The 72,089-nt window shown below is 40.8% G+C and overlaps 2 protein-coding genes across 2 annotated transcripts; one reads left to right on the top strand and one right to left on the bottom strand.

The window, feature by feature from the left end:
- Window positions 1-15,740: 15,740 nt before the first annotated feature.
- On the bottom strand, window positions 15,741-41,774 carry RDH10 (retinol dehydrogenase 10). The gene is made up of 6 exons (XM_058026466.1): window positions 41,388-41,774; window positions 40,677-40,915; window positions 20,972-21,070; window positions 19,539-19,684; window positions 19,096-19,227; window positions 15,741-17,145 (listed from the first exon to the last, which is right to left on the bottom strand). The coding sequence occupies exons 1-6, from the start codon at window positions 41,677-41,679 to the stop codon at window positions 17,022-17,024; spliced, it is 1,032 nt and encodes a 343-aa protein (XP_057882449.1). The 5' UTR covers window positions 41,680-41,774; the 3' UTR covers window positions 15,741-17,021.
- Window positions 41,775-43,929: 2,155 nt separating this feature from the next.
- Window positions 43,930-51,602, top strand: RPL7 (ribosomal protein L7). The gene is made up of 7 exons (XM_058033320.1): window positions 43,930-44,030; window positions 45,149-45,251; window positions 45,975-46,141; window positions 46,784-46,921; window positions 47,284-47,393; window positions 48,475-48,685; window positions 51,538-51,602. Exons 1-6 carry the CDS (start codon window positions 44,017-44,019, stop codon window positions 48,681-48,683), a joined length of 741 nt encoding a protein of 246 aa, XP_057889303.1. The 5' UTR covers window positions 43,930-44,016; the 3' UTR covers window positions 48,684-48,685; window positions 51,538-51,602.
- Window positions 51,603-72,089: the final 20,487 nt, after the last annotated feature.

Raw genomic sequence — 72,089 nt, 5'->3', positions numbered from 1 at the left:
GTCCAGTGCTTTACAGCCTGTCCTACATCTTCCTGACCTGCTACAAAATCTCTTTCCAAAAGCTATCATTCATCAGTTTGTTCCTGATGAGAGTTGCTGATCAAAGCAAAAATGTGGCTCGTTGTGCTTGCCACTATCAGAGAATCCCACAAGGCATATCTGATGTGAACACCCATGTTCCCAGCAGCCAGGGAAACTGTAATCATGATTAGATGATCACACACTGCCCCCAGAAGAGGGCTTGGCTGAGGCTAGGCAGTTATCTGAGGCCTCTATGGGGTGAAAACACTGGCTGTGCATGGAGAGAGAAGGAACACAGAGCTCGCCATGACATTTCTGGACCCGCTGCAAAGGGCCCAGAGCAGAGAGCTCATGTGGGCACTCAGAGCTCCCTCCCATCCATTACAGTGTGCAGGAGCGTGGCCTGACTGACACAGAAAAGTTTCTGTGTTTATGGAAAAATGACCAAAAACAAGGCCAGAGTGGATTCTTTCATAATCAAGATCATTTTCTCTCCCACAAGCAGGAAAGCAGAGGGGCATTGCAAGAGAGGGAGATTTTGCTAAGCGGATTAACATATTAACTAAAAATAAAGATTGGACATATTTGGAATTCTAAGATAATCTTGCTTTTCTGGTGACAATAGAAAAAACTCAAGCCTCTCTTCTTTGCTTTTTGTGGTGCTCCAATTCATTCTAGCCTGTTAATTCATGAGTTTATCTATACTGTACATAAAAAAGATATATCTGTGCCTAGAGCACATACTGACATTTGGGTACAGATGATCTAGTGATTGGCATATTTTGATTCATCAACCCAATGCTGAATACATTACCAGAAGATTTGTTTTGAAATGAGAAATTGTTCTTTTTTGATTTATTTACTTCAAATGTTTTCCCCATATAGCATCTCCCTTTCATTTTGTCCATCCAACCTCACAAACCTGATCAAGGAGTGGATTTTTTAAAACTCCTTATAGCCTCCACTGAGCCTGAAGTGCCAAACCTCCCTACCCTTCTAACAGCAGTCTTGAGTCCATAGCAATCTGAGCAGGGGAGATATCCCTTGGGGATAATGGTGTGAGGCTATGCCTTGGGGATAATGGTGTGAATCTCCTCCAGCCCCGGAGGAGATCCATTGCAGCTGTCTGGGGTACCTGCTGATGCTGTGTCCTCCATGGTGTTCACCACACAATGTGCAGGCACACACAGGCTTTTGCCCTACACAGTCATAGCCCTCCTTGGCTTTTTTTGCTGCAAATACTAAGGAGGGAAGCAGATATATGGACCTCCAGTTTCTCCATGCTTCTTAGGGTGTCCCCTCCCTGAGATCAAGGCAGAACAGTCTCACAGGTGGCTGGAGGATCACCCCAGGATGTTGGCCTGGGGATTATCTATGGCATCCTTTAGGAGAGTGCCCAGAAAGCCAACAGCTCCACGGGGTGGAGGAGACTCGGTTCCTGCACTGCTGGTGTTATCTCCAGCCTGTGTAAATGAAGGTAACTGGTTTGTTTTCCAATCTGTCAGCCCCAAGGGGAGCCTTATGGTGCACACACCCAGTGCAGGCTTGGTGACCAATTTCACCACTGCAGTTCAAAGTTGTGGGGTTTCAGACCCTCCTCCCCCAGTGTAGTAGAAAGCACAAGATGCCCCGTGGGGAGTTATTCTGGGGAATTACCCACCAGAGGCACAGCCTGGCTGCAGTGTGCCTGCTGGCCAGCAAGCACTTACCTCCCTGTTAGGGTGGGTCTATCCTAGGACTCCAATCAACCCTACTCTCCTAGAGCTTAAAATATTTTATTCTTTCAATCTGCAAAGACAGTTGAAATCTCTCAAGAATTAATGAAAAATAAATGCCATAGCAATCTTCCCTAGGAACCTTCCAGTGGGTTTATATGCATATGTGTGTGTGTTTATGTGTACACACATGCACACACACAGATTTCACCATTTCAGCAGGGGACTTTCTATTTTACATTCTTCTTGGGCTAACACTTGCACTTTAATACCAGATATCACTGTGAGACATAATGAGGGTCATTAAATGTATTTATTAGCTTATTAAAGTGAACTGCCTTCACTGTTGCAGCTGGCCTGTGTTTTATAGAAACCCCAGCAAATCCCCAAAGTCACACAACAGGAGCCCAACACACTTTAGCTGATGACAGAGTAAATATCAAATTTACTAGGGCTAGCAAGTGGCAAACACAGTTCTGGTATGTTATTTGAAAACCTGCCATGAGGCATAATACGTAATTCTCAGCTCATAAGGGTAGAGTTGATTTGGAAGGAAATATGAGAAGAATTTGATAGAATTTAGTAATATTTTCAGGGATACAGTTTAATTATAAACAGTCAAGAAGCTCTTAGATACTAGCTGTGGTCTCAAATAACCATTAAGGGCAGAGGAAAAACTTCAGCTGGCTATATGAGCTGATCTAATGTGGATTTTAGTCATTACACATGAGATAGATACACCTGAAGAGCCCATATCTTCAACAAAGTCTATGTGGAAAATAAGTTTATATTTTGAGTACAGTTCAGGAAGAACAGAAAGACCCAGTGGGCGCTGATTGTCTAAACAAGGTGTACCTGGGAGTGCCCAGGTAAATGCATTTATGTTTTTTCACTAGGCAACCTTCATTTCTCACAGGCTGTAGTCTGTGAAGCAACTTTTTTTTCTGATTTTTAAGACATGAATATTTCTTCTTTCACACTGGGGTTCCTCAACCCTCATTTCAAACACTCCAGGGACTGCAACAGCAGGGTGTTCTCAGTGCCCCAAGCACAGATGGAGGCAAGAATGATGCCGGTGCAGGATTGGGTTCTGCTGCTCCTCCCAGGAGCCTGTTTGGGGGAAAACACTGCTGAGGAGCCCAGCTGCAGTGAAGTCCCTCACTGAGAGGATGGGCAGAAGCTCTGCCCCAGCAAAGCCCCAGGAGAGCTGGGTTCAGTCTCCCAGCCCCACAGATTCAGCCAACGTTGGGATCCTGAAATTGTACCAGAACAGTGCTGCCCTTTAACCCTCACTTTCAGGTAGTCCTGCATAGGTGAAGGTGATGGGAAAGGCTGCAACTCTCTCAGACATTTCTTGAGCTGTTCCTTGAGGGCAAAGATAAATCAGCAAGATAGTAGATAGATAGATAGATAGATAGATAGATAGATAGATAGATAGATAGATAGATAGATAGATAGATAGATAGATAGATAGATGGATGCAGTATCAGTAGAAGCAAAACCAGCCACATTTCTGGCTGGAGATGGCTGCAGAAATCAGAAATCAGAAAGGGATTAATCACAAGGAAGCAGACTTTGTTTTTAAAAGCTCCTCTCATCCAAACAGCCCTCTCAAATCTGGTGGGGAATAGTCTCCCAGGACACTGGATGAGCAATGAAGCCAGGTGAAGACAGAAGAGCTGCTCAGCCTCTGTGAGATAGCTGTGACTAAGAATGATGACCACTGTCTGCCTTAATCAAAGAAAAAATAATCCTGTGTCCCTTTTCACTCCCATTACAAGGAACCCACAAATGGGTTTGCATCATTTTCCATAAAGCAGAAGGAAAACCCCTGCTGAGGTATTTTTACTCACTCTATCTCACTGTCCTGCTCTAACACCCACAGTTCTCCTGGAGATACAGTCCCTGCTTATTCAAAGTTCAAGTGTAGGGGGACCCTGAGCTGTTCTGCCAAAAGCTTTCCCCCTCCCCCTCCACCCCCGCCTGAATCACTGGCAGCAAACATAATGGCAGAGGGTGTCACATTCTTCTTACCGTAATTCTGAAAAGCAGACTGGGATATTTTCCGAGATTTCCTCTACAGCTGGATGCAAGCAACGCTGTGTGTGTGTACATGTGAGCGCACCCAAGTGCCAGTAAATCATCTTAAACTCACATGTTTGGAAAATTACTGGTTGATTTGGCTGTTTTCTCATAACTAAGTGTGTGTATTCAAATTATAATTGAAGATTTACGTCTTCAGGCTTTATTCTTCCAAGTTCTTTGTTAAATTTCATATATGAATAACACGAAAGCGTATCCCAGATAGCCGAAAGGCATGAATTGTAAGTGCCCACACCTCTATACACACTTTTTTATAATGGCTTAGGCTGACATGAGCCAGGAAATTCAGAGTTTGGTCTCACATGGTCTTAATTCATACCTTTGAACACTCAAAATCTTCTCCCTATAGGGTTATATTTTAAAAATAGCCAGTGGGATTTAACCCCAAATTTCTGTGTAACTTTGATTACATTGGCTCTTTCTTTTTCAGCTTTATCTTTTACAGAGTTTCTTGCTCATTTTTCAGAAAGATAACAATTAGAAAGAGAGATTGGGAAAATATTAATTAGTTTTCTATAAGACCAATGTTATTTTTGAAGTGCTGGGGTATTTTTTTCATTTTAATATATTTTCAGCATGTTTATGTTTTATATGTTCTTATCAACACAGTGAAAGATGCTGTAATGAAATGATCCAAGGACTCAACAGTTAAGAAATGCCAGAATAAATTGCTTGCACAAGTCTGTTCACTTTTCTTACACTTAGGTCTGAGGAGATGGCTTGCACTTAGGGTCAATGCACTCTTCACATTGCACAATTCACTCTGGCATTCGCCCTTATCAGATCCCTCTGCCCTCTGTGTCCTCCTGGGTCACTGTCACCTTGGCCAGTCAAGGCCAGTCATCCAAAGTGATCATCACATCCCAGCCTCTCATCCCTCTTACCTTGTTTTCCTATGTGTCTCCTAAGCTCTTGGCCCACAAAAGCCAGAGCAATCTCCCAGCTCTCCTGTGAAAGGGTGGATCTCACTGAAAGCTGGCACATCACAGTGGAGAGAAATTGGCTGTAGATGAGGTGATCATTTTTCACACACACAAACACACCGTCTATCAACAATCTCCCACACACTTCACCTGCCACCTGCCCAAGTCAGTAGAGGATACAGCTAATTCCAGTTTGCTGATGAAGGCAAAGGAAGGATGTAGGGGCTAAAGACAGGAGATGAGAATTTAAAGTCAACCCACATTTGCTTGAGCTGAGCAGCCTGGACACAGGACAACCTATGACCACACAGACCTGACTGTTTATCTGCTGCTGCAGTCAGCAATTTGTCAGGGAGTTGTGCACATCTGGTTGCCTGAGCTGCTCTACATTTGGAAATTGAAAGATCTCTAGTCACACAAAAGAAAAGGCTTACAAGTCTGACTTTCGCAAAGAGCAAGAAATCAAAACTGCAAACCCTTCCATCCACCCACTTTTTTCCTTGGGCAGAAAGATGTCCCATCCCAGCTTGCTTTGAATGTTCATTTGGCCCTTAGGCTAAAAACAGAAAGAAGAAAACTGGGTTCCTGAAAAAGAGTAGGTCTTTCTTCTAGGAAACAAACCTGAAATGTTCTGACTGAAGAAGGAAGCATTAGCCAGAGCTGTGCCACCCCTGTCTGCAACAGGACCTTTCCCACCATGTAGCTCCTCAGAACCTCCCTTGGCTGAAGCTGAGCCAGAAGCAAATGAGGCAGCATGGACTGGACCATGGCCCCACAGCTGAATGTGCTGGGACTTGCCTGGAAAGCAGCTGAATTCTGGTGGCTTAGTCAATATTTTAATTTTTATCTCAGTGACAAGACAGATTAAAAAATGCATTTCCAAGACTCCTCAAATACAGGCTACAGTGTCATACCACTTCCTATGTTGCCTGGGTGGTTCCTGCATTGCTAAATTTGTCCAGACATGTGATTCTCAGAAAAGCCTGGGGAGAGGCAATATCCCAAACTGAGCACTGGCTGACAGCGATGTGAAACAGGGAGCAGAAGGACTGTCACCTGCAGCTTGAGACCTCCAGAGAAAGGATAGTTTCTGAATTTTTTTAAAGTAAACAGGATTGTCTCAGAGAGACAGCTGACTCCATCTTCTGTTTCCCATGCAACACCTGCAGCTCCGCATATTTGGCTGAAGTTTGGGTCAAAAAAAGGGTAACATTAGTATAATCAAAGTAATGTAATGGATTTAACCCAGTGAATGATTTGTAAACAGCCCAAGGTCTTTTGGGCTGTGGACTGTTGGGATTTGGGATCTAAAACTTATTAGTCTTTTCCAAAAATGCCACTGGGCATTTAGGATATAGAGTATAACTTCAATGACAGCTTAATTAACACTATGTTCCCAGTGAGCTAGAAAGGCTTTTATCTACATGGAGACATTTCCAGTGCCCCTAAAAGTTGTATTTTAGAGCTTCAGTTCTCGTTCTGTCTCTCTCCCCCATTTCACACTGGGGAGAGCAGGACAAAGAGAGCTGAAGACCCCAGCCCTGGCATTGCCCACAACACAGCTGATCATAAAGAACATGTAGGATTCTCACCCTGAAAAAAAAAAATCTCTGAATCATATCCTGAGTATTCCCTAAACTCTGTATCATCTTACTTACTTTTTCCAGTTTCCTCAGATGCATTTTTATTCCCAGCTTTATTCATGGCATCTTCCAGAGCTCTGCAGGTTTACCTCTATTGAGTAGTTCCTTAGTTTACATCTCTCAATACAGATCTTGTTTGTGGCTGAAAGGATGTCCCTCCACCCCCTCCCAACCCTACATATTCTCATAAATCTTTGAAAAACCCTGTTGATAAAGAGCAGCTTGTTGGTTGCTCTCGCTGCCTTGGCAGGTAAACCAGCCTGGAGGAACAAGGAGTTCTCTACCCTCATGCCAGTGGAGGTACAGCCTCCCTTCCACTGCTGCCAGCAGTCTCCAAGAGTACAGAATAACAAAAAAGCACCCTTAAAGAGCCAAGGAAATGTGACACTGTCTAAATTCAGGTAAAAGATTTTTTCACACTGGTTGCTTTGTGTAGTGGGGAGCACTGATGGCATAGGGAAGCAGTGGAAGCTGTTTCCTTGCCCTTCAGCAGAGGCAGCATTGATTGACTGGGTTTAATGTAGTGTCACTTATGAGACATGTATGGAAAACTGCTGTGAGCAGTAGCAAACTGCTTGCCACTGGGCAGATTTCACACAGCATAGGCCATGGATTCTGGATGCAGACTGGGGGGGCTGAAAGAGAGGAGGCAAAGATGAGAGCTGTGGCACATGTGTATCCATACTCAAAACCCCTCACTACAAAGCCCAGACTAGAAGCTCTACCATTTCAAACAGAGGAAACTCTAGAAAATACAGCCACAAAAAACTGCTCTGTGACAAAATAACAGATTTAAAACCTAAAATATCTTTTTCATTCTTTACTTCTAGTCCACTCAAGTTTCAGTCATTTCAAAGGATTTCCTTAAAAGAATGAAAAAAAAAAAAAAAAAGCCCTGAACAGCAATTTGAGCTTATACTTTGTGTAACAGTCTCTAGCTTGAACTCGTGAAAGTATTTTGCTTTATCTTTGATTCAAGACACAGGCTACCCAGTTCATTAACACATGTCAGAGCTTACAAGTTAACTCATGGTTTGCTCCTGCAACCCAGAGTGTTAGCTGAAGGCTCCATCCCACAGATCTATTTTTATTATTCTGGTTTTTTGTTTATTTCCCAGTAGATCTTTTACAAACTCATTAATGGACTTTTTGGGTATTAGCTACTGAGATGTTGAATGCACAGGTGCTCTGAAAAACATGAAGTATTGGGTTACAGAATAACTGATGTGATCTTTTGGCTTTTGCATCTGATTGTTAAAAAATGGAAAAAAGAAGAAAAAGCATAAATTGTCTATATTTCATTAGAGCTTTTCGTCCAGCAAAGATGCCAGATGAACTTCTTAATTCTGAGCTTCATTTTGGGACCTTATGTGTAATATCAAACAGAGTGAGTGAATTGCATCAATCCCTGATTCAGCACATGTAGACCCTTGTCGCTGAAGTTTCCCAGTCAATCTATCCTCTTCCCCCCACCCCGACATAAATAAAGTCAGGAGTGGGAGATTCCCTTCAAGGAAATTTATCTCTTTGACAGTCAAACAGGTGGCGAAGTTAACGCAAACCCTCAAGAGAACTTGGTTGGTAAGAAGGGCTCTGCAATAACTAACCACAATGATTTACAAGGGACTAAATTGCCAGATTAGGCCTTGATAATTTTTCAACTCTTGACTTCATTATTACCTTGTGGATCTGGATCTTACATCACCTCTAGGAATGCCTGGGATCAAATTAAAGTGGAAACACCTGGTTGAAAGTCAGTTCAAAATACAGATTTAAGAACTAGGGGGGTATTTGTTTGCTGGATCTGCTTTTCATGCATTGTAGACAGCTATAAAATTCTGTTTCTCTGTGCTCAAGTTTTGTTTTCAAATGCCAGTTTGCTTTGCATGTGTGCTTGCTAATAATCTTTGCTCTTTGCAAGCACACTCACTGCTTAGAGATATACAGAACTGTCATGTGAAGCAGATTTAGAAGTTAAATGGAGTGTCCAAGTGAGTCAAGCTAAAAACTCAAAGACAGATTGGTTTGAAAATCTGTGGTTTGACCTAACACAGCATGACTGTCTAAGGAAGAAGGCAGAGGTACTCATGCAGCAAGGATTTGCACAAAAAAACCAAGATGCTGTAGTTAAGACAGAATGCAAATAATGTTTTTTTAAGTAATGTGTGAGAACAAATAACAATTTTTGCCAGGAATCTGTAGCTGGAACAAACCAGTGGAACACTCAAAAGAACAGTAGACAATGATTTAATGTCACAGTACTGCTACTACTACACAATTCTGTTTGAGAAGAGTCTCCTACAAGCCTTTATGCTTTTCTTGCCTCTGCATCTTAGTTGTCCTTCACCAGCTCTCAGCTGCAGCCAGTACTCATGGCTGGGTTTCCATGAGTCAGGGAATTCAGCACTGGCACAGGAGAGGCAAAGTTATATGACACTACAGCAGTAGGAACATTTCACAGGACACCAGGTGGAAAGTCAACAATTTATCTAGTCCAGACAGCTGCCAGGCTGCTGAAGATGAATATTTATAGAGCACAAGAGAAATCCTTCCAGTTAGTTCTGCTGCTGGCACACAAGCAACGGCTGCTTCATCAGAGAAAGTGACCAGCTACAGCAAGTCCTTCTGATTTTAACGGGACCCTGCCTCGATGGCTTCAAATGTCAGTTCTGGCCTAACAGCCTTGATGGGTGAAAGAAGTTCAACCACATTTCCTATGTGGAAAGACTTAATTTGATCTGGAACCATTCCTCAAGGGTACCACCTCACATGGCTGATGGCACAACTGGGCATGACGTGCCATTCAGAGAGCAGGGTACTGGTGAAGCTGGGCAGGACTTGTTGCCAGGTTCCAGCAACCAATGCATTGCTTGGTCCTCTTTAATGGGTGAGATTCTCCCCATTAAACCATGTGTGGTTCCTTTCCGTTTGATAGAGATGCATTGCTACAAGCTCCTGCCGGGGAAGAAGTCAAATGTGCTGCTTGACAGAAAATGACTCCCATGGGCACTGGAGCTCCCTGCGGATGTGTACTTCCCTGTGTCGTCACATTTGACTTTTCCAGGACTAAAGATGTTTTCCCAGGGCTCCAGGTGAGCAATGCTGCACAGAGGCTTGAGGGACAACTTCTCTAGCTTAGAAGGCTGGGCCTAAAAAATCACCTCCATGCATGGACCAGACTGCAAGTGGTAGCTCTCTCTCCTGCTTTGTTGAGGGCACTTGAAACTTCCCAGTGTAGGCTGGGAGAGAAGCAAAATCACAAAGATGATGGTGAAAAACTTCCCCCTGTGAAAATCACATGACAGATGGGGAGCTCTCACACTGCCCATGCAATTGGGTTCCCGTTCCTCTGGGACCAGAGCTGGCAGCCCCGGCAGGAAGAGGAGGCCAGGCTGCAGCACCTCGGCAGGTGAGAAAGCTCAGAATCCTGACCATGACACTGGAACTGTCTTCAGGGAGTGAGACTCGAGGAAAAGCTCCAGACAGTGACAAAGCAGGAAGTTACAGCAGCTGTAGGAGTTGCGGTTAATGAATTTCCCAGTGGGGCTTTAGCTTTTGCTCTGCCTTGCTCCCTCTGGCCCAGAGTGCCGTATTAGTTTCTCCGCTTCCCAGCCATCCCAGTCCCACAAGCTGTTTCGTGTAAGAATTTTCAAGGCAGCAGATTGTGTTATGAGTCCCCAGTGAGAGCATAATTTTAGGTCCGTTTCCAAATATTTAGTAACAAAGGCTTGACTTCCCTAGGTGAATCCCAGGAACACTGACAGGATCTCCACATCTGATCATTCGAGCATCGGGGGAAGGAAAAAAAATTAAAATTTGCAGGTTTTTTTAGAAAACAAGAAACCTGGGTCCCACAAGCTCAAGGGCTGAGGAATTTCATGTGCAATTTCGTCCCTTCAGTAAAAAGGGGTTACCTTGGCTGACCTGACTGCTCTTATTAGGTGCTCTAGGTCTTCAGAGGAGAACCTCCACAGGGGACTGCAAATATTTATAATCCCAAAAAGGTAAAAGCTGCTTGTTGGAGACTCTGGGAAGAACTACCTCCAAGTCTAGGCAATAATTTCAGCTAAAAGTTAGCATCTTTTCCAGGTATGAAGAACTTGGGGACAAATTATGTTCTGGTCCTTGTCCCCATCTCAGTCCCAGCCTCAACCTGGCCTGGACTGTGGCTTGGTGAAAGTTACTACTGTTCCCTTCAAGCAAAGGAGAAATGAGTTATTTCCTTGAGAAAACACCATCTACCAACAGCTGTGGCTCAGAAGTGCTCTGCCTATAAATAAGGATTCCATATTAAAATATAGTTCAAATTATTTTTAAAACATACTCCCAAAGCTTATAAACTCTTCATAGGCCTGTTGTTACTTAGTTTGTTATCCCATCTAGTAAGAACAATTATACATCTTCTAATTGCTTCGCTTTTTCTAGTTTGCTATACAAAATAAAAATGTAAAAGAGACTGAATGACTGCTTGAATAACCTGGATTTTCAGAACCACTCTAGTATTCCTCCAAAATTCCCAGGTTAGTCCTGGGACTAATGGAGTACCTTATTTTTCACATGCTAACAGATGATGACATGAGTCATATGTTAGTTTTAATGTCAAAATTTTTAAAGAACTGAACAAGTGATCACTTCTGTAATTCAAAAATAAAATACAGTTTACATTATCATTGTTTAGAGTCACTGCAAGCAGAGAAAAGCTAGCATTTCTTTATCAGGTTGTTTGGATTGTGGATACAAGAGATGAGGAAATTCACATGTCAATACTTTTGTCGGACTGTTCTAGTTTGTGATGTCTCCAATGGAAGCCTTGGTCCCATCTGCCTCATGCTTATTTTCCACCATGGTGAGGACTTACTGAATAAGAAGCTGGCAATCCTCAGCATTTCAAGCACTGCAGTTCACAGGCAAGCCCTGGGAAAGCAGAGGTCTTGAGGAGACACTGGGCCCTTGGAGCTGTATCTGCATGAAGGCTCCCACTGCTGCTATCGTGGTGAATTAATAGGAGCCACGAGACAAGACTTGATGGTGAGACCTCTGAAGACACCAATAAAATGAAGAGCACTGACACTAGCTAAATTTGGAGATATTTGGGAGACCTTAATTCCACCCGCTGCTCCAACCCTACTGTTGACATATAACTCCTTACCTCACATGCCAAAGGTTTAAGTAGGGAGAAGCTCTTCTAAAACAGTGCAGAGGTCAATATTCCTGGCTCTCAGCACAGCAGGATAAGCTAACATCCTTAATCACTGTGGGAAGCTTCCGTTTGCCCATTAACTACTGATCTGTGTAGAGACCTAACTTGTATTGAGTAACATTTGTTCTAAACATGGATCCAAATGCACTTGCCTGTTAAGAAAATAGAACAAGTTTAAGCTAACTTTGCTTATCTGTATCTTAAGTGGTTGCATCCGAATGAAAGTTTGTAATTATCTTCTGAGGGCTTGTTTAGATGTGATGGTTGATGGAAATGGCAGTATGACAGGCATTCCAAAGGCACTGGCTAGTCCCAAGTCCCAGAGCGCAGAACTTCTTGCTCCAGAGTATCCTTCTTGTTTAAGTTGGGCTGGAACAGTTTATGCTTATTGCAAGATACAAAGGTAGCACACACACACAGAGCTCTGCACACTTAAGTGCAGCTATTTCAGAATAACCCCTGTGCAGGGCTGTGTGTGGAAGAGCCCTGGTGGACGAGCTCAGGGCTGGAGCTGCCTGCAGCTGCCATGGGAAGGGAGGGCTGGATGTCAGCACCAGCAGACACTGTACATGCACACACCCTGCAGCAGGAGCTGCTAGAGCAGGTACAAAGGAGTGATCCCCGGAGCCATCTTAGCATCCCATTCTTCCTCTCCCACCAAGAACCTGTCCCTGCATACAGCTACTAGCTTTCCAAATGCTTCAGCATTAGCTGTTTCCCATATCTTACTGCCACAGCAGCTTTTATTGATAATTGGATTAGGAGATAAAAGCTCCAGTCATTCCAGCGCCATAAGCACTGGCCCAGGCATATTGTTTGCCAAAATTTTTCAATCAGAATAGATAACATTTTAAAGGCAGTTTGGTCAGCCTACAGACAGGGATGTGTTTAAAGGTTTGATTTTTTTCCAAATACATTGTGGCTCTTTAACGAAGTGCTACAATTAGCCTGCTTAAGAAGAGGGAACCAAACATCCCTTAAGAAGAGGGAACCAAGCCAATTTAACTTAGGTACAAACACACACAAACACTTGATCCTGACTTCTGAACATTCATCATTTAGCTCAAAAAAAGAAATTGTGGAAGAAATTAATTGTTTGTGTATTGTCAGCACTAAGCAGATAGATAAGTATGTAAGCTGGAATGTTATTTCTAAAGTTATTTTAAATATTTGGGTTGTCTACTTAAGCTATGTTTAAATAAAGTTACTATGAATTTCTTCATTTCACTGAAGCCATTATAAAGCCACACTTTCTGTCATTATATACATCAGCATTTAATGGTGAGGGAAAAACCATGGCAGGCTAATTAGAATACCAGGGGGCTGGGGTTTCTGTAACTGCATTTCTAACTTTGTTGGGTAGTGTCCCTAGACTCTCCAGCCTTTTTTTGCAAGCTGTGTGACTAAACATCTGAAATTTAGGCTTAGGGGCCTCAGAATAAAGTAACACTTAAATAGGTGCCCTCATCAATGATTCTGCCTGATTTGCTGTTTCAGGGACTGTTAGAAGACCTTATCTCTGTGATAGTTTTATTTCCTGTTTGTGGGCTATGAATTTGGCTGCAATGGAAAGCTGAGCAGAGTCCCAAAGTGTCTATACTGGGTTTTAATGGAAAGAAACAAACTCCTGAGGTTAAATACTTACTCAACTGCCATTTGCATTATGATTATCCCTTTTTGTTGAACAGAGGACTTATCTACCCAGAGACACAAAAAAAATTAGGAATCAAATTCAGAGGTTAGGTTAATGATTTTATTAACCTAATAGCAGGCGCAGACTTTCAGAACCATAGTGGCTCATAACTTACTCCTTTATGTGCATTCACTACACAGCTCTGATCCCTCTGAATTTTCCTAAGTTGCTCTTGAAGATAAGACTCATAAGGGTTTGTCTATACACAAAAGTTAGGACAGATTATGGTGGTGTTTGAATGTTAAGAATAATGGTTGCTGCTGAATTACTTATTCATTATGAAGCTAAAGGGTATTGTTCCTGATGAGCTCACCCCACTCAGATCTTCTGCACAAGTACTTATGAGGTAAGGTAAACATACATACATTGTGTGTTACCAACTCTAAATACACAGACAGGCCTAATGCGGGGAAGAACAATTCATACTACAGTGGGCATCCAGCTTAGGTGCTCCAAGCTGCAATTATATTAATACATAAAATAACCTATGAGCACATGATACAGGAAACTACTGACACCAAAAGCAAGGATGCTAAACTTGTCTATGTCATTCCAATGGCTGAGTGGGTACACCAAATTCAGAGACCTGGCAACCCTAGATTCTTTTTAAAGACTAGGAAATAGAGGAGAAACTCTAGAAGCCTCCTATAGATGAACCAGTGATGCAAATTGTCCTGTTCACTGGGAAGTAGACTGCTACAGAATGATCTTCAAACACCCTGTTTACACAGCTATAAGCTTAGCACTATTAAGATAGGAGCTTTCTGAGAAAGCTCTCATCAGGTGCCTATCTCATCAGGTTGTTACAGCAAGACAAAAAAATACCAAGAGGTGCACCCACGTCATCTGGATTTAACAGTAATCTTTCACAGCATTGTCTTACAGAATGAAGGAAAAAGTTCCTATATTAAGCTACTAGTCTAAAGTATTAAATTAGAACTTTTACTTAAACTTGGCTGGCTTTATGTGAATTAGCACAGTCTATCAGTCACAGCCCAGAAGAGACATAATTTTCATAGTTTCTGATTGCAGTGTTAAAGGAAACTCTCACCATCACATGGTATTTGCAGCAATGTAGGGCAATATAAACAAGGGATACCCCAGTTTCCACTCCATCCTGTCACAAATCTCTTCCTGCTTTGTAGGAATCACCCATTCAACTGGGAAGTGATAGCCAGTCAACAGAAAACCTTCATGGAGAGCTGAGATTGACTTCTTTACATGATTTTTTTTTAAGGTACGACTAGAGGTGACGGGAGTTTTGGGATTATTTCCAAAACAGCTCATGTGTATCAGGAAAACTAACAAGCTGAATTCTTTTGGAGGCTTGAATTAAGTTTAGGCTCAGTCTCCCACTCTGCAAGACAAGCACTACAGAGACTCAAAGATTCTCCCCCCAAGCAACTCTCATTAGATCTACAAGGCATCTGGTAATCCCTTTCTCTATGTGTATTGCTGTCATTTGAATAGAAGATGAAAAGTTAAGAGAATGAGTTTTAGAAACACGCTCACGGAGAGCAACAGCCACAAGCCACCCCCAGCCACACAGCTGAAGAACTGAGAGAAAAGGTAGCAAATTTAGAGAAACCAGGATGATCGTACATCCAATAATAAAGTAAAACTCTGCAAGCCTTGAAACTTGCTTTTTAAGTAAACAATGTAAATTGGCAGAATGTTTTATAGAACACCTTGGTATTGGTGGTCAGCTTCTTATTTTTCCTTTTCTGTCAGGCTAGTCAGTGTCAAGTATCAATACATCAGACTTTAAAAGCTGCTTCTTAGTCTGACAGAGCAGCAGAGATTGAGACATCTTAGAAAACAAAAGTGCAATACAATGATGCTATGCAATAGAATAAATTTGTTGTACTTGCTTTTAGTGACTTTGCTGTAAGAACATGGGAGGTAATTTGGCCCTGGGGAAATCTTCTAACGACTTTTGAAAAAGAGCATGGAATTTGGAGTAAGGGTTAATGTAAACATTTTCTTCTACTTTCAATTAGTTTCTAAATAGAGTTAGTTAACAACACTGCTTTTTACACAGATACCAATTTTTTTTTTATTTTATATGTGTGCTATGTATATAACTATAGTAACAGCTACAACTGCACTGAAACTACATTTACTTTTTAACTCACTGAAACTGCATCCACACCAGATCATTTTTTCAAGACCTGAAAGCAGCTCTATAGAACACCAAAATTAATACTCTTCATAACCTCTTGAACCACCTACTTCATCAGTGAGTTTGGAAGACAAAATTGTCAGAAGCTCAATTTCACAGTACCTACTGATAGCCTTCAGAAGATTACACTGTAAACCATGTAGCTGACAAAGTGTATACAGGAGTTGAACCATAAATATTTGATCTGTGTTGACACCAAAGAGTTGTGGAACAAGTAGTTTGTGTTAGCTCAGTCTTTAAAGGAAACATTCCAATCACCATTTTAAGGAAAAGGTGGCTCACTTTAATAACCACAGGCATTGGTCACTATTTAACAAGACATTCTAAAAAAAGTAATCACAATTTTTCTGATAGTAGTTTACAAGTGGATGGTATACATTAAGATACAGAGGTAGAATTTCACTTTTACAATGCTTCACTAATACAGATTACCAAATTCAAGGCACAAAATTGTTCGCTTTACAAAAAAATACTGTAAAAATGTCATTTGCTGTTCTACAACATGAGTACAACTCAAAAAAAATCTTTACACCCTTTCATATGCTGAATGTAGAGTTGCATCAGGCATTATTCTATTTTTCCTTTGCTAATAATTGGCATATGACCAGCACTTACATAAACAGTTTGTATCTCAGCTGAGTTGCTTTGTCTTTTAGGCACAAGTCCAGTTAGAGAATTCAACACAACAGTTTCCTTGGGGGGGTGGGGGAACTCTGCCAGAAGTAAGAATGAGGAAGAAGAAATGAAACATGTAGTCCATAATAGTAAATTGGACTCTGACACATAGAGGGAAATGGAACAGAGCATATTTCAAATGAAGTCAACTTGGAAAAAAAGTCAAATGAAATCACTGACTGCATTCCTTAAAAAAAAACAGATGCCCAGTACAAGTTTGCTTTGACAGTATGCAAGACATTCATTTGCCTTTGAATCGGCAGAGATTTACAAATTTCTTTTCATCTTTGTTTAAATAGAACACACACAGTTGCAACAAAAGAGAATTACACCACAATTTGGCCATGTGTCCTTTAGAGAACATGGGTGAACAAGTGAAGAGATGCATTCAGAAATTGTCCTTGAATTTGCTATAAGATCATGAGCAGTAGCTTAAATTGCAAGACTTCCCTCCCCTCCTAAGTAACATAAGGAAAGTCAAACCACTTCTGAAGCATTCCATCTTCTGGCTGGAGACAGCTCTTAGAAGCCTTAGCAGACTAAGGAAGAGATATCACACAGTGCATCCCTACAACAAGTAGTATGACTAGTTTACTGTACATACAGTGATATTCTAAAGGACAATGGTGGCAGCTACATTGTAAATTCATTTGAGTTACCTATCACATTTCCCAAGTACTCTAGTCAGTTTTATTTACAGTATATAAAAATCCATTGATTTTTAGAGTTCAATACACAGGTTTAGGACCCAAGAGAATGCCACAGTAAGATGTTGACATTTGCATCTGTTAGATGCAAGTGCACTTTGCAATTCAGTCATGTAACATTATTGCATTCACCTATAAATGTTAGTCCATCCAAAAGTGTTAGATTCCATTTTTTGCTTCATTGTTGTTTGTAGCCTGTTTCCGTTGAGCGATGAAAGGATACATACACTTGTCTGCTCCCAAAAATCGATACATGCATACCACAGCTTCAAATGGCAGAATACTGGAAAAAAGAGGTTATAGATTTGTTAGAAGACAGCATAAGACAAAACCTCTGCTTACATGCACTTTTAAGTACATGTGTTTACACAAACTATGTACTTGGTCTCCTTAAAAACAATATAATACCTATTGGAGATTCTTCTTAAAAGACTTAAGGGATTTTTATTTCACAGGGATACTTTCAGAGAGAACTAAAATTCTAGAGTCCCAATCATACAGGCAAGTAGAAAGGAGATAGAAGCTGTTTATTCACATGCCTCCATCTTAGACCAGATTTTCTGTTTCTTCACAAGTGTGATAGCTTGTTTTAAAGAACAGGGGCAGGGGGGGATAGGGGGGCAAGGGCATCACAGAAGGCCTGGTAAAAGCAAGGCATCTGCTAAAAGCCACATCAGCAGAGGTCATCAGACATCGAAGATATTCTTTAATGTGGGATTAGTGTTAGTTAATGCCATTCTTTGATCACCAGATGTCTAACAACCTTGATTTATATTCTAAACTCAATCATCCATCCTCAAGAAGAAAGGTCCAAAGTAAAGAGAGCAATTTCCTTGCCCCTCCCAGATAAAATTCCAAGAGGTGATTATGTGATGGATACCTGACTACAGATCCTCCCCTTGTTCCCACATGAACAAAATATTGTTTTTATTTCAAGTGTAATACTCAGGGGCTCTAGTGAAAGAATAAAATGGGATTCCTCAGGCCCTGGGAATAGCAGCAGGCACTTGTTCAGTGGAAGCAGTACAGTTCCAGTCATTAGGAGTGATGACCACTGAAGCACCAAGAAGTAGATGTCACTGGTACAGGTGTCTCCAGTGCCAGAAGTACTGCTTGTGCAGTGACTGGAGGGCCTTTGATCTAAAGGCTGCTGCCTGGGGCACAGATTATGCAGAAGCTTTGATCTTCCTATTGGAAGCTGAAGTGTTGAACCAAGAAAACCCAAAGGGCTTTTGATGTGGCTGCTGCTGCCGTAAGGCATCGCCTGTGCAGGAAGCACTGAAGCACCCTTTGAGCTTCTGGGTGAAGGAGTTAGTTCTTAAATATACTGACAGTGGCCTTCATTTGGTGTCAGAATAGACACATACATCTCTCTTCCAGGAAAGAGATGAGCAGTCAATATACCTCTATTTTTTGGTGACCCTGTCCACCAAGAGACACTTGAGCCAGAGGAGAATAACCACCTTGTAAGTGGAATAAAAAACACCAAGGTGCTCAGTTTCAACCATCACTTGCAGAGAGAAAATAATACAATACTATGTTTTATATGTTCCTCCCACACACTACAGATTTAAAACAAAACACAGATGCCTGTGAAGCTGTTCTCCATAAACTAGAATTCAAGTGATGTTGTATCACAGGAATTGAAGCAGCTCCTGCATTATCTGGCATCACTGAAATGTTAGCCTGGCTACAGATGAAAACAGTTTTCATTCTAAAACTGCAGTGTGTTAGAATGAAAGAAGTAATTCCTTTAAATAGACCTTTTGCCAAACTTAAGACTCTGAAAATTAGTTCTGAAAGTACTAATTTTCAGTTTATCTACTATATCTGTGCAAGTTCTGAAGAACCTGCAGGTAGGAAGGGCCTCCTCACACACTTGTTATAGAAACATGCAGCTAAAGATTCCTCTGCTGAGAGCTGCCTCATGCCCCATTCCTAAAGAGGAACTCAAAGAGTGCAATTAATAGTCTGTTAAAAAGAAAATAGGAATCCAAGGAGGATGGAAGCTGCAAGAAGGTTAAAACAAAGATGTATAGATACACAGGACTTTGGTTAAATGAAGCTTCCCAAGCAAGCAATCTACAAGCTTGCAAGCCAACAGAGACCTATGAATTCTAGCAAAATGGCACCTATGGCCTGTGTGGGTGGGAGGGTGTTTGTATCATGAAACTGGACATGCTCATATATTCTGTGGATTGCATTGCCAAATAACTGGCACTTCAGTTCTTACCTTTTCATGAAGGTGACCATGTACATGAGGCGAGGTGTGCAGATCATTGGCTGGTCTGTAAGGATGGCTCTCATAGCCTGTTTCACACAGTATTCAGGTTTCAAGGGTGGAAGGAAAGGCTCAATTTCTTTTCTGGAACATTTTATTAGGACAGATTAATATGATACCCAAAGGACCATAGACCCCAGTGAACAGTTCATTAACTCAATTTCTTTGGAACTTGTTTATATTCACTCTTAAGTTACAAAGACTATAGCTCAAAACTTGCATTGTCTGTGTACAAAAGGACAGAAGACCGTGAATTCAGAAAGTCTCTTTTTGAGTCTAACACTAACATTTACTAAAGCAGATATAATATTTAATATTTTTATGGTATCACTTGAGTTACCTTTAAATACTTTTATGGCACTATAAGCACAGAGCAGAAGGAGAATTCTACTCACCTGATCCTGCACCCTCTAAACATTCCTGTATCTACAAGATAAGGGCAGACTAAAGTAGTTTTGATTCCATCCTTTTCAGCAGCCTTCAATTCATGGCTCAAAGATTCATGGAAGCCTACAGCTCCAAATTTGCTGGCACAATAATCCTGTGTTGGCAAGGAATGAAGCAGAGGAAAAAAAAGGGACAGATATGAATGATGTTCAAAGCCAGCATACCTGAGGTGATTCTGCACAGATTTTCAAAGCAACAACAAAAAGATGCCTACTGAACAGAGCACCACATCAACTCATTTATTACTTTACTTTTGAGGTAATTAGCACGGAATCATGAAAGCAGGAAAGCTGAATGTAGGAGGATATTACCTTGGATTCAAGTATTTGAATCAGGAAGGCTCACATGACAAGTTACTCCAATTACCAGTTTGCTTAATAATAAATGGTGAAACAAAGGACTGAGATACCTAATACTACCTTGGGTCAGATTTGAAAAAGCTTGAAGAGCTGGCAGGGCATAGGTGTAAAAATCTTAAAAGTGTTATTTTTAAGGTTAGTTTCAACAGAAGATGCAACCAAGATTTGAGTTTTTCTATGAGATGCACAAAACCACTACTGCTGTCTATGCAATAACTTTTTATTGTTGCTGAACTTAGTGTGTTTTCAGTTGGATGTGTCCATCTCTGTTGGTGGTCACACCCAGTTTAGGAAATTCCTTGTAACTTTCTCAAGACAGTAAACACTCTAAAAATCCCAAAGTTACACCATCTTCCTTCATTTAGGTTATGAAACACTGCAGTTTAAGGTCCTGGATTGAGCCTTACCTGTATGCAAAGAAGCCTACACTTATGGGGTAATAAGACTATTATTATTTTAGACACCTTAATTAATTTTCCCTAACTGAACGCTTTTTGTTCACACTTGCATTTGTACTAATGACTTTAAAAAATGACAAGCTGTAGTCCTAACTTATTTTTATGCACCAGACAAGTCTCACAAACTGGAGTTTTCAAACACCTGCTAGTGAAGCAGGTGAGCCATACATTCCAGAACTTTTGCAGTCATTTCCCCACAGAAACAAGAAATGTTACTTTTGAAAGCCTTTGCCTTTGGCTTCAAGCTTAGCACTGAATATCTTGACAGGAATAGGCTAAATGGCTCCTTTCAAGCTCCTAAATTAATCAGGTAATTCAAAGATAACCTGGCATTCTGAAAGCCCCAGCCATCCTAGGATTTTGCTCTCAGCGCCAACTCCACCATCCAAGTAAATGAATGCAATGCCTGCCCACTCACAGGGAGCCATGTGTTGATATGGTACTCAGCACCATAATCTCCAAATATCTTTGAAGATTTGACCTTACTTCCTCTAGCTGATAATATTTAAATAACTTATCTTCGGCAAAAAGTGCCAAATTTTTGTTCATTATAGTCTAACAAACCTCTACTCCAGCAGTACTGAATAGCCCCAAGGAACTTGCAACTGTCACAATGTGTCCATGGTTCATTTCCAGCATCTTGGGAAGGAATGCTTTAGTGGTCTACAAAAAGAAAACAACAAAAAACAAAGTACACATAAGCAACATAAGAAAAAAAACCCCACTTCATGAACAAGTTACATTAGCAATGAGTTCTCAGAAACTCTCAGTTTATTATCAAGAATATAGAAATACAATCATTTTACAGGTTTTGAACTTGAGTTTGTCAAAAATGCTAACAGAAAACCTACAGCTTGTTTGTGAATCCAGACAGCAAGGCAGCAAGGATTATATCTGCAGAAATCCTAAGGTTAAAGGATCAATTGAGCTCAGACATGTTTATTTTACCAGAAGTGACTAGTTATCAGAAGGAGATAATTTGACCTTAAAATGGAAGCCACATTTTTTAAAAGACAGAAAATGAAATACAAAGTGTTTAATTACACCATCCAGCACATCTCTGTTGAGACCAGTACCAATTATCAGTTCTAATTATTGACAGTGTTTTTTAAGTTAGATATTGCTAATTTTATCCAAGTAACTTACTGCCTTAGGACCTTTATATTAAAAGAAACACTACAGGTGGAGTTTTTGCTGTTGTTACTTTTTACCTACAATAGAGCCAACATCTGCTAGTTTAAATTACTTCCCATCTTTATTAGTATCTATAGCACTGCTATAGCTAAAAAGACAAGATATACATTTGTGGTACTTATTCCTTAAAAGTTTAAAAATAAAATAAACTCAAAGCAAGTCTCAAGATGAAACTTTAATTTTAACCTCCAATTTTTATACTTTGGTTATAACAAAGTTTGTTTCTGTTTAAAAACCTGAGTCAGCGTTCACCCCTTTAAAAAAATTAAGTTTTAAGCAACACACATTGAAGGTACTTGCTGGAAGATCATCCCTACCAGAATACCTATCTTTGTCATCTCTTTTCTGAAGCTGACTCAACACTTCCCCATTAAAAATAATTATTAAGCAGGGCACCATATTTACAACAAAAATCAATGAAGCAGTAAAATGGTATGTGTAGTTATGATGTACTTCAGCTTTTAGGGTGTCAGTGTACTATATGAGATCACTTCTAAATTGCCCAAGAACTTCAGACAATGCTTTTTAATCACAAACATGCCTAGTTAATATGTTAATCTATTAGTGACAGAGCTACTAATTTATTCCAACTCACTCAATACCATGAATGCTTTATACTCCCAAAAACCAACTCTTCCCATGTAATTTTTATCCAAACTCAGAGAATGCAAATGCCCCTTAAGTATTTCCTACTTGTTTAATTGTTGGTCTGAGCCTTGTCAGCTGCATTCTTAAAAAGACATGCAAACTACAGCTGAATCCATCTAATTCCATTCTTATGCTGTCTGCATTCTCCAATCACAGACATCAGGACAGTTTTGCTCTAATGATTTTCACATGTTCTTGTACAACATTTTTGCCTGCAGGTGTTAAATGACTAATCCAGACCTCCTAACACCACACAAAAGAGTGTTTTCACTGGACAGCCGGCAGATGGTAGAAGATTAACAGACCTCCTGACTCCTTGCCTTTTCTACTGTTGATTCATACAACTCCTAGTTTCTGTCATAACTACATAACAAAGCTAATTATAAAAAAAATAATCTGAGAGCAAGCTGCCTTGTGTTTGTTTCTTTCCTCATGGCAGGGATCTCTAAACCTCTTACACAGAGCCTCTGACAAGAATTCAGTTTGCTGTTAAACTAATCTGTGCCAGGCACACAAAGTTTCAGCCTCTCTTCCCATGTTGCATGGCAACAAAGCCGAGTCATCATCGGGCATGGCCACCCAAAAAAGAGGCTTTGCTTGGACAGCACTGAAGTTTTACAGAGTGCTCTTTATTTGCAGCCTGCCTTGCACACTGCAACACCAACAGCGTGTATGCCAGTCCTGATCCTCTGTGCTATCCCTGCACCACATCCACGCTCCCAGCTCAGTCCTGCTAAACCATTTACTCCGCTCCCCAACATTTGTCAGCTCCATCAGCACTTTCCACTCATGTCTCAGCTATCTGTCCACATCACATTGGAATGACTGATTGCCACCTCACATTGCCAGAAAGCTTGATAATGCAGACTGAAGCTCTGGCTGCAAACCACAGCAACTACAGAAAAGGGGCCTTGAAGCTTGTCTTGGGGTAGAGAAAGAAGGGAAAGAAGTAGTGACAGATTTTTTTTTTCTACTACTTTCAAGGCATGAGTCAGTATTGTCTTCCAAGAGATGAACAGACAAGTGCACTAAGCTATTATCTTTGCTATGGTGCTGCTTTTTCTTCTCCTTTTTTTCTGTTGTTTTTAATATGGTGAACTACATGTCTTTAAGTGTCTATGTTTAGCTTGGCTGAGGAAGAGAATTTCCAAAGTCATATATGTATATATATATATAAATATGCAAAATAACCAGACTAGTAAATTTCAGAAAGCCCATTCAACTATGCTATACTATGTCAAAGCATAAAGATTGTAAAAATTGAGTTTTCAGAGCTTGTGGCTAGAGTAATCCATTTTCAACCAGATGAAATTGGCACATGAAAAATACAGCTTGTTGAGGACACTTTTGGGTGACGTCTTCAGCATCTCAAGTGCAGACTTGAACAACTCCTAGCAGCAGAACTAGAGCCACTTCCCCTAAGTCACCTCTTAAAAGCCATTTATGGCTCAATTGGAAAAAACCCACAGCTCCTCTGCTTTAAAGACAATTAGAAATGCATGGAAATCTTTGCATGGGACCTCAGTGTTCTGAGACAGTCTGTTCAGATCAAGCCCTATACTTTGTCATATTATGGCAAATATGACAATATGGCATATAATATGGCATATTATCCCAAAAATCCACTTAAAATCTGAAGCTGAGGGAGTCTATAAAGATAGCATAACTATCATATATAGAAAACTTAGCAGTCCACTATCAGCATCTCCAGTGAATGGATGTTAGAGAAAGCCATCTCGATTGCTGCCATCCTCCAGCCATCTGCAGCAGCTGGGAGTCAGCACTTGAAAACAAGCACTGTCAGAGGCAGACACACCCTACCGGGGGATGCATTTCCAGGCTCAGAGTAAATGCTTGCCCACTGCTCCTCCCAGCCTCCTCTCGCTGGGAAAAACAATCCCAAAGTGAAGTTATTCTTTCGTGGTATAAGCAATCCCTAAATAAATCAGTGTTCTTACTGAGCTTCTGGCACCACACGCAAGCTTGATCAAAGCAGCTTCCTCCATACTCTGATTCCCAGTTTTTCTACCCGTTACATAAACCAGATCAACCTAGTTTCTTGTTTCTAGTTTCTTTCAGCTTCAACTACATCTGCCTACCAGACCTGAACTCTTCTGTGTGCTTGTTGTGCTGCTGACAAACCAGTTAAGAGTTTGACTGGTTTGGGGCAAGATGCCTCCTGGGTGGCCTTCCCATCTGGAGTTTGTCTGAACAGGTACACAGACCACATTAGTCTTCTGAGGTGATGCATGGACACGCTAATCCTCAATTAAAAAAAATAAAATTAGAAGACACCAAGCAAAAGATGGGTTTTGTCCATGGCATTAGAGGTCATGAACCAGGTCCCCAAAATAATTCAAATCAAGTCAAGTGGTTTAATTGAACTATCTGCCTTCTGGTTTGATCCTCAAAGCTTCAGTTTTACCTCTCACAGCTGCACAGGAAGACATTTAACCAAAACATAGAAGTATTTAAAGTCAGAGCTGGGTCATTTATTCATGACAAACACACCACAGTTCTCAACACTGAGGAGAAACCAGTAAGTAGAATATAGAGGATGAAAGGAATTGTGATGCATCAGGGCGAACAGTCAGGGAAGTTATGCAAGTGTTCAACATTGAGAAATGCAAGTTAAGCATCTTCTTCACCCAAAATTACCTTTTTCTTTTTTTAAGGGGAAAAAAATCCCAACAAAAGCCAAAATCAAAAAGCAAACCCCAAAAGCATAGTGGGAACATGAATTTTCTAACCTGCAGTATACTTTAGATAGATAGAAACTAGGTAGGAGAGACAGAATGTATAAAGCTGTTGTGAACAGAGTAGAGCTAGTTTTTCAAACTAGCTCAGCCTTTAAGTTTTTTGGAACCTAGAGATCAATTTCTAATCTTGTGAGCATGTTCCTCTATGCTTTTGAATATACCAATAAGACCAAACTATTCCCAGTAGCTGTAACCAAACTTCTATTTCATGTGCACACAGCTTAAATGACTTATTTCTCACAAGTGTGAAACTGAACAAGCATTTACATGTCACTTCATAGCTTTCGTAATCTGTTCTCAACATTTTGGTTTACGGCAAATTAACTTCTAACAGTCTAGCACTTCTTCCCTCCCCTTCCCCAAATTCTTTAGTTCCATTCTTAATGAAACAAAACTCCAAAGATTGTGAAACACAAAGAGCAGCACAGCTGCAATGTCAAGACAAATTAGTCTAAATACAGCAAATGAGAATATGAAGAAATACTGTGTTTGGGAAAGTGATTTTTTTAATTAAATTTTGGATTAATTATTTTTAAAGAAGAAAGCAAGCATCCACAGAAAACAATGTTAGCTGTATGCAGCTCAAAACAATGGATTGTGAATGCAGAAAGCACACCAAAGTAGAAAAGTATGTGCTGCCTCATGTTTAGAGAGTTGCCTTTATAGCAGAGAAAGAAACAAACAGGTACCAACACATAAGGTCCTTTAGGTTTCTCTTTTTCAATACAATACATTTCTTCATACTTTCTGCCTTCTCTCAACAGCCTTTCTAAACTATTTTAATGGCATAAACAAGCTGTATTACTGTAAGTTTGAAGTATCTTTATGCCAAAGTTTATGCCAAAGCTCATTTTCCATACAGTTCCTTCAGGTAAGGAGCATGGTTATTCTTTTGAATATCAAAGGAGGTGAGTTTTCACATCACTAGTTATACACAACAGTGGTGTACTGGTATAACAGAGATAGCATTTTCTCCCAAGTCACAGCTATTCCTGATGGCCAGAGCAACTACCTAACAGCACAAATGAGTACACTTTTGGGTAAACGCATTGTTTCATCTTCATATTAAAAACTATTCAGGCAAATCCAAGAGGCAAAACTGGTGTGGTTAGGCAAGGACTCACATTCAGATATCTATAGGAACTAAGGTACCAGAGACCATAGCAGCTTGCTGCCCCACATTTGCTAATTTGTTAGTTTAACAGTGACAAGAAAAGTTTTAAATCCAAAATACATGTTATATTCTCCTTCTCCTTTAGCATGGACATAGAGTTTTCTTTTCTTCCCATTCTTCTTCACAGCCTAAAGCACAGCATTGCAAGTTCTCTTACTCTTGTGCAGGACAGCATGTGGCCACTCCACCCGAGAACCAAACTGAGATTTCCACAAGCCCCAGCTCCTTGTTCCATTCCAGTAATTGAGAAGTGCACCAAGGTCCAACAAAAGAGCACCTCTAATTTTTCTGCAGTCCTACCTGTAAGGTAGTCCAAACTATGTGGTATTGCACTAATGCACCACTATATATGTTGAAAGGGAAAGGAAAGTGCCTGAAAGGCAGAAAACCCCCATAGCAAGCTTATCAGTAAATACACTAAAGTTATTTTCAGCTACAGTCATATAGCCCAACTCCTTTCAGAAGACAGCCACTTTATATACAGTTTATAAACACAGGCTAAAACCTCACTTACAGGATTACAGGGGAAGTCATCATCAAATGGTTTAAGAAAAGGCCTTGAAAATATACCCTAGAACTCTTTCATAGGAAGATTTATCAAAGTTAGGCATGTAATATCCAAAATGCATTCTGATGCAGCAAAGTATGAAGTTGCAAGCCTGTCTTCAACCATTTACTTTCCTTCTAGCTTTTTTATTTGGTTCCAAAGAGAACTGAGAATAATCACTTGTCATTTGTACGATCATCTCAATTACTTTTCCCATACAGCCTCCACATCCTTCCTGAATTATCCTTCTACAAGCATCTCTGAAATGTTAGCTTAAAATGGGAATGGTAACTGCACTACGACTACATGAAAATACCAAGTAGTGAGTTGAAGACTAGAGAGACCACACAATACAAAGGATGTGGCTCTGACAGTAACAGGCTGAATACAGCAGGCAGACAGAAGTCTACAACTACTGTTGACCTTGCTAACACAAGGGACCAAAGCTGTACTTTAAAGGACCTCAGATGTCTCTGCTGACTGTTTTCAAGAACTGCTGGGCCCCTTCTGGATAATTAGCCACTGTCTAAGTAAATATTTGAATAGCTGTGGAAATTAGAACGATTTTTGTTCTTTGGTTTCTATTCACAAGAAACGATAATGAACTATAGGTCAGAATTACACAGTCTTCCTAAAGTAATGAATTAAAAAATAAAGTCACATTTCTCTGAATTTTTTAATAGGACTACCCAGATCTTTTTGAAGCAAAAAGGATCAGGAGTTTTTGTGTTAAAAGCAAAATAGGAAACTATTCACGGATTGTCCTCAAGTGTGCCTTGCACAGGCCCTGCATTCAGAACAAAAAAGCTAGACCTTCCAATATTTCATCTCAAAACAAGTCCCTTTGTTATTTATCTCCTAGCAGGCAACACAACCTTTAAGTTCTCACTGAAGGTTTATTTGTCCTTCACATAAAAACCCACTGTTTTGGGGCCACGGGGATTCCTTTAATATTGAACTGCACCAGCAGTTAATGCTTAACATACATGCACAGTAATAATGCTACAATTGCCGTGCAACCGGGAGCCCACGAAAGAACATGACAGACTTAAACAAAAGTCTATAATGATGATGAGTTGCACAGAAGCAAAGCCACACATACACTCCCCAATACCTTGGATAGCCTACATTAGTAGACAGATAAATCTACTCAGTTTAAGTGAAGGTAATAAAAGAAATACCCTCAAGACCTTAAGTCACAAATGAAAAAGAAACATCAATTCATTTAAAACTTTTTTTAATTTACTGAGAAATAGGCATATTCTCTGTGATTCTGTGATACTTCTCTCCCAACTCTGCATGAAATACTGCATTGAAGTACATGAAGCCTTAGATTAGTAAAAACATAAGCTATTACTTGATTCACTTGGTTTATAATTTATTATTAATTTATGGAAGTAATTTTCTCTATCCTCATGACCAATGCACATACACAAAATCCCCCGTTTCTCAACAGACATATCAAATCAGCTGAGAAGCATTAAAGTTGAACAAAAAGTTAAATCCTATTTAGGGAAGTTTGTAAATGAGTTTGTTAGTAGAAATAAGCATCTGTCACACCATTTGCAGAAGAATAACTATGCTACAACCCACATTTACATTACTACTTTGTTTAGTATTTGTATTGTTTAGGGTTCAGTTCCAGAATTTCTCCAGTCTTCAAAGCCAATAGTTACCACTTATCCTATGAAGAGTTTAGTTATCATAGTGGTTCCTCTTTTACATGGAGCTAACTCATGTTGAGTTTATCAGACAAAAGCTGAAACTGAATTAAATAGTTTCCTTAATCAGAACTTAGTGCCACAAAGCTATTTACAATGGGTAGACAGTAAAGATAAGATAAGTAATGCTATTAAACAAAAAAAAAAAGCCACACAGGAAACTAATACCACTAGTTATCTCTCAAACATTAATCATTGATTTCCACTCTTTACTACTAGAACTAATTATGCTCTGCCTAGGGCAACTGAACATTGCCTGACTAAATTGTCTTTTGTATAGTTTGTTAGCAAGGCTTAGTTGAAAAAGGCTGTGTCTACAGAGAGAGGGATATGAAAAATGCTTAGGGAAGGACATTGCAACAGAAACTTTTATTACTGTTGCCTTGTCACATCACTACATTGTCCTCCCTCCTTCCTTATAAGGACTTAATTTCCTGTGATCTTACCCCATACTGGACCAGAAAACAGCTTTGCTCTCCCTCTCATCTAAAGTGTAGGTTAAGTACTCAAGAACACTACCTAAGAAAGACAATTCTGACTTCAGAAACTTGCCTCTTGAGCATCAAGGTGGAAAAGATGTCACTGTAAGCTTTATAGTGCTCGGCCGCTAATTAGACTTCAAGGTCTCTTCAGTAAAGTTTTTCTGCATCCCCCACCACTGCATCAAACTAGATTTTTTTGGGCACCATAATCTAGAGCAGGGGTTTAGGTACATAGAACACAGGCAAAAGTAGCCCTAATTTCTCCTAAAGAACACTTTTCACAGCTGTTTAGGAGCCACTACTATATATAGTTTCTGGGCATGAAGAAATTGAGGTATTCAAGCTGAACCACTCTTGTTATCACTATACCAGCAAATGGAATTCAGAGCCTTTATGTTATTGGTATCAGTTTTCACCTTTCTGCTCCCAAGAACTTCTGTATTTTTTTTTTCTAGGAGATTTTAGATTTATCTGCTTTTTAAAATTATTTCCATTCTCAGATGTCAGGCCTGTTCTGCAAAAGTATCCAATCTTTCTAATGTCTATATGTTACCAGTCATTTTTGCACAAACATCTAGTAGCCTTTAAAGGACATGCTTGTACCTACACAAAACCATAAATGCACACCAACTTGTCCACGTCCCCCTTGGTGATATGGCTTGGCTGATGTGTAAGTGCTTCCAATGTATGCAGCAGTACACTTCAGTCACTGATTATATATTTGGACTTCTTCCCTCCAGAGTCTGCAAATCTTTGATTTCATACAGCTATGAGAAACAAAGCATATTCTCACTGGTTGCCGAGAGAGATGGTGAAAATCTCCATCCTTAGAGGAATCACAAAGCTGTTTGGGCACAAGCCTGGGCAACTGGCTCTGGGTGGCCCAGCTGGAGAAGGGGAGGTGGACCTGATGACCCTCAGAGGCCACTTCCCACCTCAGCCATTCTCTGATTCTCCACTTAAGTACACTAATTCCCTGTACAACAGCCCATTCCCTCTTTCTCTCACAGAGGAAGAAGTTCAGAAGCCAGCAGAGACCTTGCACTCTTCATCACTGTGTTAACTGCAAGTTTATCCACGCAGAATCTTAACTAACTGGAAAGAATGCCAACCCCTCTGCTACATCTCTCCTGTATCTCTCTGACAACACTTCTTGCCTGCAATAAATTATCCTGATCTGAAACAGTGTCTGTTCTACTTCCATTTCTCCTTCTCCTTTGGTCACAAGCCCCTTCTGCTGGAGGGAGGGCCCAATGAAGCAGTGTAGAGCACCCAGCTGAATTTCTTGAGTAAAAAACATACCTAAGCCAAGTTCAGCACATACATGTACCATACTGTTTTCAAAAACTAATTCTGTCCCCCTGGCTATCAGAAACCTTCCAGTAACTACACTACCATGCCAGTTTCTTTAGGACATTCTGAGCCCTCACAAAATTTTTTGCACTTTGAATTTTAATGGTTTTAAAGTTTGGTCAGACCAATCCAAACATACTGGATTCTTGACAGCTAGCAATGAACAGTGAAAAAGAGCATCTCTGCCTAAATCATGTAAAAGTGCAAAATCTAAATTGCCAATGACGTTTCTTGTAAAGTAATCTAGAAGATGAGACTGAATAATAGAGGTAAGATGGCATAGTAAGAGGGCCATTGGAGGCCCAGCTATGTGTTTGATCCACCTTACACAAAAAACAAGCAAGTCTAGAAAAAAGTGGAACAAATGTATACCTGCAGACTTCTCCAGACAGCACAAATTTAGGGCATCACTGAGCACGAGAACTGAAGGTTTAAAAGTACTCACTTGCAAAAAGCTGGCATCGTCCCTCCTGGTCAAAGGCATTTTATTAGACAAGCTAATATTTATTCTCCATAAATATTAATCTCATTCTACTCTCAGACTATCATAGCTATCCAACCACAATTACTATACATTTAAATGAAGTATTACACAGTTGGCAGCCACTGAAAAGTAAGATGCATCTTAGAAAGTGAATCCTTCTGCTCAAATCTTCCCGGTCAGTATTTGAACTTTCTACAGACCCATGACTAACAAAGAGCTCCAATGTGGCTGTGACAGCACAGATACACTCCTGCAAATTCAGGAATTTAAATTACAGTCTGAGTAGGCAGCAGCACCAACCTTGTATTCTTCCACAGGCAGATCTATCAGTAAAGATGACCTAAAAATAGGTTTATTGAAATGTCAAATTTGAAATTACTTTAGAGTTTTCTACTCAAGTAAAACAGGAAGTTAACACTTGCCTACTCCCTTCCACAAAAGGTGGCTAAAGCCCTGCTGAAGTCAAGTCACTAGAAATTCTGCTTTGTTTATATACTGACAAATGGCTGTGTCAAAGGATTTGTAGCGTTTCAGAGCTATGTTGACATTAGTGTAACAAACACATTAGTTCTTCACCTTCATTAGCACAAGCTTGCAGCAAATGTCCAACCATTTGGAGAGCAGTTATTTATTGCCAGCTATTTGATAATCTTGACAAAAATGAAAACATGCCCCTATGAGTCTGCGAAAAATCCACATAACAAATTCATTTTAGAAAAAGCTATTAGATAAGAGCTCAGAATATTTTGTTCAGTGAACAAGAACAGAATCCAACTTTAAATCCACGTTTTTCTCTAGCTTGCCATAAGCTTAGTCATCTTCTGGACTATTTAGTAAAGCTTGGTATTTTAGTCTACAGGTTTCCAAAACATTACTAGAGAACAGTACTGTCAGAACCACTTACGGAAAATATGAAGTCATCATTCATGTTTTATGATTTATGTAGCAGGCTTTTTAAGAAGTGGCTAAGCAGAAAGGGACTGCCATATTTTATAGATACCTTAAGGCCAGTACCTCTGTAACAATGCAATTCCTAGAGTACTTGCAGGCAGATGAAAGCTGAGTCACTTTACTCATCCTGCCCAACTCAGTCCCCAAGTCATTGTTTTGAATCATTTCCTTCATAACAAGGAAAGTGATTATGCTACAACTGAATATCTCACAAGAGGAACAAGACTAGAAGGAAAGTTTCTCTTTCTACATAGCAGTCTTAGTGGAAACAGAAAACTAGGGAAGATGAGATTTAACTAGAGATTTAACTTCAGAGTTTCTTCAGGAAACAGCAAGACCCTAAAAGACTATGACTTCCTACAAAGTAACTCACTGAACAAGAAGCAACATTTCTAAAATGCATGAAGCTTTTAGGTTTTAAAAACCTAGGTGTTTATGTTTCACACTTCTCCCCACCCTTCCACAAAAGGGTGTACAGAAAATTAATAGTCTCAGCAGGTAAATTTTTTGCTTCATAAGCCAACAAAGGATAAAATGATCAAAAGACTCCAGCTAATACAGTGACTAAACCAGCAACTAATGCAATTTTCAAAGATTTTGCTTGCACAGGCATTTTAAACAAACATCAGCAAACTACTCACTTTCTTAGGGGGTGAGTCTTCAGAGAGAGAAATACTTCCTTTGCATGTCTGTGGAAATGATGCTTATTTCCCACAAGCTGAAACATGGCTCCAGCCTGGGCTTTTTTTCCACATTCTGTGTTAGTAAAACTGATTTCCAGAGAAGTCAAACAGTGCAGTAGGCACAGAGATCACAGCAATCATAGTATTGTTTCAAGGTAAGCAAGCTAAAGCTGTTAACACAACATTACCTGATGTGTACAGAAAACTAGCCTACCTTTATCTAAGGGTTTTTAACAGTTGTAACTAAAATACTGCCATCTCTTTTGAAGTCAAGTCATTATATTCAGACTGTTATGCCAGAGGAGGATTTGTTATGTCCTGGAATCATTCATGACTACTTAATTATTCAGAGGATGTAAATCCTACTCAAAAAAAAAAAAAAAAAATAAGGATGAGGTTTCACTAGGATAATCACAGAGGCTCATTGAATAAAACCACAGAGCTGCAGGTTTTCAGCTAGGTGGTTTTATCCTATTCCTCTTCACTGTTTCTCCCACACATTGGCTACTCCAAGTCTGAAATGCTGATGAGGTGATTCCAGCCTTCAAACAGAAAAATGAATCAACTTGGGCAAGAAAATTAGCAGCTTTCCTCCCTGCCCTGCAGACAAGTTAGTGAGCTGAACCAGCTCACCCTAACAGCAGCTGAATATAAAAACTAGTGCAAGGTAAGATACAGATTCAAGGGATGGTCCCACAAGACAGACTGCCACCACAAAGCTGTCTTGTAGTTTCATCCTAGATCAACAGGACTTTGGACAAGTTACTTTTAAACACACACTTGTGAGCTTTTTCAAAACAATGCTGAAAAGGGGAGTGCTTGAGAAGCTGTCACACAAGTTCAAACAGATGGCAGAAGCAACCAGCACCAGGGCACATTTAGGTGCAGAATTCAACAGCCAACAAACTTGAATTTCAAAAGGCTCACACTAAGGTAGTCACCTCAGCTCCACAGCTGTTCCAGCACATCTTGGCCTACTATGCCCTCCCATCCCAGTTGTAATAACTCACTCAAGTGTTAATTTGACTGACATATAAATCATTTTACTAATATAACTATTTACAAGAACAGAGTGTTCATTCAAAAGTGTAAGCACAGATGTAAATCTCTCCCCATTTGTGACATATCTGCTTTCAAACGAAACTCTCAACCCCTAACATTCTATGAATCTCAAAGTCTATGCCTACTCACCTATACTGTAACTGCATTTTGAAAGACTGAAAGACTAATTTTTAGCAGATGAAAAAGTCTAAGACCACAGGTAAAAGCACAAAGCATCACATGCAAATCAGCTTCAGCTTGACTTTGCAGAAAGACATCTGCCATTTTTCACAAAAGAGAGAGGTATCAGTAACTCAGTTTTATCATCAGTGTCAATAGCCAGAAACCTCAAAGGTCAAAGGGAGCAAGGCTTATCAAGTGAGTGAGGCACTGGTTTTTACATACAGAGAATTGTGGAAAGATTTAGTACTAGAGTACATAACAAAATCCTTCCCTCCCTGCAGAAAAACCCCGGAAGCGAAATCAAAGCATGAGAAGCATTGGGAGAGAGTAATAGTTCACAGCTGATAAGGATAAAAGTAGAAAAGATTTAAGAAGTGCCGTGCTAAAATGACAGAGATGGTGCTAGAAAACATAACATTCATCTTTCCTCAGCCTGTCTAGTCAGAGTAATTGATGATACTGAGAGCTATGAAAAAGGATTGCTTACCCACACACATCAGTTAAGGAAGGTCTTAGGCAGTGTTGCAAACACTGGGTTAGCAGGACACTTGGCTGCATCAAAATTGGGATTTCTTTTCCCCACCACTGAGCACACAAACACAGCTGTCTTCTCCAATTCTGCTACAGTCACTTGGTTATTACAGAAAGTAAATAACATAATGACACAAAATTAACCTAGCCAGCGTTCATAAAATAAAGGTGGATGTTACCTGTAGATGGAAGAATACAGAACTTTAAACTCCATTGCCCTCCTAACCTCTACAGGACAAGAAAGGCATACACATGGCCTTTTAGATGAGTATTTCACTGACACATTGAAGAGCTGCTCTCTCCACTTGTAACAAGGTTAGGCACCACACTGGCAAAGACCATTGTCACATTCAAGGTTTTCCTGTCTCCCCACACCCTTCACAAGTAACTGCATAATTGTAGACCAAAGCCAGATCAGAGGTTTTTGCTTATTCAGCTGACCTACTGTGTTCCATAAGAAGGAGGAATATAACCATCACACTGATCACTCACCCAGGACCATGCCTTCAGAGAAGATTAGCAATTCTGAAAACACTCACACAGTTTGCTGACAAGTCTCCAAGCCTCAGAAAAAGTCACAGGACACCAAAGAGTGAGATTTTCCCAAGTGTCTTACCTCTATACTATACTGCAACTCCAGCTTCATATTAGTTGGATGTAGAATTGCAAATCACTTAATTATTAAAACTTCAGATATGTTTCCAGTAGTCTTGGCATGGTCTCTTCAGGACAACTTTCCCTTTCCTTAAGTGAACTTTCACAACGGTTTTCTATGAAGCATTATGGTTTTCACTGTATTTTTATACAGTTTAGTGAATGGAAGTAAACTGATCACACCTTGTGCTACCATCTTGGACACCAATCTACAGGCAACAAATACTCCATGGGTCGCAATCTGAGAATCTCTGTTTTCTGTTTCTTGAGACTCTAAGATCCGTGCACCTTTTAAATGGTGCAGCAAATTAAATTCCATAGTATGTCTGAGAGAAGATGTTACAAAAGCTTAGGTGTAACTGAAGCAGTTCAAGGAAAACATTATGGAAGGTCATTTTAGAGCTGTTAACTGACTGGAATGAAAATCAAGCACTGTACATGATCGGTGAGAGGGAAGGGAACTGCACAAATTCAGCTGTCATTTGAACAAAAAGTCAGCATTCTCCATCACACAAGGAAGATGCTCCAGCACAGAAAGTATATGTAGGAAGGCTGGTGTTGTAACACATTCAAAAAATCTTCAATATGATTTTCCCACAGCCCTGAGTGTTGCTAACTAACCAAGAGTGCTGTAATTTATTCTCTTCACACTCCTTGATATGTAACTACTTATTTATCATCAAGATACAGTAGACAATGAAGAACCAGGACAGAACAGACTCAATAGCCCTAAGGGAATAGAGCTGAGAAAAACGTGGAACAACTACAGTTTGGTGGGCAGCACTGTGGAATCCCAATTATAGATGCTCAAACTCATGATTCCCACACAAGGCAAATGAAGAGGCGTTTTGCATAAGACTAAGATCTACCTAGCACCCTATCCCTACACACTCAGTTATGTGTGTTGGCTCTTCAGATGAGTACATTGCCAAAAGAGTAATTTTTATCCTCTTCCATTACTATTCTGAAACTGGTGTAAGAGTGGTGCTATGGTCAAAGCTCAAACATACAGGCACCTAATTAAAGGGTCTGGGTTGGTGTCTGCATCAAAAAAGAAAACTTAAAAAAAAAAAATTAATGCTTTTTAACTGATCACTATACCTAAAACATGATTACAAAGCTAAGATACAGATATACAAAAATTGCAAGATACAAGATCTAAAATTAAAGACTGCATGATGTGCTTGACACAATGCTAGTCCTCGTAGACCATAAAGTAAATCCATGAAGAAAGTTCTGAACCAATAGCACTGTGCCCATTTTAACTCCAGAAATATATATACACCCCTTTATTTTCCAAAACTTGTGCTAAGTACACTGCTTTATAAAATGGGAAAGTGTAGTTTTCTAGGGCCTGCATCTGGAAGATAGTATTTTCTCATTTGATAGATTCCCTCTCTTTTTTTGAGAAATGAACCCAGAAACAGATGAACAGCAGAACCATACCAAAGCACTTATAAGTTTTAAGTATGACTAATACGGCTATTTCCATAGCTAAGAGTAAGATTGCTTTTTCCTTCATACTCACTACCCAGCATGCTACCACAGTATATGAAACACATGTGCTGTCCAGGGTAATTTACTGGTGGCAAGGAGTTGGAATAATTGAGCAAGGGAAGAGCTAGTTTTGATGATACTTTTTGGATCACATACAAATGTTTTGCTTGAACTTGATCCGGCTCATTTTTCAAAGAAACAAGTCAAGAACACATAGATTAAACTTTGTAACTGAACTCAAGCATCTTGGGGTACATCATTAAAAAGAAAAAAAAATTTAAGCTAACTTCACTCATCTGAAATACTAAATATAGCTGGGTGGCCTGTTAGTGGAATATTCTGTCTACATTTGATCATCAGTGCTAGAATCCTAAATTTCATAGAACTAAAAATCATGCCAAGAAGCCAAAAGACTTAGCAGGGTATAGACCCAAATATCATAAGCTGCATTCTCTTCCATAGAAGATTGTGTCCACACTATGTGTAATACTTCTGTATTTGAACTAAACAAACTATAGGCATAAATGGGCTTTATTTAACACCAGGGAGCTTGAAGAGAAGACAACAATACATAAATACTGATACATTATAGATAACCATAGCCCCTCCAAGGCTTTAGCAATCCTGTGAGTCTAATGAGACTGATAAGTACAGCAGCTGCATCAATGGGTATTTAATTTAGTAACTCTGCATTAACCATCTTCCCAAGGTATATTTAAATTTTAGAGGTTTTCATTACTGTTTCCCTCTCTAATCAGTATTTATCTCCCCCCACCAATGTCAGACCATCTGAAAATTACTTCAATTCCTACAGAGATGCCAGCATATCTTCAAAAAATCAAGCAGCTGTAAATAAATGAAAAAAAACCAAACAACCCAGACTAAGAAAGCAGTACACAAGCCTTTAAACTCTGGGCCTTAGTCACTCTCTATATGGATTTCTTTTTTTTTTTTTTTTTTTTAATATGACAGAGCTGGAGCAGAATGCTTTTGCTTCCCCCTTATGGTAAGTTGAAGAGAACTCTAGGAGAAAAGCTTTAAGCTGAAATATTTGGAGCATCCTCATGACAGGGAAACACAGATCACTGATCTCTTAGAGCTGAATACTGAAGACCTGTTGTACAGGAGGATCTTCATGTCACAGAATTTCAGAACCTGCTCATCACCCTTCACTGGCCCTTCCCCCATGACCAAAACTAGAAGGACTGCCCGGGTATTATAGTGATGCCCAATATTAATATTTACTTATACAACAATAGATTATTTTTCCAGAAGAAGTGTTAGAGTAGGTACAAGACTCTCAAATTGTCCCAAAATTAAGAGTTTGTAGTTTTATTTGATATGATGCCGTTCTCTAAACCACAGTATTTTTGATACTTAAGCTTTATTGTAAAGCTACAAGAAAAAAGTCCAATTCCTATATTTACTAAAATCTGATTTAGTAAGAGCTTCAAGTTATATTGTGACAGCATTTTTGAAATTTGCATCCCAACACATCATAGAAAGAAAACTTCTAGTCTGTAGAAATTCAGCTCTAATAATTGACAAGTGCAGCCAAGTAAGTTATTATTCTTGCAATAGACTGGCAGGAAAGATAGTGTTACACTCCTGCTACAATTTAATGCATCTGCAAATTATAGTAAACCAGAGCTGGCTTATTTCAAACCAGGAATGGATTTTGTCCCTGTGTTTTCAATATCAGAAGCATTCAAGTTATCACAGCATGAAATAACAGGTTTTTAATACTGCAGTGGATTTTATGCTGTGGAAATTGCTACATGATGCAGTGGTGACATTTTTATATAGAACACTCATAGGAAGGATTACACAAATCATGCATGTCAGCAAAATGGAAAGCATCTGTTTAGGCTGTTGCATGCTGCTAAGGCTCTCTGGACTGCCAGTTTGTGATATGGTGCACAGCCCAGTTGGAGTCACAGCAGCAAAACAGTGACAGATTTTCATGTCACTGCCTACTGCAGAAGTTGGGCAGCCTTCTGATGGTAGCTGCTCGCATAAAAGCAAGATCAGATCACCTGCATTCTGCATGGAGAACAGGCAATTAATCTGATGTCAAATGTTTCAAGGGACAGTACTAGAGCCTTATTTTCAGTTTTTATGTAGAAACACATCAAGGCTTGATTAATGATCAAGGGATGAAAAAATTTCCACCAAACCACATTAAAAAAAAACAAACAAACAGACAAACACCAAAACCCCAGAAAGTACAGAAACTTAACTACTGAAGCAATATTACATGCAAGATCCATGTCTTTACAAAATCCATTTACAGTTTTTTGGACTAAACACCCTGCAAGAATACTTAAAAGCCTACATAATGCTCCAGAGTATTAGCTTTGCTTTGGACCACCAGTTCAGCTGACACGGAAAAGCCTAGCTGTATAAGACTTCACACATCTAGACACATTGTTCTATTTAAGTCAGCATTGACTTGCATCAAAAAAGTTGGCTTCAAATCAGCTGATTCAGATGATATCTTATGAATTAAGTAGTATTACTTTCAACAGAAGTCCACCCACTATTTGTCCAGCCAATCTTTTCTGGGACCATGAAGGGGAATACAAGGAAAAGAGTTTTGCCAACAGAGAAAAAAAAAAAAGAAAAAAGAAAAGCAAAGCAGGACACAGAATCTACAGGAAGTTTACATATGAACAGATCCTCAATTAAATCTAAAGGGTGTTGACTACTCCTTTAAAACTTAAGCCAAAATCTCAAGTTCCGCAGTCCAGACATAGCTATACCTTCTTGGAATATTTTTTTTTTAAAGCCCTTAACACTAACATTTAGAGCTAGATGAATGGAACTGTTATGGAAACCCAATCATAGCAATACTAGAATCTAAGTTTAGTTTTCTATTACTGTAAGAGACTCAGAACACACAGAGTGCTTTAAAAAGGTCTCTGAAACTGTTATTTATAAGTGTATGACTTAGGCCTGAAGGAAGAACAGCTGGAGAATTTAGGATCCTCCCATATTTTAACTCATGATGATGTCATAATTTAGAGTTCTTGGAAACTGTCAATTCAACATTTAAGCCACATCAATAACAGTCATTAAATCTACTACACATCTCTATTGGCTTAAGCACCAATTTAACTTTCATTAAAGGGAACACACAGAACTCTTAATTATAAGAAGTCACATAAGCATTCTTAGAACCTCTCAGATTGCTTTAAAATATATACTTTTGAAAGAGCTTCTAAACATACTATCTCCTGTGCACTCTGCAAGCTTTACAATACATTGGAAAGAGACTGCTCTGCCATTAAGTGTTTCACAGTGCAGATCTGAAGGGGCTCCTTTAGGGTTATGAAACAGCATTTCATTTCCATGTTAAAAAGTTAGCTTGTGAAGGCCTTCTAAGTTTTGAAGATGAGGCACTTTATAAAATTGTATTCTGAAAAACCTTGTTTGACTGATCTTACCTTAAGTCAAAGTATATTTCAGATTGCCTAATCCTTTCATTGTTATGCAAGTGTATTTCATAACCTTATTTGAGGAATCAAAGAACAGTTTTAATACTAACAATGGTCTCAGTCTGACAGCTAATGCTAACCCAAGTGTGCATCATGCCCTCCTTCAACACTCCAATTTATGTAACTCCACACCACTATGGGTCTAAAAATAAACCACATGGGAAAACAAGGTTTAGATGGACAAAAAGAGTAAGACCACATACTTGTTCTCCTTAATTAGCACCTGCTAGTTGTGGAGACAATACCATCCCAGAAACCACAGCTAAGATTTTCTTACTTCTACAAGCAGCCTCCAGAGAAAGCTATGAGGATAAATACACAGAATTCCTGAAAAAGTGTTCCTGGCTTGATTTCTTGAGAAATCTTTTTTGCCTTTACCCCCAGCCTTCAAAAGGAACAATTTGCCTCCAAGGCAATTCAAACAACATTTTCAAGGGGTTTTAAAGAATTTTTTCCCCGAAATGTGCAAGTTTGCTATTGTAATGATCATTAGAACAGTATATTAAAGTTGCTAATGTGCTGGCAGAAGAGTATGTGAGAAAAGAAGCCATTCATTAGCAGTAACAACCTTTAAGGAGATTCTGAGATTATTGCTTGTAAAGGATTTAATATCCAAAGCTACAGAAATGACCACAAGACTCAGAACTCTGGATTCTAGGAGGATGCAGCTGATTTAAGACGATTTGTTAACAATCTTAATACCAGCATTCCTGTTATACAGAACAGTTCAAAACAAGATATAACCAAAGCAGTGATCCTACAAGTGAAAAAGAACAAGTGCAAACCTCAAGGAGACAGGAGTTCTGCAACAGCAGTTCATTTCCCAAAATTAATTACCAAAAAGGACAGTAGAAAGGAGCTCATAGTTACCCAGAAGTGTGCGTGACAGTTAACCATCATGGTCCTCTCAATAAGCTCATCAGGACACTCCAGAAGATGGTGCCCGGAGACCACACCAGCATTGTTAACCAGGACAGACACCTCGCCAACCTCCTTGCGGACCCTCTCAGCTGTCAAGTAGACATTCTCTCTTTTGCCCACATCACAGGTGTACGTGTAAACCTGCAAGTTGCAATGGGGCAGCACATCTTTCTCTCCATCTCCAGCCACTAAAAAACACAGATAAGAGAACAGAAGGGGGGGGGGGGGCAATAAAGTTCTTGCTCGTATTTTGACATTCAAACAAGTAGCTCAAGCAGAAACAGCACATACAATTTCAAACCACCAAAACTTCTATTTACTTTGGTGTCATTGCAGTACACCAGGAGTCAGCTATTTACTATCGCTGCTACGTGTTTTAGGAAATGCCGCAGGTTTTAAAGCAGCCGCCGGAGTCCGGGGCTCCGCGAAGCAGGTCTGCGCTCACGGCTGCGGGCACAGGGCCGGCTCTGGCTGGCACAAGCGCCGTCGAGGCGTCTGATACCCCTGCGCCCGGCGGTCTGCAGCGCGGAGCCGCTCTCAGGGCCCGCCGCAGGTGAGCGCTGCTCCGGGCTGGAGCCGCCGGGCGCGCAGCCCCGGCTCGCTCTGCCCCGGGGCGGGCAGGTGAGCGGCGGGGACAGCGCGGGGAGCCCCGCCGCTTACCTCCGGGGGCGGCAGCGGCCGCCTGCTCGGCCATCTCCCGGTAGATGTGCCGCACCATGCCCGCCGTCTCCTCGTTGCTCTGCGTGTTGATGTCCCACAGCACCAGAAGCGCCCGGCGCCGGGCGAACTCCAGGGCGAAGAGGCGGCCCAGGCCGCTGCCCGCCCCGGTGATCAGGCACACCTGCCCCGCCACACTTTTCTCTTTGGGCCGCACCAGCCACTTGGCCGCGGCCAGCACGAACGCCCACAGCACTCGGAAAGTCACCACGAAGAACTCCAGCAGGATGTTCATGCTGCCGGACCGCGGGGCCGGCGGCACGGAGCCTGCTCGCCGCCCGGCTCTCCGACCTGGAGCCGCCGCTGCCCGGGACCGCCCGCCACGGGCACCGAGGGAGGCTCCGCTCACGGGAGTCCCGCCGCCGAGCTCCCCCGCTCCGTGCCGCTCGCTCCCGCAGCCCCGCCTCAGTCACACACGCCGAGGACGGAGCCCGGACACGGTGTTGCCCGCCTGCCTGCCCTCCACCTCCCCGTCCTGCCCCGTCCCGCCCGCGGCCCCGCTACTGGCAGTGAACATATTGCTCGCTCGGCCCCTCTATATAGGGCGGACCGGGAGGCCGAGCCCCTCCCCCGGGCCGGCCCATCCCGCCCCGCATTCCCGGGACCCCCCGCCCCCGCCCCGCTCCGCCCCGCCGCCGGGGGAGGTCCCCGACGGGAACGGGGACGGGACGGCCGGTGCCTTGCGCTGCTCGGGGCGGGAGTCCCGGCGGTTCCCGGCGGCTCCAGCCCGCCCTCGGACTACAAGTCCCGGGGTGCGCCGCGCCCCGCCGGAGCGCCATCTCGGGTGCGGTGCCGCAGCGCGGGTGAGAGGAACGCGCACGGGCGCTGAGGGTTCGTGCTCGGGGCTAGAAACGCAGGGAAGCTGGAAGCCCACAGCAACGACAGGGCCACCGCAGGACGCACGATGCCCGTGTGCCTGGGGATCCTCTGCTGAGCTGTGAGAAACCGCTCAGGAAAACCCTCATGGCTTCTTGGTCTGTCAGCCAAGTACAGAGGTCACTGATATCGCACCCGCCACCGACTGAAATAGGAGCTCACAGGTGCCAGCGCAGGGAAAGTATTTTCTTCGGTGCGATAGCGGCCGCTCCCTGTAGCTGGGCACCCTGCGGCCACTCGGCGCCGGAGCATCCCGCTCCTCCATTCGCCAGTTCCAGAGGATGAGGACCAGAGCGTGCCCTCGCGATTTCCCACACATGAGTGTGCAGGACTCATGCCACTGCCTCTGCTCGCCTGCAGCCCTGTGCCTTAAGTGCACGACGCTGCGCTTTCTCCCCTGTGTGGCCACCAGTTTTCAGAAAAGTTGTGGGAACTTTGTGAACGCTGCCTCTCGGATTGAGCACAAATTCCGATTAAAAAGTTGCAGAAGAAAGTGCAGACAACCTCTTAAGTATATATTGCAGGTGGTTTTGCGTGCAGATTTTAATCCACCCTCTTTATAATATTGCTAATGAGATCAAGTGATACAAACGTCTGTATTAGCACAAAATAACACTATTGTAAAAAAGTGAACACTGATACACCTGTAACTACGATCCAAAGCACTCTCAATAATGTTCTCAGGCGTTACTGCTCTGACACCTCTGCGTGCTTTTAATTTGCAACAAATAAAGTCAGTAAACGCAGAGCTCGGCATTCCTTATGTCTACACGGGTTTTTACACCGGACAGTCCTTTGTTGCTCGGAGTTCCACTAATTTCTCTTCTTCCCGTGTGCGTGTAATGATGTGCCGGTGTCTCCCTGGGTGATTTTAGGCGCGTACAGGATGAGACTTAGGAGCCACAACCCTGAGCAGCCTTCCAAGCTGCTGCGCTGGGCAGCGCTGCTTCCCGAGCCGCCCTCCGTGCTCCACGGTGCAGTTACTGATTCTGTACGGCGAACCGAAAAGATGCCCAGCCTGATGAAAACACATCCCGGCAGAAAGGCAGCCCGGGGTTCCCGTTCCCCCGTGCGTCCCGGTGCAGGATCCTGCGGGCAGCATTTTCCCCCCGGCTCCATTCCCGCCGCGGTACTGAGCGCGGGCGGGAGGTGGCGTAAAGGACGGGGTTAGGGCTGGAATAGGGGAAATCCTGCCGCATGCAGCCGCTGGCAGCCCCGCCACACAGAGCTGCTCTCAGCCTCCTCAGGGAAGGACGGCTCCGGTGGCGGAGCGGGACCCGCCCGGCCCGGGACACAGCCGATCCCGGGATACAGTCAGTGTTTAGGACACAGCCGACTCCGGGACACAGCCAATACTCTGGAAGTAGCCGGTGCCCGGGACACTGCCAGTGCTCGGAAAACAGTTGATCCCGGGACACAGCCCGTGCCCGAGACACAGGGGATCCCGGGACATAGCCGGTGCCTGGGACACAGCAGATCCCGGGACACCGTCGGATCCAGCCCTGCCGGGCCGAAGCAGTTCCCGGCCACTTTTACCTCAGGCACTCGCGGGACACCCCGGCGCTCGCACAGCGGTCAGGCACAACGGTGGACGTCCAAACCCGGGGTCCTGCCGGCGGGCAGGGCCTCGCCTGCGCGGGCGAATGAGCTAAGAGCGCGCCGCGCACGCGCACGCCCCTCTCTTCCGGCGCTGACCATGGCGGACAAGGAGTGAGTCCCGTCCCTCCCGCCGCCATCCGCCGCCATCCGCGGCCGCCGCGCCGCCCGAGCCCTGCCCACACCGCCCCCGGGGCCGCCGCGCCTCCGCCGGGGCTGGGAGCGGTGGCTGGGGAGGGACCGGCGCGGCGGAGATGGAGCCGCCACCGGCCCGGGCCTTCCGCGGGCGGTGGCTGCGGCCGCAGGCCCTTGGCGGGGTGGGGAGGGAGAGCGGGCCCCGAGCGCCGTGGCGGCCGGGAATGGGGGGCCGGGGCGAGTTCCTCCGGGCTGGGCGGGCGAGCAGGGCTGTGCTGGGGCGGGAGCGGGGAGTGATTGTGCGCCAGGGCTGGTGTCGGCGCTCGTCACGGTGCTTGTGGCTCTGTAAAAGCTGTTGTGACAAGTTTTGTCGTGTCTAAGAGTTTTAAATCTCCGGGACAAGAGGGAGTGGGGCACAGAGTGATGTCAGGAAGCTCTGCCTGAAGTTGAGGAGAAGCTTCTCCTCCGTACGAGTGACCATGCACTGGAACAGGTTGCCCACAGAGGTTATGGAGTCTCCCTCCCGGGGGTGTTCAAAGCCATCCGGGTGCAATCTTGTGCCGTGTGCTCTGGGACGATCCTGCTTGAGCAGGGAGGTTGGACCAGGTGACTCACTGTGGTCCCTTCCAACATCACCCACTCTGTGATAGTCTGAGCAAGTTGAGAGTCCTGTCAAATGAATTTCACAGTACTTTCAAATAAGCTTTTGCTGCTCAAGTACCTGTTGAAACGTTCATTGATCAGAGAGAAGTTACCTTGAGAGGTCTTTGTTTTCTTACCAATTGTAGCAAAGTAGAACAGGTCTGTGTATTCATGGCTCTGTGCAGCTCTGGCGGGCCTGTCAGGGTTTCTTGTCTGGCACAAAATGTGGATGGTGCAGGTTCTGAACCAGAAAATCACCCAGCTCAGTGCCAGGGAGCTGTCTTGGGATGCTGTTCCAGGCCTGGGAACAGTGAGGATGAGGAAGGTGCAGTGAAGTGGCTCAAGGTAGCAAGGCCTGCACACATGTTCTGTTTGAGAGTTTTGGTGTTTGTCACGTGTACTGTCACTGGGTTTCTTTGCAGCAGCTAAAAGCTTTTGTTTGTGCTCTCCTGTAGAGTAAAGAAGGTGCCCTCGGTGCCCGAGAGCCTGCTGAAGAAGCGGCAGGCCTATGCGGTCATGAAGGCCAAACGTCAGAAGAAGATTTTGGCCATAAAAAAGGTGAATGTCTCTGATCCCTTTACTCAGATTGCTTATCTACTGTAGTAGCAGCTGCTGCTGCTGCTGATGTGATGCAGTACAGAAATTCACAGTGTGTTGATATTTTCTTGAAGTTTTGGACTAAAAGAGGCTTTTAGTGGCTGATGACAAAGTTCTGGGCAGAGTTAAGGGTGAAGTGCATGGCTGTCTGTAAGGCATGGGGCAGGAGGTTATAGCCTGTGCAAGGGGAGCTTGGTGTGTGATCAGAGAATCCTAGAGCTATAGGGGTTTGCAAGGGGGCTTAAAGATCATCTGGTTCCAACCCGTGTGCCATGGACTGTGACACCTTCCACTAGACCTGGTTGCTCAAAGATCCAATCCAGCCTGGCTTTGAACATGTTAAGAGTTGGCCTATCCACAGCTGCCCCAGGCAACCCATTCCAGTGTCTCACTGTCTTTGCAATTCAGCATTTCTTCCTTATAGCTAACCTAAATTGTCCATCTTTCAATTTGTACCCATTACTCTTCATCCCCACAGTGCTGATGGAGAGTCAGGAATGATGGCATGGCTTGCTGTGTAGCAGCCTGCCAGCTTCTCTGGAGCATCACTGAGGGTGTTCTGAGCTGTGTGATACTGATCTGTGTTACCTGGGGGCAGTTCTGGGGTATGGCATGTTGCTTGAAGGTGATTTTCATGTGTTCAAAGGCATTTTCTGACTTGAACCAATTTCCCATTTGTTGCAGTACCGCAAGGCACAACGGAAGCTGATCTATGCGAGAGCCCAGGCTTACCACAAGGAGTACAGGCACATGTACAGGCAGGAGATCCGCATGGCCAGGATGGCCCGCAAAGCTGGCAACTACTACGTGCCAGCTGAGCCCAAACTGGCCTTTGTGATCAGGATAAGAGGGTAAGCTTGGCTACAGATATAAGCAATTTTACGTTCAAGAGTATTGAAGGTGGCTTTCTTGTTACTTCTCTGTTTTGAGGGCTTAAATACATTCATAAGATAAAGCCTTTTACAAATGGCTTGAGGAGTTGCTGGTAGATATTGTAGAAGCCCTTGAGGTGTGTTTAATTAAGGGCTAAATAATTTTGCTGCCTACTGTCCTTGGGAATCCCTGATTTTTAAGAAGACAAGGCTGAAAATAACATGCAGACAATTACTGTTTCTCACCTTTAACTTGATAAAATTACATGCTCCTATTCCCAAACATTCTGCTGAGCTGTTCCTCAAGTGTTTGTTTTGTTCTACTCTGGTAAAGTGTTACAGAAAACTAAAAAAAAGTGTGATTGGAAGAATTATATTCATGACAGTGCAAGGCGAGTTCTAAGTTGTTTCAGTAGAACAGTTCTTTTCATGGAAATGGATGTTTTAACTTCCTACTGAAATATATTGCAATAGTAAGTTAATTTACTAGGCTTCCTTTGTGTAATTCATGAACTGTGTTTTTGTATGGGAGCAGTGCTGTTGTGTTTGGGGTTGTTTTTAACCTGATACCTGGTGTTTCTGGCATTTTGATAACTCAGGCTGTTTCACTTTGCTCTCCAGTACCAACGGTGTCAGCCCGAAGGTTCGCAAGGTTCTGCAGCTTCTTCGCCTGCGGCAGATCTTCAACGGCACCTTTGTAAAGCTCAACAAAGCCTCTATCAACATGCTGCGGATTGTGGAACCCTACATTGCCTGGGGGTGAGTGAAAGGCACAAGGCCCACTTGTACCTAATCAGGGTGCAAGTGTTGAGTGGGTTTTGCATTTTGCTATGCTGGACTTGCAGGGGTTTTTAATCTTCTGTGTGCTTTCCTGTCTTTGAGTTGAAAATGTGGTTAAGGCAGTGCTTTAAAGGTAACGACTGCTGGGTATGATTGCACTCTCATACTGATGTTCTTGGGAACTTGGTGTGAGATTTGCTTCTGTGTTTACTTGTGGGACATGCTGAAATGATCTTTAATTGTTTGGTATGGAAGTCCAAGTCAGGGATGTTAAAGCTGCCCTGAAATGAGGCTTGCAAAGACTTAAAATTGCTTTTTTGAACGTGGCTGTTTTGTTTCAGTTACCCCAACCTGAAGTCCGTGCATGAGCTGATCTACAAGCGAGGTTACGGCAAGATCAACAAGCAGCGCATTGCTCTGACCGACAACCGCCTGATCCAGAAACGCCTTGGTAACTTCTGCTGGGCAAACGGGGACATCAGTGCTCAGCTGGGCAGCTGTCCCCAAGGGTCACTGCAGTGCACTGTTGTTCAGTTGTGATCTCTGCTTCTGTCCTAATTGTTTAATGCAAAGCAAGCTGGAAGTAACTTTCATCATAAAGTATTGAAAACAGGTGTAAAGAATCAAATTTTAGCCTTTTAAATTTGTGATGGTAAATGTAGCCTCCTTGACCTTTATGGGGTCAGCAGGTCTTTGAGTAAAGAAAAACTGCTGTACCGTGAAGGAGTCATCAGAGCTTTGAACTTTAATATTAGACATTTTGTCTTTGACTTTTGTGATCTGGTAAACAGACTTTTTAAACTTGTGGAAGGAACTGGGTAGTGATCAGTGTGTTCAATAAAAGCAAAGTGTGGTGAACAGTTGGGATATGGGCTGCTCTGGGAAGCTCCCTTCTCTTGCAGTCCTGCCAGAATGAGTGAAAGTGACCACTCAAGTCTTCCTTTTTTGGGCACATGTTTTGCATTTTCCTTCAGATTAGGCTGTGTCATACGTCTTTATTTTCCTGTGCAGTGGATGAGCATCCAAAAGATACATGTATTCTGTTGTAATGTCTTTTTAGCACTGTTTTACAAGAGTTAATTTGTAGCATATTGCTGAAGACTCTGGAAAGGCATTAAGGAAACAAGCTGTAGCATTTATTCAGCAGCCTAACCCAGTAGCTAGTGAGTTTCCCCGAGTTAAACATTGCAGTGATTTAGGTAGATTTAATCTAGCTTTTCTCCAAAGAACAGTGTTTTGCTAAAATTCAGTAAGTGCGGGTTGTTTTTTGTTGTTCCTCACTGCTGACAGCAAATATTTAACAGTTGAAACTGATGCCTCTTGCCAAGTATGCCATCTAAATGTTTACTTGGCTGGAGATAATCCATTTTAATTGGAAAAGTCAGTCATTCAGTTTCATGACAAAGTGAGTGGTTTCTGACTTCCTGAAGTTTATCAAAATAAGTAAGCATGACAGTAACAAAATGATAATTTTTAGTTTGTTATTGACCAGTGCCTCTGAAGTCTTTCTGAAAACTGTGTCTGAATTTTAGGAAAGCTTGGCATCATCTGCATGGAAGATGTGATCCATGAAATTTACACAGTTGGCAAGAACTTCAAAGTTGTGAACAACTTCCTTTGGCCCTTCAAGCTATCCTCTCCTCGGGGTGGAATGAAGAAGAAAACAATCCACTTTGTGGAAGGTGGGGATGCTGGTAACAGAGAAGACCAGATCAACAGACTCATAAGGAGAATGAACTAATGGTGAGATACTGCCCAAGGCTGTCTGGTGTTCAGCTCTGCAGGCTGCTGTCATTTGTCAGACATTCAAGTTTAATAGATGCTCACTCATTCTTGGGTGGTACCTACAGTACAAAGCTACTTGAACAATATAGTGTTCTGGATTTATTTTGGAAGTCTTACTAAAGCTTTAACATTTAGGAAGTTAAATTGTCAGTGTCACTGATATGTTTAGGAGATACAAACATTACCAATAACTTGTTTTAAAGCCTTACTTGATTTTATGTTGGGAAGCCTTGAGATCTTGGCTAAAACTTTTAAGCCTCATTAATAACCTGTTAATATGATTGAAATATTGTGATTGCAAGTACCATGTTTTTTTCAGGTTTTCTAGAAAAGCCTGATTAGGACTGGTCTAAATTTTCAGCTTGTTCAAGCTTCTGAATGATTCATTTAAAGCTTTCATGTATAGTGACCAAGTTGGTAATTTTGAAAGACTGATTTGCCCATTTGAATAGTCTGCCCTTTAGAAATGAGAAGGTTTATTAGCACTTGAAGTGATTTAACAGTGACTGCTGAGTGCTAAATGTAGGACCTGCTCTAAACAATGTCTTATCTATTGTTGTCACTCTGCTGTTCCTGCTTTGGTGTGAAGTCTGTACCATTCAAAGCCAACACATTTTGCGGAGTTCTTGTACTTCGCTTTGCTTTTTAGACACTAAACTACCTTCAGTGTTGCCCATATCTTGGTTTCAGTCAAATATCTTTTTAGTTTGACAGGTATGCTGGAATTTAGGAAAACTTCATTGTCTTAGGGTGTTTGGAAAGGATGTCAAACAAAAACCTAATTTTCTCCAAACTAACTCCTCTAGAGTCAAAATGGGGTTTTTTTTATTTGGCTTTTTGGGATTTGTTTGGTGTAGGGCTTTTGTTTGGCTGGTTTTTTGTGAGATTCTCTTTTTTCTTTTAGATTAGATACACGGTTTTCTTATGAATTTATAGCTTCAGAGGATTGGTACATAAAAACGAGTAGTGTTGTGACTTTACAATTTAAAACAGGTACAGTTCTATTTGGATGATTCAGAAATTAAATTTTCTGAAATTTGGAAATTAAAGTTTCTGAGGGGAAGGAAGTTTTATGTTTTGTTTTGTTGGGTTTTTTTTTCCCTCAAGTCTTTTAAAAATACTCTTATAGCAAAGACACAGCAAATTGAGCTCATTGGGCTCTGCTTTCTGTCCAAAGAGCTAAAGGGGATCTAGGAAATACTTTCCATTTGATTGACAGCGTTAGTTCTTGAAGCGTTTTTGTAGGCTGCCGATTTCCTCAGTTCAAGCTCCTTGCATGTTGTGCTGTTATCTCCCATCTGTGAAGTCAGCAGAGTTTTAAAGCGCTGCTTACATGGCATGTGGAAATTCCAACTTCAGGAAAATAGTTCCTTGCTGGGGACAGTGTTCTTGAAAAGCTTTTTAGCTCAACTATAGGAAGATGTTGGTAACTCTGAGGAGCAGAATTGCTGTAATGTTTGGTGCCTGGGGTGATGTTGAGTTTCTCCCATTAGCATTCTTATAGAAATTTTGCTGCTGGTGGCAGAAACTTGAAGGTTCAGTACTGGCAAATGTGTCCTTGAAGTTAGTGCATAAGCAAGGCTGCGGAGGACTGTGTGCTCCTGTCTGGTTTCTGAGCATGATGCTGTTTTTCATGGAAACACTGCAGCTTTTCGTCAGTGTAGATCCTTTCTGCTCTATCTTCCCTGCTAAAGGAAAGGCAAATCTATACTGGTAGTGTTGTTGTCAGGAGCATTCCTAGAGATGTGAAGCTTCTAGCTCACTATTGCAGTTGTTGTAAGTGCCTGTGAGGGTTGGTGTTTTGGCAGAGAAAAGAGGGATATTCATTCATGTTTTTCACTGGACTTGCAGCTCAGCATCCCATAGATGTGGCATACATTAGAGCTTTACTTCATCTTTAATTTAGGAAGTGACCTTGCAGTTTCTTATTTTATGCTTATAAGCAGTTGTTATGCCTTTCCTGCAGACTAAATCTAAGATAACTGCTTGTTCTTGTCTCCTCACCTTTCCTTTCCTGCTGTTGTGAATAGAGTGCATGTTTAAAATTCAGGTAGCCTACATGTAGAAAGAGGAATGTTGTAGTTTCTACTGAGGCTGTGGGCAAACTAGAGTAGTAGGTTCAGGTGACATACAGGCAGTACTTTTTCCAGGTAATGTCATTATGAATGGCTGTGTATCTGAAGAAGAGTATTCCTCTTTCCTCTAAGTAGATTGTTTCCTGCTGTTTGTCTTTATTTCTTATTCTATTCGTCACTCACTTCTTAAGTGATATTCTCAAGTGAATGAAAAAAGTAGACTTCCAGTACTGATTGCTTTGTATAGACTGGGAGGAAAGAGCATAGTACTTGAAAGCAGCATATTTGCTGTATGTTGCTTGAAAGCAACATAAGTATTGGCAACATACTGAGTTTCATCAATTTTTCAAGCAAACTTTACAGGAACTGGACCCAAGTCAGCTTTTCTGCTTTCATTTTTGCATGTAAACAGTCTCTGAAATGTGCCAAAAATGAGAGTGCAGCAAAAGTTAGAATTGCACAATGTCTTGGCATGTCTTTAAATATCAAGTATAGGTATCAGTGGTTCAAGGTGGAAATGTTCATCCTTTTAGGTCTGGTACTCAAAATCTCAGTTTGCAGTGAAGAGATGTTAATGTAGAAATTAGTTACCGTGTGTGAAACTACTGCAGTCTTAAATCCAGTGAAACAAAAGGAGTGTTTTCAGCCAAAATTACACACTGTAAAAATGTATTACTTTTTCATGTTTGAGATCTACATGTGCCTAATGATACCTTTTTCTTCTTTGCCTTACAGGTAAAGATGCCCAGCTGCAATATTTCAAAGTCTGGTCTGTTAATAAAACAATCTTGCACAAAACAGTCTGTTGTCTCGATTGGTGTCTTTTTGTGATCCTCTTCTGAAGTGGCAGCGTTTGTGAGATTCATTTTGGAGTAATGTGTTTCAAAGAGCCATAGTTTGAATTAGCAGTATGTAGATACTGCTTAACCTTCATTTGGAGGAAGAAAATTTGGAAACATTTGTGCAGGTAACAGATGAGGTTTTGAGTTGCAACAATAAGTGACAAACTGAGCCGTGTGCTGTTGTTGAGTGGGCAGGGTTCCTGCTTAGTTGTAGTGCACCAGAAAGCTGTGTGACAATCTTTTTATGTGAGGAAAGCAGCAAGTGTAAATCTGTTCTTAACATCTTAAGATCAGAGAATCATAGAGTGGCCTGTGTTTGAAGGGATCTTCAAGTTCTAATTTCTATAAGATCTAGTTTTCATGCCCCTGCCATGAACACTTTTCACTAAACCAGGTTGTTCAGAGCTCCATACAACCTGGCCTTGAGCACTTCCAGGAATGGGGCATCCACAGCTTCTCTGGGTAACCTGTTCTAGTGCCTCACCATCCTCACAGTAAAAAATTTCTTCCTAAAATTAATAAAATCTACTCTCAATTTAAAGCCATTACCTCTTGTCCTGTCCCTGCATACCCAGGTAAAAAAGGCTTATTGTAGGCTCCCTTCAGGTACTAGAAGGCCACAGTAAGGTCACCCTGAAATCTCTTGTCCAGGCTGAATAATTCTGATTCTTTTAGCCTTTCCTTATGGGTGAGGTGCTCCATCCCCCCTAATCTTCCTCATGACACTCCTCTGGACTTTCTGCAATCAGTTGATGTCCTTCCAGTGCTGGGAACCTCTGAGCTGGATAATTCCAGCTTTGAACATCTTCAGGTAATTTTTACCAAGGAAGTATAAAGCACTTAATAGTAATTTTTTCCACATTAAATGTAATCACTCAGTTTAATGACATAATTTGTTTGCAGTGTTAGACTGCAGGTACTATAAAGTAGAAGAGCACAGTAGTCATGAGGATATGAACAGTTGCTGATAAATGTGTAGGTGTAGCAGAGAACAGATTAGAAAGCCAAAGACTGGTAAAACACGTAACTCGGCATTCAGACTGATTTCTCATCTTGCAAGCACTTTACTGGAGGAGTCTTAGCTTGCTGAGGCATTTGGTGCAACAGATCAACAAGTTGTGTCTGCTCTGACTGAAATACTTGGGTTTTTTTTCAGATCAGGTACAGGCAAGCTGTATTAAAAGTACCAGTGAAGGATTTCCTTATAAAATTCACTGTCATTGATTTTAATGACAATTTCTGCAAGAGCTTAGTTCTGCACTTCAATTTAAATAAAACTTAACAACAATGCTCATTTATTAAAGTTTCTCAGAAGCTAGTTTTTAAATAACATGGAAATTTATGATGGCAGCTTAACTAAAAATAGTTGAGTGCTTTTATTTGAGAGTATGTGTGGACATTGGCAAAAGAGCTGAGTGTCAGTCACTGGGTGTTTCCAGCTACTTGAACAACAGAGTTCTAAAACCAGAACTAAAAATTCCCCTATTGTGAGCCAAGCTCCAGAATGTAGTAACACAGCTGCTTGTGCCTAAATACAAAAGTACCAACACCTAGGTCCATTTAAGCTAACTGCACTAAATCAGAAAAAAATAGTATTTCCTTGCAGCTATTCAGTGCAAGTAATGGGACTACATGCTTGAAAGAGGTTTAATGTGTGAATGGGTTTGAAACCATAAAAGTATTTAATTAGGCATCTTCATAAAGTGAGTGATAAGCTATTTTACAAGGAAGAAAAGCATTTTTGTAAAGTTGCTGGATGAAGGGGAAAAATGTTACAGTGAAAATTACAATAATCACTTTGCATGATTAATAGAATTGATTTGGTAAGAGTACAGTGTTACTTCAGTTTAGAATTGCATCAATGAGCAATGAATTTTGCATGTTGGGGGGAATGTACCCAAGCAAAGTGTTGACCTTGGTATCCCTGTTCCTTTGTTGCAGTTGGAAGTGTGTTCACTACTTCTCTACAGCATTTTCACTTATTTTCCTCTGACTCACACATGTTCTAGTATCTTAACAGACAAGCATTTTGTGAACATAAAAAAGCCATACAGATGGATCACAGACATTGTGTGATAGGTAGAGAGCATAAAATATTAGCTCATTAAGTTAATCGGTTCTGTAGAACCTTGCTTGTCTGATAAGAGTGCCCTATAGGTCCCAGATTTTGTTTAAAGGAGTACATTGTAAAGCATTAGTGAGGAGAAAGTTAATTTGGTTTTCATGGTACTTAAGCAGCTCATTTTTCTTGCCTGTCTCTGAAATCCTTTTTCAGGTAACAGCTGCAGAATGTTAGTACATAGTGTGGAAACTAATACTAAAGTGTAGCTGTGTTTGAGGCAGTAATTTGGTGTAATTGGTCACCTTTAATAGGATAGCTTTCAGGATTCTTGGTGATGCTTTTCAGGCATGTCCCATAGTAGGTGTTTACAGAAACAGCTCATAATCTGATAGCTGAGGTCAGAATTTGCACTAGAAATGTGGCACAGTCTACTTACTCAATGCATGCATTTTGGAGCATTTATGAGGCAATTTAAGTTTAAAATGTAGCAGACAATGACAATCTCTAAACAAAAAATAATTGAGATCCTTTGTCAACATTCTATGATAAAGTTCAGGTTCTTGGAAACATGTTGTTACTCGTTCACTGTCCATAACTGCCAGCTGCTGACATGTTCTGAAATAAAATTTCTGTGAACTCCTCTCCCCCTTCAGAATGACCAACATCTTCCTGTTAGTTCCTCAGAACTGAAGCCAGAAGCTTTACCTAATAGCTATTGGAGGAGCAACAGGAGACTGAAATGCTAACAACTCACAAATTTTTCAGGCATGCTAAGGTTTATACGCTTTTCAGTTAATTGATATGCCTTTCTTCGCTGGTGTCCAGCTCATACAGCCTGTTTCACTATCACCAAGTGTAAAGTCATACATCTGGAAATGGAATGGGAGCCCATCCCAAGGATCAGTGTTTCGAGAGAAAGTTCGGAGACATGATGGATAGTCAGCTGAACATAAGCCCCTACTTGGCCAAATGCAATTCTTGGATGCATTAAAAAGGGAATATCAAATGGTATGGGGGAGGCAATACTGCTTTTGTTCCAGTAGTGCTTACACTGGTGCCAAATGCAGTATCCAGTTCTTGTGCCAAAAATCAAGCACATGCCTTGTAATACTCGCAGCCCTTACTTTAAAGGCAGACATGGTTACAAAATGAGTATCTACCTATAATTGCCTTCATGAAGAAAAGTAGTTTGATAATAGGGAATTCTTTGATCTAACAAAGCTATAATAGGATGAAATGTCTCAAAATTGAATCCAGATAAATGTTGGGCTTTAAGCAAACAATTTTAATGGAACATAATTAGACACTGGAACACTTAACCAGCAGTGTGCCAGATTCTTTGTTAGTGGTCATTTCTAAAAAGAAGTTTTGGGTTTTTCATTCTTTGAAATATATGCTATATTTCTAAGAGATTTGTTGAGTCCTGGTGCCTCTTGCTCAGCAGAAGTTACTAAAAGCAGGCCCTTCAGGTGCTTGAGAGATACAAGTTAGAGCCTTGTTTTAAGGTGTCTGGCCACCCAGAGTGACATTCAGAATGGATTCAGAGTGTTACATGCTTCATAGGGGAACTTGGACTACAAAGTCCAAGCATACTGCACAAAGGGTGAAACACCTAAACCTCAGCATAAACATTGCCCAGGAGAGAGATGGTAGGATTTCATATGGGACCTCTATGGGCTTTGCTGCTTCTGTCTGTTTAAAATCCAGATCTGGCAGCTCTCTCCTAACAACTGGGACCTGTGTGCTCTTTCAAGAAATGAATAGTGTTTACTGTCCATGTTGAGTCCCAGCAAGCAGAATGGTGTTCCTGCTTCATCCAACAGGTTTGCTTACACTTAGGCAATGGGTTTGTTCAAACCATTCCTCCCATGTCTCATCTTCCAGAAGATTGTCCTTTCCATAGGACTGTAGGTGAGAACATCTCAGCATGTTGCTCCTTATTGAAGCTGCACCAAAACTTTAAGGCAGGCAGAAGATCAAAGTTTTAGTTTAGATTAGGAAACTGCAGAGCAGACAGGTATGAATCTGAAAACAGTCAAGCTTAGAATGGAACAAAATCTTAATCTCCCAAATCCCAGGCAAAATGTTCTGCTTAACTAGTTTTGTCAGGTCTAAATTGTAGTGAGGATTTCTTTGTCTTTCTGGATCTTTTGCATGATTTTGTCCAGGTCTCTTCTATAATGTTCCTATTCTTGGCATACTTGTTTCTTTCTATAAGCATTTGTACTGCACCAGACTATTCCAGGCCTTTTTGATTCCTAAAACATGTAGGTTTAGATATAAGTAAGCTTTTATATGTTGCAGTTTTTCATGAGTGAAAAGCCTGAGAAAGCATTGAGCTCACGAAGCGCAAGTGCTAAGAACTAGGATGTTCAGAAACTATTTTCTACATGTAGTTTTTTAGTTGGTCTGTAGATGATCACACCATTTCTAGCCTAATTGGTGAAAACGAAGTACTTATGATCTTGGCTATCTCGCAAATAAGAGCAAATTTTTGAAGTCCCAAGCTGTAAACAATATTCCCCAATTTATTTTTCTAAAGATAAAAGAATCTGCTTTTGCATGTTACTGCAGTCTGAATACTGCTAAGTATTTCTTCATATAAAATATTAATTGCAGAAAATATCTTTCATGATGAAACAAGTAAGTACTTGGAGGGAAACAATGAAAAATAAGGGCATGTGCAATCATAGGGCCATGGGCTGTGTATGGGGAGGAAGTCACATGCAAAGTTAAGTAGAGGAGGAAAAGGGAGCAGAGGGAGATGTAGGCAGCAGAGTAACTCTTCACTTGCTTAGCACTGTTTTGGCAGTCCAGAGGGGCTGTAAATCCAGTTGAACCAGCCAACATGCCACATGTTTTACATGCTTCCCTTCCTGAGTTGGTCTGGCAGTCAGAGGCGTGTTGTACAACTTAGCCAGTCCTTGGAGCCTGCCTGGGGTGCTGGATGTCTCCTGGTGTGTGTGTGCTGCCCAGGCCCTGCAGCACTGCCATGGAGCTCTACCCGCGGCACATTTCCACTCCTGCTGCACTTTGTTAGGGGCTGTGCAAGGATTACCTCACTGACATATCTGATGGCAGCTGTTATCCACAATATTATGTTCTTTATTGCACCATAAAATCCAATTGAAGATTTCAAGTCCTGATCATTCCAAATATCTCATGAATAGAATAACACAGTAGTACCTCATAATTTCAGCACAATGCATGTTTAATTTTTTGATGCTAATACTGTATTTCACATGTCATTATAACAAGGCCTCCAAGATAAAAAGAAATAAGATACAACGAGCCAAGACAAGTAGGAAAATGGGATTCAAGGAAGGCTCTAAGCATACCTGGTTTTAGTTTGAAAAACAGACAGACTCTATCTTCTTTTGCTAGGTATTATGTAACAACTGAACTATAAAAGAACATGTTTAACTAGTAATACTGGCCTTTTTAGTGTCAATCCTAAATTTCTAATTTTAAGTACTCTTTTTTAACCTGAATTGCTTTTTAAAAATGTTGATATTCCCTCCTACTTCTGAAATACAGTAGGTGAGGCTTTTCTTTATATGAATGGTCTCCTGATATACACTTGCACAAATGCTTTGTGGGAGAAGCCATCAGAATTGCAAGTGCATAATCATAGAATCATAGAATAGTTTCCAGAGTTGGAAGGGAACCACAAGGATCTGTCTCCTGGCCATGCACAGCACCATCCCCAAGAGTCACACCATGTGCCCTAGAGCACTTCCAAACACTTCTTGAACTCTGCCAGGCTGGTGCTGTGACCATTTCCCTGGGGAGCCTGTTCCAGTGCCCAAACACCCTCTGGGGGAAGAACCTTTTTCTAATATTGAACCCAAACCTCCCCTGACACAACTTCAGGCCATTCCCTCGGGTCCTGTCATGACAGAGAAGAGATCAGTGTCTGTCCCTCCTCTTCCCCTCCTGAGGAAATTGTAACTGCAATGAGGTTGTCTGTGTATATTCAATAATTTTCTGTGACTGAGATGGGTTCAAATTCACATGTATAATTCTGCAGCAAAAATTACCCACACTTCTGACAAATTGAGTTTTTCTGAGTAATGGCCATGCTTTCTTTTGAAGTTAGCATTACATATGGTTTGAATTATCCTACTGGCTTGAGTATCTTTTGGTCTATAGACATCTATCATGGATGTTAAATAAATTTAGACTTGATCTAAATACAGAGATTCCTTGCCCTGCCAAAATGTGCTTTACTCTGGACAGGCACAGCAAGAGAATTGTAGGAGACAATTTTGGCTGCTGCAGTCCTGCAGGACTGAGCTTGTAGTAATGCGTTAAGTACCAGTTTGGGTACCCATCTGCAAAGGGCCAGAGCCAGGTCTGAGCCAGGGGTTTTCAGCTGGAGTGAGAGGTGGTCTGGACCAGCAGAGTGGAAATATTCCTGGCCTGCTCCGTCTTAGCTCTGCTCTATTTCATTTGTTCAAATGAACAAGACTCTCTTTTGACCATCACTCTCTACTCGATTTTTTTAACTTAAATTGGCTTAATTTCTTACAGGTTCCACCCCTGTGTTTTGTGAAAAGCTATGTAAAAAACAGGGTATGAAAATGAAATAATACTTTGATTTCTATCTCTTCCCTTGACATGTTGGTTTAAACCAAGCTCATTGATTCTTCACTATACAAGTAATATAGATTAGCAATTTGTTGTGTCAGAGAAACAAGCAAAGACCTGAGATAAATTTGCAGAGCCTTTGTTCTGGATGCTGTTCCAGCACTTTCTGGAAGACTTGCTGTACTGAAGAATCTATAAACTAAAATAAGCAGAACTTGAAGTGATAGCACATACATAGCACACGTGATCTTTAAAAAACAATCTTAGTGAATCATGTTATATTAAAAACATTGATATGCAGTCAGATTTAAATTCACTTTTTGCTAAATGCCTTGATTACTACTGCTTTTGTTCATTCCTTTGTCACTTTCTTTTTTGTTTTCACAAAGCATGCATGATTGAGCAAAATAGGCTATTTCTGCCTCAGTTGTAATTTTTCAGAATGCAAATTTTGATTCTTGTGTTTCATTTCTCCTCATGTTTTCAATCTGAGTCTTCCTGAACCAAAATTTAACAATGGGAATTAACTTCTCCTAACTGTTGCTCAGAAGCTGAACTTTTGAAGTGAATATATATATTTTTTTCAATGGTAACCTGTTACTTCTGAAATAAACCAAAAAAAATATATTCAGTTTTTCTTCGTAGTTTTTATGTGATTTTTTTTTAACAGTATAGATAAAGCTGAGTGGGTAACAGTTGTCCTACATGGGAAATGGACAGAAATTTGTCTACAAAGTCCACGTATCTCTGAGGAAAAGCAGGTCATTTCTCTGCCTGGGAGTCAGGATGATTAAATTCTCCCTCCACAGATTATTTTTCCCAAGGGCTCCTGTTACTTAGCCATCTGCAATGTCTGCTCTTGAAGTGCTGAACTTAAACCTGTGTCTTTGCAGTGCAGAAGTGCCATGAGCTGCTCCTGGGTCCTTAGGACCTTCAGGACCCTGTCAAGATGCAGCAGTTGGTGGTGACAGCTCTATCAGACAGAAAGGCTCCTGCAGTAACACGCTGTGGAAATGCTCCTCCTGGTAACACCCTTGTACAAAGTTACACATAGCTGAGGGCTATTGCTCCAGTGTGTTGAAACCATTTTGTTTTAAGCAATTGTGCTTAAACTGGAGTCCAACAATACTACTATTTGTTACATGAAATTTCATTAGAATTGCGTCCAGAGCAGGCCTCAGTTGGGAAGAGAAAATAGCCCCCAGTGCAAAAGCTGCCCATTATCCATCTGGAGCCTTCACAAGTGAAGTACAAATCCTGTAATCAATTTATGTTTTGGATGCTGATGAATAAAGTATCAGAGCACATGTCAAGCTACAAACTCTGACAAAGGTTTGGTCACTTTCTGAAAGTTCACTTGGAAAGAACAAGGCCCTTTCGTGGGGTCTGCATTCTAGGAATGGCTGGGAAAGGCAGGGCACATGGTTTAGAAGAAAGTAACAACCTAAGCATTAAAAATAGTTGTAGGTACTCAACACCATGTACCTTTTGGTCACTTACACAAAGCCTGTAGGGACATGGCAGGTGACTATACCACAGTCAGTTTATAAATGAATCTCTAGATGGAGCCAAAACAGATCTCATGCCTGAGTGTTGCAGACAGAGAAATTATTTTTTTCTACTAAAGGCTTACAGCTATGAGAAAACATTCAATTCCATACCAAATCTTTGTATCCACCTGTGAATTACTGACGTTCCTTACTGATTTTTTTTTAGGGCTTAAAGCCTAAAAAATTGCAGTGCTTGTAGTCTAAAAAATTGCGTATCGGTACATTTTACTACATATTAATGGCTAATGTAGTGTTAGAATCCCTTATCTCACAGTCAATCTTCACCTGTGCATCCATTACATAGATAAAATCAGTAGGAAAATCTTATGATGCGTCCTGTAATATTTGCCTGCACATTAATGATTTTCTGAATTGTCAGCTTTGGTAAGTGCTAGTCACACACATTCCCTTTTGGTGCTGTGTTTATGGTGTGACATCTGTTTTGCCTGTCATTTACTAGCCCACTGTTTTGGAAAAAAATTTACCAGCTTTGTTATGTGTGCTGGCTTAACACTGCTCTTGTCTGTGGAATCTATTGACAGGTTAGGACAGAAAAATGCTTAAAACTCTCTTTCCTTGAGAAAAGAAATTGCGGACTGCAAATATAACATTGAGGGAAAATAACCCCTGACTGGTTTTATTTGTTATTCTTTATTATTTTCATAATGTAGACAATATAATAATAAAGAAACTCTTTACAGTTGTGTTTCCTTCCATTTATCCCTCATAAAACTTCATAAAAATATGTGATTTCACAGGCTCACAGTGGTCACTGATGTTTGTGGAAGGAAGGGAAAGCACTTATATTAAAACTGGTCAAATTAAAACCAACTTGGTAGGTCCTTTTTGGCACAGAGCCTCCTCTATCCTGCTGTCTCACTGGAGCTAAAGGTAGCTGAGCTATGGGACATTGCAAGTTTGGTCCACATTGGATTAAATTAAGAGATAATTACAGCTCTCTTTTTTTCAGTGTCTGTGAAAAACTGCTTGGGCTGCATGATCTCAGGTTCATAAGATAATTGCAGCCTCACAGTTGCTTTCCTCCTTGGCAAAGAGAGAAGATGCCAGCAGTTACTGTGCTCACAGGTGCTGCAGAATGCCCCGTCAAGCAAACTGAGAACCATGAGCTTTGCCTTGCTTGGGATCCATCTAGCACTAATCCTTGAAACATTCAACTGTGTAACACTTAGTTGTTCAGCCAAAAGTCCTGCACCACATCATTTTATTTCTGACTTCACTGCACAAGATAACTCCTCTTTTCAGAGAGCATTGCTTGCTGAGTGACCCAGAAACTTTTTGTCCCTAATAGTGGAGGATCTTTGCTCATATCATGGCACTGATAGAAAAACTGCAAGCATGTCCATCTCATTGCAGTCTCAGTTTCAGGGCAGTAACTGCCTTTACTCAATGTGTCACTGATGAAAAGTGTCCATTAGACACAAAATTATGGGAGCTTGGTCAAGGTAATAAACCCACAATCTGTTACAGTGATTTATTCCTACCACAGTGACCTGCAAAGAGAGAATGAAGTAGATCTCCCTAAGTACGCAGAGAGTGGCTTTGCCAAGATTGCTGTTGAATATGGGTAACTGTACTAGGTGATAGGGCAACTCTGTTTCTACCATGGCATTCCTTTATGATCCCTGGCAAAGCACTAAAAGCCAGAGAAACATTCACAGTGAAACGTCAAAGAGTAGAACTTTCATCTCAGAGCAACAATGGAATGTGATTTATGTGAACAGAAGAGTGTGCTCTGCAGTGACAAGGAGCTAACTTTAAAGTAAATGAGAACTTGGATAACTAATAGAGATGAATAATGAAAAAAAATAGTTTGGAAGGAAGCTCTTGAAGTCAATCATCTGCTTAAAGTACTGTAACTTCCAAGTTAGATCAAGCTTTCAGAGCACTGAGTTTTGAAATTCTCCTGGGATGGAAATGATACAGCCTTTCTACATGATACCCAATTATTCTCACATAACTAATCTTCCCTCTTGCAGTATGGCAGTTGCCTCTCCTTCCATTGCTGTGCTATGATGATGGAGTCTGTGTCCATTCTCTAAGCTCTCTTTAAGTATTTTGAGTTTGCAATTTTCTTTCTTCTCCTTTAGTGTTTTCCTTGAGTTAAACAGACCTGGTTCCTTCAGTCACTGCTAATATATTCCCATGGTGTGGGGGTTGGAGCTAGATGATCTTTAAGGTTCTTTCCAGTCCAAACCATTCTGTGATTCTATGTTTCTATGATGCTGTGTTCCATCTTCCTGAATTACTTTAGTAACCCTCTAGATTTCCTTTCGTGCTGGAATATCTACTGGAAGGTCCCAAACTGGGCACAGTACTCCAGATGTAGCTTCATCAGTGCTTGGTAAAGAGAAATAATCTCTTCAGCCTACTCGCCATGCTCTGGCTAACACTGATCTGTGTGCAGTCAGCCTTCACCATTGCAGGGACTCATGTCCACCAAGAATCACGTTTTCACTAGACAAACAACATCCACAGCCTTTTCCTCACCCATTAAGTGGGTCACCTGGTCACAGCAGGAGGTCAAGCAGGACAGATAAAACAGACCATAAATGGATCCCATTCAGCCCCACAGACCTGTGGGTGTGATATAGCAGGTTGCTGACCATTTTCCCTTGGATTATGGAGGCATCCTTCTCTTCTCCATTCCTGTCTTGCAGCTCATAGGGCTGGGTACCCTGAGGACAACTGGTCCTATTATCCCTCCATCCACAATGTGGGGCTTGGGATTTTGTCTCTCTTTACAAATGTCCTGCCTTCTGTTCATCCTCTCTTATGCTATTGTATGCTCAGCTCCTCTGCTGTTCCTTCAACTTGTTGCTCACCTTGTGACTTCCAGCAGCTGGCACTGCTGGAAAGGGTGAAGCACAGGACTGCAGACAGTCACCTCACACCCACAGCTCAGCTACCTCCTGCTCTGAATTGTCTTGGTCCTTCTAACGTGACTGCGTGCACTGGCTTGCCATTGTCTGTCAAAGGGACCCCAGAATTTGGCACTGTGGCCTTCCTGCTCCTTTCCCCCGTGTCTTCTCTTCTCAGCCCTCTAATCTCTTTGTAGCCCTTGTCTCTAGGCACAAAGAGAGCTTGTGGAGGCAAGGACACTGGTTTCAGAATTCCTGTGTTTTATTGCTGATACCTAAAGGCAGCGTGTAAGAGACAGGGGTTCTGGGAGAGAAAAATGCCTCAGTTCATACTACCACGAAGAATTGAATTCCACTGTATTTAATGATTGCAACTGTGTGTTTCCTAATTTTCTAGGTACCTGCCTGGACATCTCAGGCTATTACTTGCAAAAGCCTTGAAAGCTTGCAGTAAGAGTAATGAGATCTACATTTTTGCATATTAAGGGCTACTCATTGCAAGTGCCTTGAACAAACCAGATCCAGCATGCCTCAGATTAGGCAACCAAAATCAACAGGTATTTTGAAATGTACCCTTTGTGTGGAACAGCCCCTCTTTTACAACAACGGTGAAATAATTCACTTTGTAGAACACAAGCATGCACTGTAGTGAGAAAAACTCCTAAGAGAATTCATAACTCTGTCTTCAAAACAATATGTATTAAATCATTTGGAGGGCCACACACTGAGTATCAAAGGGAAACCAGTACTGGATTATTGTTCATTAAGTGAGCATCGTTCATCTGATGCACCAAAGGAAGCAGGGGTGCTGCTGAATAAAAAGCCTGTGGCTAAATAATGACACTACAGCTTAGTCCAAGGGTCAGTGAAGGAAGAACAAGACTTCCATGATGTCAATTCTAGTATTAGTACACTATGGAGAGCTTATGCTGGATGTAGGCTTCCCACCAGAGTTAAGCATAGGAAAGACTTTGCCTTTTTTGCTGAATGCACACCAACCCCAGGATGTTTTATACCACTTCCTCAATGTACAGCACAGCAACACTCTGCACTGTTGCCTTTTTAGTTACACCACTAATTGTTTAACAGCCTTCCCTGCCCACCACCCACTCATTTTTCCATCCTTCATGCCTTAATGACCTTAATTGATCTCAGGAAGATGATGACAGTGACAAGAACATAACTATTGAAAAGAAGCCAGTAAGATCATCAGGCTTGTCAGCTGGAGGAGATGCTGGCTTTTTGGGGGCTGGAATTTGTGACTTTGTGTCTGTCAAATTCGGTTACTTTTGTAAGGCTGAAAGCCTAAACTAATATTTTCTGCTTTGTTGCCTTTTTCTGAATGGTTACATTTTCATCATAGTCATCACCTTTTTCTAGCTTGGGTGAATTTGAGTTATCTGTCCAGGATGAAAGATGGAAAAAGGAGGGAATGATGACAATTAGCAAGCTGTGACATAGCCACTGAAACATCTTGGCTACCAAAAAGCCAGCATCTCCTCCAGCAGATGATCCTGCTTCTGAGCCTTCTTCTTCCACCCCACATACGCTGTTCTTGTGTATTTAAATTGTACTTAAGTCACCGTAAGCATTTTCTTTCTATTACCTTAATTCTTACAGTGAAACCTGCTCTACTCTCTGCTGACTTAACTAAGAGCAATGATCCACTGAAGTCAGCCTTTACCACCAGGAGGAAGCTCAATAATCAACATTGGGAACAGAAACCCAGTTTAAATTGTTTGGTTTTGTTTAATGGATTCATAACAGGAAGTGAGTGAATTTCCATGCTCATATGAGGTATCCAGCTATTATAAGGAGTGCTACAAAGACTCATGAATCCAGGTTTCCTTTAGCAATCAAAATCATGGTTCTGGCTCCCTGTCATATGGGATAAAAGATTCATATACATTTGCATGTCTCTTTCTGAAAAAGAGGAATACTTTATTTTAGGGACACACATGTACAAGTAGAATAAGTCACTTCCCATCATCTTCATACCACATGTTCCTGGAGAACTCAATATTTGTAATAATTTTTTGTCTCCTACCCATGTTTACACAGGGGAAACATAATTAGAGGTTAGGATAAAAAAGGCTCTAAGAAAGCAAAACAATCCAGCAAAGAATTAGTAATTCTGCTGTATTTCTTGTTCCAAAAAACAAATAACTATTCTTTACTGATGTTGCACCACAGGAAGGGTGCAAGAGCAACAACACAGATCTTGGGCTGATGTCATTGTTTTCCATGACAATAGCTTCTTGAGGTAGTCTCTTTAGCAGTCAGGTCTTATTGCAAGATCTCATCTGTTACTGGTGAGAAAGAAAAGAGAACACCCACAGACACTCTCTTCTGGGAAGTGGGCAAAATGATGGTCTGGTTTTCTTCCAACAAATAAACTAACAGCAGCTAGATTTCAGTCTGCTGTAGAGATTTCTCACAAGCAGATTCTCTCTCAATGGAATCAGGTTAACTCTTTTTGCTTGTTCAGTGTTTTCTTTTAAAAACTGCGTGGCTTTACACAGGAAATGTTTGGTATTTACAAAATCCTTCCAAAGGGAATGTTTTAAGGCTTTTACCTATAGGATTAAAAAAATGTTTCAAGTAGTGCTTGATTCAAATAGAAGGTGAACATTTCTTAAAAAAAGGTTAAAATTAAAATCTTTTTCCAATTAAGTGATTTGAATTTAAAAGAAACCTGGACAACTCTAATCTTTGACAGAACAGCCCTCTCAGGAAAGCAAAAGCTGATGTCCTTCCCCACTGTCACAAAGACCAAACCAAAGCAGCTCAGGATGGTTTGTCATGAGATCATCATCCAAATACACTTTCACTAAAGCTCCTCCATCCTGACCATCTCCTCCCTCCTATTCTAACCTTAGGACTGAAAATTTTGAAGTTTCTTTTTTTTTCTACCTTTCCTCCTTTCACACATGCTTCTCTCTCTTTAGTGACACAATTCACAAGCCTTAAACAGAGCTTTGAAGAACAGTATATTGGTGTGTTTCTAAAGCACTTTCACTGTTTTAGTCATCCAACTAAATCTAAATGCTGTTGCCAGTTATTTATTTGTGAATAACTCAAACCAGAATGATTCAGCTCATACAGCTGGCACAGATTCAGGAAAACCAATAGGCTGAACTTGATCAGATTTTTATCAGTTAAAATGTATTGAGCTTTTCAAACATAAAAAAATATTGCCTAATAAAGGTCAATGCAAAAGCCCATGTAATGACAAGAAAAAGTTATTTTTGGATACTAATGTATTGTCTATCAATTCTTTATTTGCCTTGTTTAGCAAAAACCAGAAGAGGCATGCCACAGCACTTATGCATGAAACTAGAGCTAGTGCTCTTTAAACAAAAGAATCAGCATGAGTGCTCTGAGCATGTTCTAAAACTAAAATCATTAAAAATGTTGTTGGTATCTTAAATATTTATTTTAAGGCTGAATCTAATTCTAGCCTTCAGAGACAAAAGCCTGTTTACCAAATAAGGCATCAGATTGCTTAGTTTCAATGAGATAAGCCATTTATTTCAATATTGTTTAATGCTAATGCAATCAACCAAAACTTGACATATTTGGATCCAGCTGTTCTGAATTAGAGTCCACAATTTTCCAGATTCCAGGAAGAAAGTTAGGAACAAAATTATGTTGTTTTGGTTTTTTTTCCTGTATTGTCTATTATTATTATAGACTAGCAACTATGTAAGTTAAAAAGCCACAACATTTTAATAATGCCAAAAACTCAATTGGCAGCATTGAAAATACCATTTTATGAATCAAATTTTGTCTATCAGTTGAAACCAAACTCTATAAAAGACTCATCTAAATAATCATGGAATAGGCCTTTACAAGAATGAAATGGATTGGTTCTGCTGAAATGACCAAGAAAAAGATCTAGGTGTTCAGGCCTTGGTAAAGGCTTTGGATATTTTAGCTAAGGGACCAAGGAAAAGCTTCCACCTTATCTCGCTAACATGCTAGAGAGATAAGTATTTTCCTGGGTAGTCAGGTTTTTAAAAATAGTTTAGGGATGATTATGCAATAGTTCTCAGATATTTGTATCCTAGAGATTCTAGGAAGGATTCCTAGAAAAAGTTCTTTGTCCTAGGGAGCAGCCCAAGAGCCCAGTGCAGGGCAGAATGTTAAATGCAACAGAATGTTAAATGCAATCAGCTGCAACCCCTGGTCCAGGGATACCCCTGCCACAGGCATCAGAACTGCTGGACTGATATTTCAAACAAAGTGAAGATACAGAGTGGAGAAAACAGTCCAAGGGGCTGAAGGGAGTGCAGGAGACGGCGGCACTGACATCCTGGCTGATTGCTTCAATGCAGATTTAGCCTTAGGCACAGAGGGTCAGAAGCAGCATTAAGGATAAATGATTTCTGCACTCTGTTTGATAAACATGGTCATGTCAGATGGAAAGAAAGCTCCTCAGGAAAGAGGATGTCCTCAGGATCCATAAGTTGACCTGATCTTGGTTCAGATTTCTTAGGGGACCCCAGGATGCTGCAGCTGACCAGCAGGGTGAGGGGGAGTATGACTAGGTAAATACCTGAAATTTGGAAAAGCTAGAGAAAAATTATAAATAATTCAGCTACATGAAATAACAGTTCTACTTCTCAGAATGAAATATATGAGAAGGAACACACTTTTGTTGCAGCAACAGAACGATACCATGGGCCATATGTTCAAATATTTGTTACATGTTTAAGAGTTTTCTGAACCTGTGGAGCTTCACTCTGAGAAGCTGTACATCCAAATCCCAAAAAAAAACATTAGTGGAAAACATTAAAAAGATATATTTGTCTAGGACTGGAGCATAGACTAATGCAGGTATCTACATTTCATTTGGTGATCTGGATTTTAGCTGTCAGAGAGAATTGGTTAAATTCATTTAAATGCAAGAGTGAAGAATATGTCTTTCAGTTTTAAATACCAGTTTTGAGTCCCAGTTCAGCAACCCCATCCAAGAATTTGGATCTAGACAGACACCTTCTTCAACTAAAATTGTACAAGCTAAGAAAATTTTTGGTAAGGCCTCTGAAAACAGAGTCCTGACCAGATAAAGTTACAATAAACTGTCTCAAAACTAATGGTTTTCTCATTTTATCTTAACTGAACAGAAAAATTAGTTACTGAGGAAATACTCAAGGAAAACAGAATAGAGTTCATTAAGCATGCAACTTATTTGCTGGATATCAGAACTGAAATGTCATGAAAAACTTGTAGCGATCTAGTCAAGAGGAAAATAAAATCTTGTCAAAGTCTTATATGAGTAACCTTCAACATGTAAGAGAATGACCATATCCACCTGGAAGATTCACCCCCTTTGAAACAGAGTCAGATGAAAGTACATGAAAACCTTGAGATACATGAGGCAGTTGACAAAATATTAAAACAACACAATACAGGTTTTTCAAATTATAAAATCCAGGCCTGGTTAGCCATTCAATTCCCTTTATTGGCAAAATGTCCTAAGGGTAACTTTGAAAATCATCCATAAGTATTCCATTTAGCTACACTGCAAGAAGAAAGAAAAATACATAAAAAGAAAAAGGAAAAAATGAAATACCCCACGAAAACCCCACAGCTTTAACAGCTTAGTCATGAGGATACTCTGTCAGAGAAGGACAGAAGGTTTATAGCCTGATTCTTGAACACATTTCTTTGCAATAATGAGATATAAAGAACAGATTGTATAGATATTTATATAGCAGTTGGCAAGGTATCACAGCATAATTTATGAATGATCAGCTTAATTTACATGGGTTTACCCATTTCATTCCCTTCCATGACCCATAGATGCTGACCTGAAGTGGAATAAATGTACTTTCTGACTTAGAACAACTATTCAAGAAGCAAAATGTAACTTCTGTGCTGGACAAGACCTAATGATTTAGTCACCATAATTTCTTCTTATGATAGCTGTTGATATCTAATATTTCAGTAGAAGCAAAAATTTATCTCCCCAACAATAAATTACCTAACTATAGGTCTTTTCAGTCTGCACATTACCTAGTCATTTTAAAAATTCAGCCTGTGCCTAAATTTGGGCTGTGCTTCAGATCTCCATTTCACAATTTGGCATTTGATTTTGTACTACTGCGTTAAAAAACTTCTAGGTATTTTGTGATCTTATCCCTTCTTCTAACTTGCACTGTGGTAATATTTACATGCATGAAGATTGGACTAATTTACTATTTTTTCATATTCTTTATGTATTGCACCTATATTTCTTCCTGGATTCTTTAATATACTAATGGTTTTGTTTCTTCAGAAATATGACCACATTTCTAATTAATTCAATAAAAATGCTTAGCAGGTTTAATGTCCCCTGATTGTTATGTTAACTTGTCTGAATTTTAAAAATGTAGAGCACCTGCAGCTCCTACAGACTTCTTCAGAAAGCAGAAGAAAGCTTCTCTTTTTTCCTCCAGAGATTGATATCCACGCAGTGAAACTTGGCGTATTTGGTTCCTCACAACATGGCACTACATGTTAAAGGAGATACTAGCATTATCTTCCTAAACCAGCTAAATTTAGGGTGAAACCTTTGACAGTTCTTAAAAGGTCTGAATGGATTTCAAAACAGCTATCACATTGTGTCAAGTTTCAGAGATGGTTTGCATATTGTGACATTTTTCTGCAAATCCTTCAGGGTCTTCTATGAATCGAAGGAGATGAAAAGTAAGTCACTAAAGAGAATATTTCTTACAAAGTTTTGATATTAAAGATGCCAATTTCTTGGCAATAAGATAATTGGCATTAATGAGCTTTACTTAAGAACTAATCTGGTTTCTGAGCAGCTGTCCACAGATAGGGAACATTTAACAATGATATTCACCCATTGCTTTTCTACCCATCTCATCTGAAAAGCACCCTGAACCACAAACAGGTACAATGCAAAGGGTGTATCAATGGTGAAGTATATATCAAATTTAAACTCAGTTTCTCCAGATCTTCAGACTGATTGGTGCTACACACGATTAACAAAATTCACAAGAGGTTTTTTCTGCTTGTTTTGTTTTAAATTTTCTGAACATTTGCATCTCTTGCTTTGGAAAACTGCACTGTTGCCCCCACAACAGATTTGGATAAAATACTGGGAACAGGGGGAAGAGGGGGAGCAGGGACAGAGCATGCCACCAGTAACCAGAAAGTATGGAGAAAGCAGTTATCATCAATAATCAAAAATGAGATGCTACACAAAAACGATGCACCAGAAATTGTCTTTTTGTGGGTTCAAAAAGGTTGGCAAGCCATCCAGAGGCCTGGAAGCAAACGAGGAAATAACAGATTTCTGGCTGTGCACAATGTCAAGGATCACTTCACCAGGTTTCACTGAAGAATTTAGAGAAAGATTTGACACTCAACTTTTAAGCAATTGGTGACTTTTAAAGAGGACTAGGGCAGTACATGTTTCATGCCAGCATGCTGCCCTAGCACAATGCCAACAGGTCTTAAATATTTTAGTTCCCTCTCATCAAGTAGGAACTTCATGTCAAAAATACTGTATAGTTTCTTTGTAGAAAAGTAGGCATCTAGTTAGGATCAATTCTTAATATTCAGATTAAGAATACTCACAGAATATTCACAATCTAGAAACTAGATTCAGGCACAGAATGTTGCTTGCTCTAATTGATGAAATGACGGACACATTTTTACAATTTGGTTTTAAGTTCTACAGACAATTCAAGCAAAAAGATCCTTGTTACCCCTTAATTCAATTTTCCTTTTTTTTCTTTTTTTTTTGGTGAATATTCCTTTTTTTTTTGGTGATGATTGAAGTTTTTACTTCTCATTTGAGATTCTAAGAATTCTTCCAGCATGGCTGCAAGGTTTTTTTATTGCATTTTGCAACCAGCTGTGATCTGTAAATCTATTAGAAAGAGTGTCAAACGCCTATTGTTCAGTCCTTGAAGAGCACAATTCTTACATTTTTCCTTTGTTTCCATTTTCAGTAATACTGTCATCTACAGAGAAAACTTCATAAATACAATCTGTCCTATACAAATAAATTCTGTTGAGTTGTGCTTGTTTCCCCAGATATCTTGGGTGTAAAAGGAGAAAACGAAATAAACCTACCTAGCAATTCTTCTCAGCAGAGTCTTAAAATACTCAAGGCAGAGACCATCTGCACACGGCCAGAAATAGATGGAAGGAACATGCTTCACTAGGAGCATTCTCTTACCATCTATGCCATCAGTGTGTGAGCCATAGTTGTGGCAGAGGAGCTCAAAGCTCCAAGTTTGCTGCAGAATCTCAAGTACTGGACCATTTTTATGGGAGAAATGATGCCACCCAGTGGAAGTTTAAAATTATAGACCAAAAAGTGCTGAGGTGGTAAAAGATTTCCTTGGTATTTGAAATTAAGAAATTAAATCAATAAATTTATTTTGTTAAAAGATTTACCATCAAAAGATAGCAAAAATTATATGAGGAAACCACTATGATTCTCACAGCTGATTTAATTGGCAGCGGACCAAACAAAACCATAAAAATTTTGGTAACTGGGACTTCCTGAAGACTTCTGACCAGACCTTTGGTTGCAGCTGACCTGTTGGAATATGGTGCAGCATTTCCATTAGCCTGGATTTTCTCTTGCAAGGAAAATAAAGCTGTGTGTGTGTGTGACCAGGGAGGGGAGAGAGAGAGAGGACTGAGTAAGCCTTCATTGCACAGCACAGAATGAACGTGTTTAGGGCAAGTCTAGACCCAGAGAGACACAGGCACATCCAGGACCACCAGAAATAGCCAATATTTGCTAAAATTTTGATATAAATAGTGTTATGAAATATGTATTTACATAACTATAATTATTGATGTAAAGCCAATATACATAAATACAAAATTCCATAATATCAAATTATGGTAATTATGAATTGCTTACACTGGCAGGGTTTTAAGGAAAAGTTATTAAGTACCATACAGCACAGGAAGATAATTTTTGGATTTCAGTGGTCAGAAACTCTTAGTTCCCAGAATAATATTCTGAACAATGAATTATTGTTTATGTATTATTCAATGCATAATTCAATTATCCTTTCCTGCTACTTTGCCCACAAGCCTCTCTTCTTTTTCTTTTGTAATTGTTTTGTTTCTTTCCTCATACACATTTCTACATCCTAATAAAGCTGTTTCAGAAAGTCTTCAAAGATATTCAAGTGAAGCTTCATTTAAAGGATCTGTGTAATGGTAGCTAAGGGAAAGCCCCAAACCAGGAACTATTTATTGCATCATACAAAATCAAGTACTTTCCAAAATAGTTAGTTCTCATTAGTGTGATCTGGGACTTTCTTTTTTTCCTTTAGTGGATGATTAATCTAATACTGAATTTTGGTATTATGGTTTCAAATTA

The sequence above is a fragment of the Melospiza georgiana genome, chromosome 1, assembly GCF_028018845.1.
Source record: "Melospiza georgiana isolate bMelGeo1 chromosome 1, bMelGeo1.pri, whole genome shotgun sequence".
Taxonomy (NCBI): domain Eukaryota; kingdom Metazoa; phylum Chordata; class Aves; order Passeriformes; family Passerellidae; genus Melospiza; species Melospiza georgiana.
This window is presented reverse-complemented; position numbering and strand designations above follow the sequence as displayed.

What these genes read in the sequence shown, in the direction of transcription:
- RPL7 (XM_058033320.1), top strand. An exon ending in TTTGTGATCAGGATAAGAGG is followed by an intron (nt 46,142 to 46,783) that starts GTAAGCTTGGCT and finishes TTTGCTCTCCAG; the next exon opens with TACCAACGGTGTCAGCCCGA. An exon ending in CCTGATCCAGAAACGCCTTG is followed by an intron (nt 47,394 to 48,474) that starts GTAACTTCTGCT and finishes TCTGAATTTTAG; the next exon opens with GAAAGCTTGGCATCATCTGC.
- RDH10 (XM_058026466.1), bottom strand. Translation starts at nt 41,679, where the DNA reads ATGAACATCCTGCTGGAGTTCTTCGTGGTGACTTTCCGAGTGCTGTGG. An exon ending in GGCCGCTGCCGCCCCCGGAG is followed by an intron (nt 40,916 to 41,387) that starts GTAAGCGGCGGG and finishes TGTGTTTTTTAG; the next exon opens with TGGCTGGAGATGGAGAGAAA. An exon ending in ATGGTCACCTTCATGAAAAG is followed by an intron (nt 17,146 to 19,095) that starts GTAAGAACTGAA and finishes TCTTTTTTCCAG; the next exon opens with TATTCTGCCATTTGAAGCTG.